This window comes from Solanum stenotomum, chromosome 2, assembly GCF_019186545.1.
Source record: "Solanum stenotomum isolate F172 chromosome 2, ASM1918654v1, whole genome shotgun sequence".
Taxonomy (NCBI): domain Eukaryota; kingdom Viridiplantae; phylum Streptophyta; class Magnoliopsida; order Solanales; family Solanaceae; genus Solanum; species Solanum stenotomum.
Genome location: NC_064283.1, coordinates 31,897,039 through 31,969,127, shown reverse-complemented (window position 1 = coordinate 31,969,127; position 72,089 = coordinate 31,897,039). Strand labels below are relative to the sequence as shown.

Below are 72,089 nucleotides of genomic sequence, written 5' to 3'. Positions count from 1 at the left end.
TTTTCTCCTAATACCAGAACAAAAGCCAGCTGATTCTCAATCTAGACACCACTTCATCTTTATTATAGTTGTGATCTCTCTATGTGTGTTGCAAGCGAAATCTCAGACCTTATATTACGCTTCCTGAGATATTTTATCAATAAAATTGATGCTTTGATAATTTTCTAATGATCCAGATTTTCCTTATATTTTATTTGTCATTTGCATTTCAGGGCAGACAAAGTTGCCAAATTTATCAAACTCCAGGACAAGGAAATGGAGGAGTTTGTGGAAGAGAGGGAGAATCTGATGCAAACTCATGACGATAGGATAGCTGCATTGAGACGCAAATACTGGGAAGAGGAGGTTGAACTTGAGAGGGAATTCGACCTTGAACTGTCTAAGCTGATGGAGAAGTACTCTCCAAAGCAATCAGATGAGGTCAATAGCAGTGGCACCATGTGACCCACATTCTTATAGTAGTATTCAAATATCATAGGCGTGCTTTAAATTGCTGATGAACTTAGGAGGTATGGCTTAAAACATGTGAGGGAAGGTCCTTATCTTAGTAGTAAAGCGGGCTAGTTGCAAGAAAATGAGGTTTCGTGCTGCACAAAATGTTTTTTATATCCTGGTCTGACCATGAGTTCTGATGATGCTAAAACAAGCGAATGCCCTTGAACTATTAGTCTATGACTATTGTTGCAACAGATGCTATTCAGATACTTTATTTGTTGTAAAACCTGTCTAGCACCCTATATTTGATCACTTAAATTGTGGCTGATCTTGAGAGACTGGTATCTGCTAATTCTGATCTGATCTGATTATTACTTGTGTTAGGATACCAGAGTGCTTGTACAACCTACTTTTGTGAGAGGAATGGGCATTTGCTCTAACCCTCTACCAAAAATGCTTGCTTCATCTCCTGTCTTTCTTTTTCTCATTGGTTTTTATTTTTCTTCCTTATGCTCTAATATCTGAATTTATGATTGAATTTCATTTTGGTAGATAGGTCTTGCTCCAACACGTCTCATCTCTCTCTCTCTCACACACACACACAAAAAGATATTTCAAATGTAATTTTTGTTATTAATATTTCACTTTGAAGAATGCTCAAAATTTAAAGGCGGAATGACTTGGGAGACCCTTGTACTTGACTCTATTTGTCAGTTGGATCTTCTACTCACCACTTTACCAATTAAACCCTTGAATCTATTAAAACACAACATTTTAAATACCTTTTTAACCTATCTATGTGACATTTTTATTCAAATTGCGTGTAATACAAACGCTTTAGGCGTGTGAGGCCTTTCAAAAAGTTACTTTTGTCCTTCAACCGACTAAGCGGACTAGGAAGGGGTGCCCTTGGTTGGACCGATAGCAAGGGCTAGCTTTAGACGATCTTTCGATGCAAGCTGATCAAATCACTCAGTTTTGAAAGCTATTGAGATAGAGGCAGGTATCTTCTTTCCCCAATGAGTACAACACCATTATTGATTAAAATATTAGCGCTCTCTCGCCTTTCACTCAATGGTAATTTCGAAATTCTTTCCGATTTTTAATTATTGTTTTTGCCATTCTTATTCTTGTCTTTTTACTCATGTGGATCAGCTGATTTTTTTTAGGGAAACTAAATACTCCATAAAAACAAAATAATTACAAACATATACCCCTTTACATTCATACCACACTAAATGATTAAACTATATACCCCAACTAATTTTGCATAATTGATACAAAATCAGTATTATATACTGTATAGGTATCATTAAGGTTGACAATTTTGCTAAGTCTGAAAAAATAGAAAAGTTTATATTTGAAGTATAAAATTTGACAAGAGTCACCTTTTGTTGGTTGTGGGCATACCGCTTTTGTGGTAGTGTCTCTGAACATAACCTCAAATACCTAGGAATGAGAATGTCAAGTTTTGACACTTGTCCCACATTTTCCGTAGGTTCACTTGTATACTATTTAACTAAAAACACAATATTGAAACATGGGATCAAAATCTCTTAATTTATGATAATTTAGACACAAACAAATCTCAAATACAAGGTAATAACAACATTAAAGATGTTGTAGTGATTCATTTACATAATTTTAGAATACAAATAATCAAGTGAGTCCACTAGGGTTTGCAGCCAAACTGTACTTGTGCTTAAGGTAGGCTTTGATAAAAGGATCTAACTCACCATCCATCACAGAAGTGATATCAGAAGTTTCATAAGCAGTCCTTACATCTTTTACTAGCTTGTAAGGATGGAAGACATAGTTTCTTATTTGCTGGCCCCATTCCGCCTTCACCGTGTCTCCTCTTATTTGCTTTATTTCAGATTCCCTTTGTTCCTCTGCAATCACCAATAATTTTGCCTTCAATCTGCTTAGAGCTTTAATCTTATTTGCTAGCTGTGACCTCTCCTCTGCAATTGTGAAGCTATATTATTAGTATCACACATCAATTCCAAATAAGCCACACCTTAGCCCTGTAGTATAAGCTATACATCTAGGGAAAAAAAGAAGATGATTTTTGGTCTATTCCGTACATTTGATCGTGTTTGTTTGTATTGTTCTTCCACTAAGATTCCATGTCTACTTCAGCAGCAGCTAGAATATTATAATAGGTTTTGTGATTAATAGTAGTACATCAGGAAATACTTGATGGCAAGAATTTCAGACAAGAAAATTAATGCTTTAACCATAGTTCAAAATCTAACAAGAGAAAGAAGAGCAAAGGATGGGAAGTGAACAAAAACATAACGAGCTAAGAGCAAATATGATAGTTTATTGGGCTTATAACAACTTTACAACTCTAATCTCTGTGAGTCCATATGTCAATCTATGTCAGAATTCAGAAAGATCAAACACTTATCCACTAGACCCAAAAAGGCCACTCCATCTCAAAGCCGGAACAAACTTCTTCGCTACAGATGTGCACATAATATAATAAAGAAAAAAAGGTTTCAAAGAAGAACCTGTACAGCGAACGGCTACACCAGTGGGAATATGAGTGATGCGAACTGCAGTCTCAACCTTGTTAACATTTTGACCTCCCTTTCCACCTGCTCTTGTAAAGCTGATATCCAAGTCTTCTTCGGGAATTTCAACATTTGTTGAGTCTTCAGGAAGAAGAGGCATAACTTCAATGCCAGTGAAGCTTGTCTGCACAGTGGCCACTTCAAAAATTTATGTATTGTCTATGTATGAAAATGACAAGATTCTTTTGCTATGAAGATAGAAAAACAGATATATCATACTAAGATGCACGGTATCAGAATAAAGTGGTTAATGAAACAATGATACATTGCTCATTTTTCACTAGTGTTCTTAAAGGCTCATTTAAAGCACGCTTAAACCTTGGAACTTGATGAAAACCAGCTTGTGCGCTTCATCTGGCTTAATTGGCACTTTAGTGTAGGCGTCAAAGTGCTAAGGTGTCTGCACTCTAAAAGCAGGTTTAGTTTTTTAGGTTAGAATGAACTTTTTAAAGTTAACTTGTTTCTAAAAATAGAGAGGCAAAATTCTTTTCGGGACAAACTGAAAAGAGAGTTTTCAAAAGCGGAATGCACAAAAGTGCCAAAATCTGTTTAAGTTTTAAGCACAAGCGCAATTAAAGCATGAGCTTTAGCGAAGAAAAGCGTTAGAAAGAAAAAAAAACTGTAAACATATTTGGCACCACTCACCAATAAAACCATTTGATGCAACTTTCACACTTTCAAGAAATCTAATTTACAAAATGGGAGGACGGGGTATTTTTTAAAATCAAAATGAGCATATTTTGAATAAAATCAAAGCTCATTTATTGAACTACATCAGGAAAAAATGTGCATCATTATGTGACCATTTAAGCTAAAGACAAGACATTCTACACAACTTGCCACATTCAGCAATGAACCCTCACCAGACAAGCGAGGGGAAGGGGGAAAATCTCCAAAGTCCCCATGGAATGACAATTAGGCTACAGCAATTACAGGGAGATTATGCCCAAAGAAAATAAAAGAATAGAAACTGGAAATACTCGTGAAACAAATCGATCAACCACCAATACTTTCTATTTTGCACTTTAGATCAATCAACGCAATAAACCCATACAAGCTCTTGCTCTTTGGACCATAAAGAAGCAAACAAAATCTTTGCTCCCCCTCTAGATGTGAGATCGCCTTTTTCCCTCCTAATATCCCCATCAATGTTCTTTGCTTGTTGGACCATAAAGAAGCAAGCAAACCCATTTTCTCCCTAGATTACTTTTTCTTTTGTCATACTCTGAATTTTTTCAAGTGTTCCTTCTTATTATACAATCAGGTAACTTGTACCATAAAGAAGCAAGCATAACCATTTTCTCCCATCAGAGATAGCTTCCCAAGTTTCATTTGCAGCAATGTCTCTCAAGATTATGCAGAGAGTTTACTCTAAATATACTCCTTCCAATTCTATTTACATGACCATTTTCTTCTTTTTTTAATTTGGGTACTTCCCAATTGTTTGGCATCATTCTATTATCGTATAACTTTTAATAATTCAAATTTATTAAATTACTCAACTTATAAACTTTGATGTAATGTTTTCCATATCAATACCTTTCAACCATTACTTTGATATTTTTATTTCACCGTCATTAATATAATATATATGTCACATTAACATCTTAAATTCCATACTTTGATCATATACCATCATATAAAATGATAAAGAGGGAGTACTATCTAATCAGAAAACAGTCACCGACTGGTACTTCTGAAATATGTTTAAATGCTTATTCAAATATTGTCGGTGTCTTTCATAGAAATGCTATTAGGATCTAGAATTTTTTCTTTGGTTACACTTTTGACTGAATTAATAATCCAATATTAAATAGAAAAAAAAGATCACTATCTTCCCTTTTCTCTGCAATAACTATCAAATGATATTCAAGACAAGTAGTCAGAGTTCTGGGAAGATATCAGATATGGAGAACTACCTTTTCCCTTGTTTCACAACAAACTCATGGAAGGAAAATAAATCAACCCTTTGAAGTTACCTCAGAACGTATCCACTTGGCAAATTGTTACTTAAATTTTAGGAAAGAGAAACTACTCAAACATGTTGCAAACAACAAAGGGAGCACAAGAGAAATAAGCTTGGACTGTTGGGCCACGTTGCTTCTAAATAGTAAATAGCTCACCTGGTGCTACAATTAAGGATAAAACAACCAACAACTATTACGCCTTAATCCCAAATAAGTTGAGGTCGGCTATATAAATCCTAACTGACCACAATTCTCCATTTAAATGCATCCCACACCAACATTATGTAGGATAAAAATAATGAGAACTAGAAATTGTCCATACTTTCTTCTTACCATACTTAATAGGTTGAATACTTTGAAAACCCCTAATGAAAATCAGGAAAGAGTATACTAAGAGTAAATTATGTACATAAACTTGCCGATAAATTTCACTTAGACACTCGAACAATTGTTTGTTCCAATTGAGCACATGAATATGAGTACTTGCACACCTGATAAAGTGTTTCTATTAGACACTTTTGGATCATATTTTGAAAAAGTTTTTGCACAAGTACACAAGTGCCCAGTACAAAGATTACTTAATTACATAAAATATGTCTCCTCCTTCAATTATACACATCAACATCAATTAAAACAAGCTTAAGGTTTAACGGCTGCTGGAGACTAATGCGTATCACAACAGGAGGTGACATATTTTAAGTGGTAAAGTTAATTTCATAATGGGAGTGTAAGAACATGCGCATAAGCTTTTCCAAAATTTTGAGTTAGAAATGTCTAATAAGAACATTTTATCATGTGTTCGGCTAACAAGTCATAGTTCAAGTGTCACAATGAAATTAACTAGCAAATTAAAGGGGTCGTTGATTTATTCCACCTATTTTTTTAATAGCATAAAATCTGCGAAAGAGATAAAAGACCCCTAGAAAGCGGAGGACCTAAAGTAGATGTGCAACATGACTAAAATATACTCCATATTAATTGGTATCAACTATATAAATCTTTTTCTTCAATTGTGTCTTATTTTTTGCTGAGTCTGCATGGATTACAAGAGATTGTAGGTCTTTCGAGGCAAGTCTCGTGTAATTTTAGATCCACCTCATCTGCTTCACACTTCTAGATCAGTGTATCAATAGATCAATGCCAGATATGACCAGACTATCTAAGACTAGACCTTATCTCATCGTATCCGTAATATGTGCTACTTGCACCTTCTGGTGAACATGATCTTTAATCTTGTCTAATGTTATATGACCACATATTCATCTTACCATCTTCATCTTTGTGGCACTCATCTTGTGGATATGTTGGACTAAAGTGGCCCAACATTTACTTCCATATATTGTTGGTATTATAATAGGTTTATAGAACTTACCTTTCATTTTCATAGGCATCATTTTATCACATAATAATACCCTATTAACACTTAGGCGATGTTAATGATAGGCTGAAGGTTTGGAGACAAGAGGACTAAGATAGAGTACTTGGAGTGCAAATTCAATGATGTAACTCACAAGGAAGATGTGGAGGTGAGGACTGTTACAGAAATCATCCCCAAGAGAGGAAGTTTCAAGTACCTTAGGTCAATAATCCAAGGGAATGGAGAGATTGACGATGATGTTACACATCGTATTGGAGTGGGGTGGATGCATGAAATACAGGCTCACATCTTGTGTGTTGTGCGATAAGAATGAGCCATTAAGACTTGAAGGTATTTAGACCAGCTATATTGTTTGGGGCGAAGAGTTGACAGATCAAGAACTAGCACTTCCAGAAGATGAGAGTAACAAAAATGAGGATATTGAGATGGATGTGTGGGCACAGTAGGAAAGTTAGGATTAGGAACGAAGATTTATGGGACAAGATGGGAGTGTCCTATGTTGTAGACAAGGTGAGAGAGTTGAGGCTGAAATGGTTTAGGCATGTGAAGAGTAGATGCACAAATGCTCCATTGAGGATGTGTGACACATTAGCTATGGTGGGCCGGAGGAGAGGTAGATGTCAACCAAAGAAATATTGGAAAAAGGTGATTAGTCAGGACATGACACGTCTGCAGCTTACCGAGGACATTATCCTAGATAGAAGTATATGGAGGTTGAGAATTAGGGCAGAATGTTAGTAAGTATCAAGTGTTGCTAGTTTTTCTTATCATCATTATTATTATCACTCTCCTACTATCTTATTCTTTGAATTTATTATTTCCTGTTATTTGTTGTTGTTGTTCTTTTCTCCATTATAATTTGTACATGGCTTTTTCACTATTGTATTTCCTCTTCTCACTGATTTTGATTTGTTTTACTGGAACCTAGGGTCTATTGAAAACAACCTCTCTCACAAGGTAGAGGTAAAGTTACATACACACCACCCTCTCAAGACCCCACTTGTGGGATTACACAAGGTATGTTGTTGCTTCTCCATTTCAACCATCAAATTTTATTCTCTGTGGCACATCTTTGTCCATCATTCCATTTTCTTGGAACGAGTTTACACTTAGGTATCACCCCCCCCCCCCCCAATAATCTCACCTCAACTTCACTCTTCTTATGCTGACTAAACTCGCAACACATATATTTAGTCTCTTATCCTAAAACCCTTGTTTTTTTCAAGTGTTTCTCCATAATTCAAGCCTTTGGTTAGTATCCTAGTTGGTTTCATCAATTAGCCAAATATCATCAACAAATACGATACACATGAACTTCATCTAGTATTGTGTTGATTAGGTTATCCATAACTAGGGTAAACAAGTACATTCTCAATGTCAATCCCTGGCATGAACCCATGGACCATAACTATGGAAAACTCCTTTGTATCTCCCACTATTGTTCTCACACTAGTGAAGACTCCTTCATACATGTATTTTAATAGTATTTATATGTTTAGCATGAATCTCTTCTTCTTCACTGGTTGTATCAGTTAGCAAAAAAAAAACATGAATCCTTCCTTCTCCAACACCCAACACTCACCAGAAGACCTTTTGTGGTGCCCAATCATATCCCTTCTTCATGTCAATAAACACAAAGAGTGGATCTTTTTGCCTTTCTAAATAAATTTCCATCAATCTAAGCAAGAATTTGTTGTTTGATATGCTTTACTTGAGCTGATGGTGTATCGGAAACAACCTCTCTACCTTCAAAAGGTAAGTAGGGGTAAGGCTTCGTATACACAACCCTCCCTAGACCTAACATGTGGTGTCAATATGCCGCTCTGTCAATCCTTTACAAAGTTCATATGACTCATAAATTTAATGTCACAATAGTTCGTACAATTTCAAATATCTCCTCTATTCTTATAAAATATAAATCAAGTTACTCTATCACTTCCTAGTACAACATTAAAAATGCTTGGTTAGTAATCCTACACCAACTTTTCCGAGCAACTCACAAATTTCTATAGAGACACCATTGGACCAGACTTTTCCAGTTCATATTTTTCAATGCATTTTTTACCTCTATGGCCTAATTCTATGAGTGGCTAAAGCTTATATTGTGTACAAATATATAGAGATCCAAAATGTTATAATCGTTGTTCGAGTTGAACAATTGATCAAAACAGCATCTCTCCATTGATCTCATTATGTACACTTGTTTAAGTCTCTACGCTTCTTCTCTCTTAACCATGATAGTTTAAACATGTCATTCTCTCATTCTTGTGACCTTAACATTTGGTACAATCCATCTAGTTTTTCCCTAGATTTTTACTAATAATATTCTTAAGCTTAAGTTTCCTCTTAGCGCTCTTATACTATTCAACAACTTCCTCTTTTTCGTCTGATAACTTCCTATAACACTTTCTTTAGCTCTAATAACTCTTAGTATCTCCTTATACTAACACTAGGATTCTTGTGGTTGAAGTCCTATCTTTAGACTTGCCTAACACATCATTTTCTACTTTCTTACTACAATTGGATTTCCACTGGATGTCAGTGTCCCCCTATAAGTCAATGTTCCCTCCTCCTATAGTTTTTTTTTGAAACGCTAATTGGTTAGCAGTCTTCAATTCCAACCCTCGGACATGTGGTTCTATCACGTCTTTTAGAATGGATAAAGTTTATTTGACTATGATTACCCTGCTATTTAATGTTATCAGGCGAGAATATCCCTTTTTAAAATGTGTTTGCTACAACTAAACCATAAGCTAGGATGAACTCACGAGTATCCTTTCTTTCATCACCCCTAGTACCATAACCATATCCCCCATGGACAATTCTACATGTTCAGAACCGTCACAGTCTTTACCTTATATGTTGCTTGGATTCACTTGAACCAAGGTATCCATATCTTGACAAAAAATTAGGTTTAGCTTCTGCATCTAATCCTATTGGCAGAGCATAGGCACTAATGACATTAAGTGTTCTCATTCACGCATGCAAGACTTGATGAAATAATAGTATCCAAACAACCTTAATCCTTAAGTTCTTGTTCTACAATAGCTCCCACCGCATTACTATTTTTCTCTAACCCACAATACCATAATTTATCGCTTATGTTGCTATTAAAACAAGAATAGGTTTATACAATCCTATTAGAATAGGAATAGGAATAGAAATAGATATAGGAATACTAAATAGTATCCTACTTGGTAAAGGATTGTATTCTAGGGTCTATAAATAGGGTCTCAATGTAATAATGTAGACACAACAACAATTCAAAAATATTCTTTTTCCATATTTCTCACATGGTATCAGAGCCTCTACAATCTTGGTAGAAAATCAAAGAGCTTCCGCTGCCGGCGGGCGGCTATTATCCATATATGCAGCCCGTCCGGTCAACGATTATGTTAGCAAAAGTTGGGTCACCGTGCATCATCCCGGTGACTACTTTTCATATTTAATTTGTGTAGCACCGTGCCATCATTCCGGTGACTACTTTTTCATATTTAATTTGTGTAGCACCGTGCCATCCTTCCGGTGACTACCTTTTTTTGCATATCTTATTGTGTAGCACTGTGCATCTCTACCGACTACTTCTCATATTTAATTTGCGTAGTACCGTGGATTTTTTCTGAACTATTTTCTCATTTCTGAGTTGCATAGTACCATGTGTCTTTTCAGTGACTCCTCATATTTGATTTGCATAGTTCCATTCGTCTTTCCGGTGACTCCTCAAATCTGATTTGCATAGGGTTGTGCCATCATTCCAACCCTACCCGTATAATTTTTTCTTTTTTAGTAGGGTCGTGCCATCATTCCGACCTTACCCATATTATTTCTCTTTTTCAATGGGGTCGTTCCATCAATTTGAACTATCCTATATAATTTTTATTTTCTAGTTGGGTCGTGACATCATTCCGACCCTACCCATATAATTTTATTTCTTAGATTGTGACCACTTTTAGCCATCAAATCTAATACTCCGGCATATGAGCATGTTTCGGCCAATTTTTCGGTGACTTGTTTAATATCGACTCATCTATTGATTCCAACATGATCCATATACTTTATACTAGATTTTGAGCACTTTGTTGCTCAGGGGAGTTTAGTAGCCTTGTATGTTGATTATGTGAGTCACTCTATGGTCTGAAACAGTCTTTGCAAGTTAGGTTTGGGAAGTTCAACGTTGTAATTTTATCACTCTGTTTTATCGGCATTATGCATCAAATTCAGTATTTCATGAGAAGATTAAACACATTGAGATTGACTGACATTATGCATCAAATCCAGTATTTAATGAGAAGACAAACACATTGAGATTGACTGTCAATTTTGTGAAGTCGAGTGATCAACTTGCAGATATCTCACCAAGCCCCTCATCGGTCCTCGTGTTAATTACATTTGTAACAAGCTAGGTACATGAATTGTATGCACTTAGCTTGAGGGGGAGTGTTAGAATAGGAATAGGTTTATACAATCCTATTAGAATAGGAATAGGAATAGAAATAGATATAGGAATACTAAATAGTATCCTACTTGGTAAAGGATTGTATTCTAGGGTCTATAAATAGGGTCTCAATGTAATAATGTAGACACAACAACAATTCAATAATATTCTTTTCCTATATTTCTCAAAGTTGCCATCTCTCTAACCTTTTGCCCTGACCATTTAGTTTCATGTAGTTATGCAATATAGCTTTCCTCCTTTTTAAGGTATCTACTAATTCCATCGACTTTCCAATCAAAAAGCCTATGTTCCAGCTATCTACTCAAGCTCAACTCTCTTGGACTAGCTTTCCTACCCTCATCAGTTGATCATGCAGAAACCCTTCCCTATTTTTACCATATCCAGGATGTGGCCATACTAGCTTCTTTACCTAGATTTGTCCATGACATGGGACCCTTTCCTATGTTGTACTACATCAAGGTGTTGATGCGGCAGTACTAACCTCTTTACTCGTACCCACCAGGCCACCACTGATGCAGAAACCGCAGTTCATACTCCGTCACATCCAATTGGTAATTTGACAGAATCACTAGCTTATTTTTCATCACATCCAGGTGGCGATGTAATGTGTTCCTTGATGAGTATGTCCCAATGATACTATTGTGAGAATTCATCATGAACTGGCTTTTTACGCTAGTTCTCACCCTTTATTCCGACTTGGGACTGACAATGTAAGCAAGCTCACACGGTATGATATCATGCTTAGGGACTTTTGGTGTGAAGTAGCCCACTCAAACTCATACGAAGTCTTTCATATATGTGTGAGTATCTAGAAAATACAGAATATAAGGAGGCCCAAAAGAGTGTTATCACATAAAGATATATAACCTGACGAAGGCCTTTAGAGTTGAAGGGAGACTGTCGAACAATCCTGTGGGTTCCTTTCTCCCCAGACAGGTAGCCATATGCATACCGTCCATCAATTTCAACAGTGGCTGACTTAATCCCAGCTTCTTCTCCCACAGACTTCTCAACAACTTTCGTTTTATAGCGCTGCTTTTCTGCCCATCTCACATACATCCTGAGAAGCATGTCAGCCCAATCCTGCACTGGAATTAATCAAAATATTCTATGTAAAAGAGGTAATGAAAATTGTGACACTGATTTTGCAAGTTTTTGAAGACTTGAAAACTTTCTGATGAAACAGGACTAGTAGAGAATAGATGGACCAAACCTGTAATGAGAAAAAAGTAAGATAAGGTTTCAAAGAAAAATATACAAATTGTTAGAGAGCTTCAATCATGTCTACTCCACATCATATCTTTTTTTTTGTTTGATTCTTTTTGAAGAGATGAATAATAAAAAATAATATGTCATATCATGTTTTATTTGAGATCTCCGTCATGAGCAAACTGTAAGCTCAAAAACATTTAAATCATCTGTTCGATCATATAAAAAGGCTTTTAAATAGAAATAGACATACTGAGTTGAAATCTGTATGGACAATGATAGTTAATGATCACAGCAAAGAATGAAATTCTACACTGTAGCAAGGCACCTAAAACTTTTCTGGCTCTATAAAATTCATTACAGCATTATCATGATCAGCTTATATGAAATAACACTGACACTTGGCAGAATGTATCGAAAACTATCTCACCGCCTCAGGTGAACACCCATGATGAAGTTCATGAAAAATGTGAACGAGTATGAAATTTTTAATCATCCGGGTTCATATGCACAAACATTCACACTTCCATGTCCTAAAATCAATAGACCTAGTATCCAAGGGTATGGCCTAGTGGTCAATGAAGTGAATTGAGAACCATGAGGTCTCAGATACAAATCCCAACAAAGATAGAAACATTAGCTGATTTCTTCCCATCTGTCCTATCTGTTAGTTGCTATGTTTTAGGACTACAACTTTAATAATTTACTACAGTAAATTAGTTTTCTTGAGATAATTTTTTCTCCTAGTCTTTAGGAGTTCGTTTATTTTTAGCAGATTTTGTGCTAATATTTAGGTATTTGAAGTTAATGTTTTATTTTTTGAAATAAATGTTTTATTATAATGTAAGTCTTAATTGCAGTGAAATAAATCGTACTTTTCCACAACTATTCATAAGCTCTGTTCTTTCTAGTTCTTCATTCCTTTTTACTATCTTTATTCCTTCATATTCATAAGTCTTCAATTGTTCTTATTCTAGTTTTCACTCAATTAAACAATAGTTGGTATTAGAGCATTTTATTCTTGAGGGACCTATGTGTATTCATTAATCTGTTTCACTGCATTCCATGGACGGAGAAACAAGTTATTTTTCAATGGAGAAAGTTATCAAATCTGGGCCGTTAGAATGCAGACATAGCTAGAAGCTTTGGATCCCTGGGAGGCTGTAGAAGATGATTAAGAGATTGTTCCCTTACCAAACAATCCCACGATGGCGCAGATCAAACATCACAAGGAGAGAGAAAATCATGAAATCAAAGGCAAAGGCATGTTGCAAACTGCAGTTTCATCCACCGTTTTTTTCGTATCATGTCCCTGAAGTCAGCAAAAGAGGTATGGGGTTATCTCAAGACTGAGTATGAAGGAGATGAAAGGATTCGTGGAATGCAAGTGCTAAATTTGGTACATGAGTTTGAGTTGCAAAGGATGAAAGGAAGTGAAACCATAAAGGAGTATTCTGATCAACTTCTTAACATAGCAAATCGTGTCAGATTGTTGGGTTCCATTTTTAACGATTCAAGGATCGTTGAGAAAGTCCTTCTAACGGTACCTAAAAGATTTGAGGCTACTGTTACAACCTTAGAAAATACTAAGGACTTGTCCAAAATTATATTAGCAGAGCTCTTAAGTGCTTTTCAAGCACAAGAGCAACGCCGTGTAATGAGACCGGAAGGAGTTGTTGAAGGAGCCCTACTAGTCAAACATTAAGAAGATGGAAGAAACAAGAAGAAGCAGAACAAGAAGATACAAGGACAAAATAGTGAGAATTTTACTAAAAGCAAGAGGCTAACTACCCTCCTTTATGTTGGAGGAGACCTGATGCAAAATGCAACAACTGCAATTCACAGGGTCATGAAGTTGTAATATGCAAAGCCAAAATTCAGCAGCCTGAAGTTGAAGCTCAAGTTGTTGATTAAAAAGAAGAAGATCAACTCTTTTTTTGCAACCAGTTTCACATGCCTTGATTCAAGTCAAAGTTGGTTGGTTAACTGATAATGATTGTTCTAACCACATGACATCTGATAAAAAGTTGTTCAAAGAGTTAAGGAACACGGAGACAAAGAAAGTTAAAATTTACAATGCTGAGTGTTGCCACCATAGCCATTACAAGTTGCTCTAGATCTAAGTTTATCATAGATATTTTGTATGTCCAAGACCTTGATCGGAACCTGATCAGTGTTGGTCAATCAATGCCTAATGGAGAAAGCATTCAACATGTTCTTTAAAAAAAAAAAAGGCTTGTGTGATAGAAGATCCATCAGGTCATGAAGTATTCAAGGTCAAAATGGAGGGCAAGAACCTTTGGAAGAAGATCAGATAGCTTTTATTATGTCAGACAACTCTACAGAAGTTTGGCATATAAGAATGGGTCATTTTCATCATCAAGGTATGATGTTCATGCAAAGAAAGAAACTTGTGAATGATCTACCAAGAATACAAAATCAGTGATAAGCTTGTTTACTTGGCAAGATGAACAGGTACCCCTTTCCAAAAACAACTTGGAGACCATCAAGAAAGCTTCAGCTCATTCATACATACAGATATGCGTGGACCTCACAGAACACCATCATTGAATGGTAGTCTTTACTACTGTAAAGATATGACACATACGCCTAACTCAACCCCAAAAACTAGCTCATGAGGGAAGGTTTGTCCAAGTTCATATAAGGAGATCAATTTCCCATTCCTCTATTGATGTGAGACTTCTTAACAACTACATTGTATTTTTTATCATCTAATAGGATTGACTTGGATTTTTTTTCTTAAATTCAAGTCAGAAGTAGCTGATGTGTTTTGGAAGTTTAAAGCAAAGGTGGAAAATCAAAGTGGCTACACAATTTAGACTTTAAGGTCTGAATTATGATAATGGGAAAGAGTACACTTCAGAGTAGTTAAAAATATTTTGTGACAAAGCTGGTATAGAACATCAACTAACTGTCTTATAGTCCACAACAAAATGGAGTCAGTGAGAGGAAAAACCAAAGTATAATAGAGATGACTAGGTGCATGATATATGAGAAATATCTACCAAAAATGTTCTAGGCAGAGGCCACTAGCACTGCTATTTTATTTTTTTTGCAAAACAAACTTCCTTCTAGAGCAGTAGAGGATAAAACACCATATAAAGTATGGTATGGTCATGACCTCATTGCAATTTTTTAGGATTTTTGGCTGCTTGTGTTTCTGTTATGTGCCCAGGTTAAAAGATATAAACTTGATAAGAACGCAGTTCCTGGCAACTTTATAGGCTATAGTACTATTTCCAAAGCATATAAGGTCTATCAACCTCAAACAGAGAAAATTGGCATAAAGTAGAGATGTCCATTTCATGTAAGTTGCTTTGAGAGTAAAGCATATATGTTGTTGTTGTTGATTGTTGTGAAAGGATTTCTTACATAAAGGATTCTAATGTTGAAAGGTCTTCTCACCTAAAATGAATCAAAGTTAAGGAGTTATTCTAATGATGAGGCAAGTGGCGATTACCCATGCCCTCTAACAAAAGACAAGAGGCGATTACCCATGTCACATGAGATAAGGACAAGAGGCGATTACCCAAGTCCCTTAAAGAAAAGATGAATAAGACTAATGAATATTCCGTGGGAGGTATACTTAGTACCGAGTGGACAAGTGGCGATTACCCGTGTCCCAAAAACTATGCGCCATCATAGGTTGTCTAGATAGACATTAGTTAGTGGATCCACGTAAGCTAGAAAGTTCATGGTTCTTACCTTGGCAAGTGAGAACACCTCTTATCGGTGTGGGGTAGACACCGGATTCCATGTTAATAACTCACATGGTTTTACATGTCGGCTATAGGTAATCCTCCCACATTAATGAATCAAGGTTACTTCAAGAAGTATCTCACATGTGTTTTAAGATGATGTCTACTTGCATTGACCATGTTTTATGACGTATGTTTTCTAACTCTTTATTATCGTGTTTTAGCTTGGTCATTGCATATCACAAAATGTCCCTTTATCATGATTTATCTCTATGCATTGCTATCATACTTGGTACATATTTGTACTAACGCATACTCTTGCCTACATTATCCCCAAATGTAGGGTCCGACGCTCCAAATTCGCACCTCCGTTGCTAAGGATCTCTTAGTAGAAGTTAAAGATTGGTGAGTCCTCATGTTCCGAGGACCAAGCCTTTATTTCATACTGTCTTTACATTTTAGTTTTGATCTTGATGTACGGGTTATGTCCCAATTACTCTTTTGTACTAGATGGCTTTGAAACATTGTTAGACTTCCGCTCGTTTTACAAAACTGTATGTTTTGATAGTGTCTTTTAAATCTTTGATTTCTATTATCTTGTACGATGTATGCTTAGTGGCTTGTATGGGGCCTCTCGAGGTCTTATATGCCATGTTACACCTAGGGTCTACCTTGGGTCGTAACAGGAATAGGATTTAGGTCTCCTACTTTCATAAGAATTAGACTTCCTATTGATGTAATAAGACTCCTATTTAAAGAGGCTTTTGAGGAATAAATCAGAAATCATATTTCAACAAAACACAAGAGATTAGAGTTCTCTCTTCCATTGAACTCTAAGATTTCAGTCTCCTTTTGAAGAGTTGAAGAGATCGGAGTTCTCTTTTAATGAACTCTAAGGTTTCAGCCTCCCTTTAACGAGTTGAATTTATATATCGCCTGTGAATCGATCATTCCCTAAACATACATAACACATTTCAATGTTAAGTTATTTTTCATGGAGAAGTGAAGCTTCTTTACTGCAAAAGTGATAAGCAGGTTGCTGACATTTTCACCAAGCTCCTTCCCCTCGGCAAGTTTGAGTTTTTCAGAAAGAAACTAGGAATGTGCAGATCCTAAAGCAAGGAGTGTTAGATGGTATGTTTTAGGACTGCAGCTTTATTTATTTACTGCAGTAAATTAGTTTTCTTGAGATAACTTCTTTTCCTAGTTGTTAGGAGTTTGTTTATTTTCAGCAGATTTTGTGCTGATATTTAGGTATTTGAAGTTAATGTTATATTATAAATGTAAGTTTTAATTGCAGTGAAATAGGACATACATTTCCGCTCCTATTCATAAGCTCTCTTCTTTCTAGTTCTTCGTTCCCTTTTACTAGTTTATTCCTTCATATTCATAAGTTTTCTTTTGTTCTTTTCCTAGTTTTCACTCAATTAAGCAACACTAGCCTTAGCATTGGTGGACAGATTACCTAGTATTTGGCGGCACATATCCCGTTGAATTAGTCGAGATGCGCGAAAACTGACCCAAGCACCGAGGTTATCAAGAAAAAAAATCAATAGACCTTGCCCCTTGCTACAGATCCAGCATTACCTGTGCATCAGTGCCGCCCGCACCAGCTGTGATAGTAATCACTGCACCTTCTTTATCATAGGGGCCTGAAAGAAGTTGAGTCAACTCAAAACGATCCAGTGCCTTGTTCAATTCCTTTATGATACCAGAGGCCTCTTGAAGAAGCACTGAATCAATTGAGTCCATCTCCTCAGTGAGCTTAACTATTGTTTCTGCATCATCAGCCTGTGGAAGTGTGAATTACTGAATTGTCACTGTCGTACTGACACTGATTTATGAATAAATATCTAAATACGTGGTGAGATACCTGAGATGTTTTCAAGGACTAGAAGAAAATTCTAGAAGTGCCCCAAACAGAAAAGCTTTGCAAATTTTTTGATTGCACATCAAAGGGGAAAAAATGTTTTTTTTTAAATCTTTCAAATGGACATCTGTCCACTCTATTATCTTCCTCTTTATTTTTAATCAATATTCCAAACTATGGACAGAAGGAGGTATTTAGGGGAAATGAAGGAGATTCTCCAGAAGAATAAGATTGGTAACCACTGGATTCTTAAATGTCCTTGAACCATTAACCATTTACTGCAAAGACAAATCAAAGTTAAAGGTGACATACGCCTCGCAAGATAAAATAGGACCTCCAGTGCAAGACTATTATAGTACAAAGATGTTTCAGCAAAAATGGAAAAATGAGTTTTGATGTTAACAAGGAAACAACATAGTACAAGTGTTTTCTGCTCTCCATCTCTCTTTGAAGGAAAGTATAGGTACCTGTGTCTTGAAGTCACGGAGAAGCTTTAATTTGTCTTTGCAATCAGTCAAAGCCTGAAGTGTTTCCTGAGCTTTAGCACGATCATCCCAGAGAGAGCTATCAGCAGCTGCTGCTTCTAAAGCAGCAAGATCTTCCTGTAATTGCTTTAGACCAGCAGCAGCTCTGATCTCCTGAACACGCTCTAAGACAGTTTCTACATCCTTCCTTAAAGTATAGAAATCTGTGGCCATATAAAACAGTACAAACACTCCAACACTTAAGGAGCCAAATACTCCAAAAAACATGAAAAGTTCAGCAGAAGATTGCACAAAGATTAAGTGCTACCCAGAAAATTGTGACTGTAGAAGCTACTTGCCATCCACAACTTTGAATTTCGATTTCTAGAAAAGTGAATTTCATTCAAAGATGACTAAAAAGAGTCCCTTCCCTACACGTGATTTCAGAAGCAGTCTTTTAAAATTGAAAAGCGCAATTAAGTGATAAGGTCCATGCAGTTTGAAGCGAAAAGCAAGAAGTGAAGTGCATGCTTCTTTGAAGACAAGCGCACAACAACAACAAACAAAGCGTAATCTCACAAGGAAGACAAGCGCACAAATATTAAAAGTTCAAAAAATACAAAAACATAGATAAATTTAGTGATACAATAATCAAATTATAATCAAAATAAATTATTTCAACATCCAATATACAATAATGTCTATATAATCCAACTCCTCGGAGTTGAGATTCAAAGAACCAATTGCTTTTCGTTGGGATTACTTTGCACGTCATTGTTTGAAGTGTACACTTTGTTGAAGCACATGGTTTCACCTATGAAAAAATCCCTTGGAAATATTTTGTTTTCTGAGAAAGGTAACAAAAAGTTCAATTTTATTAATTAAAAAAAAATTAAATGAATAAACTATTCGTATAACTCCTTACTAGCAAAAAATAAATAGATGGCTCACTTGGAATTAACAAAATGAACTACAATATAAAAAGTAAGGTACACACATATGCCAAACTACAAACATTCAACTAGAGGTGGCAAATGGGCTGGTAGAGTCGGATATGGGTTGGTCAAAATTAGTTAGGTGAAAATTGATAGAATATCCGACTCGACTTTGCTTCTTATTATGTAAAGAAATAAATACTTTCAAATTACAAGATTTTTCTCTTATTCTTTTTCTCCTTTTAGTGTGTATTTGGTATGAAGGAAAATATTTTTTCATTTTTTTCTAGAATATATTTTTTTGGAAAATTAGTGGTCCTGAATCGAGGTTGGGAGGTCAATCTTTGGGTCTCGAGTCGGGGTCGGAAGTCGGATCCCGGACCAGTTTTAAGTGGTGAGGATTAAGGAAAGTTCTGAAAAATTATTTCGTGATTTAAAAAAAAGTTTTAAATTTTTCCCCCTACTTTATGTACGGAAATCATTTTTCTTAAATTAGAGAAACATAAACCACTTAAATATTTCCAAAACATTTAAGTCAATCAAAATAAGAAAATTTGAAATTACTTTTCAAAAATATTTTTTCTTCATACCAAACACACCCTTAATAAGTGTACTTTTTATAGGTTTCTACATCGTTACAAACTATAAGGAGAGTGTAATTGGTGGATACCCATGAGTTACCCATATTTTATGATTGATGATATGGTTGAATTAAACGGATAACCATATATTTTACCCATTTTACCACCCCTACATCGACCCATCAAAAACAAGGAAATCACAGATTTGCTTCAACATTATGTATCTCCATTTCCTCAAATACCATTCTTTCAGCATCACACCTCCACCCAGACACATTTGTTTTGCCATCCTCATCAATCATGACCCCTTCTCCTCAAGAACAAAAACAACCTTTATAACATTAATGTTTGACATCTTCTCTGTTATAAGGAGCCCTAGCATCTTAGCTTTAACACCCCCTGAGCCACCACCTTCATGTTATTTTCTTAAGGTCCCATTCATTCCATTTCTTTCAAATAGTTGGCAATTCCCTTTTTTCCTATGAAGGCTGCCTGGGTTTATGGCAATGGTTGCACGGTAATATTGCACTTGCAAAAATTTTAGGTATCACTCCACCAAAATATTGGTACTTATAATCTAAAAGAAACGCAAAATTTATTACAAAGTTGACAATAGAACTTTTCATTTCCTTAAAGTTGATCTGTCGGTACAGGTTTCATGGGATTACAGTTCCCTTCATACTCCATAGAATATTCAACTAGTTGCTGAAACAAAGACTTCTGAATGTGCAACCTTCTTAAAGGTGTTGATGTGGAATGGTAGGATGGAGAAACACATTTACAGTCTTATAGCCCCTTGTCAAGTTCAGTAACAAGAGTATAACAGCACAGTATGGGTAAATACATAATGCCTTGCTATTAAGGTGTCAGGTGTGCAGTTCTTCTAGGACATATTCTCACAAAGTTACAAAAGCATGGCCACACAACCACTACAAATGAAGAACATACATGTAAATACTACTGAAGTAAAAATCTAGATACAGCTAAGCATAGATACTTCACCATAACACATTGTTTTGTTTCCATGGTCCAAACATTATGTCTGTACTTAAAAGTTCATTCAAAATCCAGACAAGACACATAAGACAAAATGCAGGTGTCACGTGTGGAATTAGTCGAGGTGTACACAAGTTGCCCAGAGACCACCATTATCCAAAATAAAACATAATACAAAATGCAAGAAAGCCACAAGGAAGTTCAGAATGCTCCTCGGACGTTAATGAGTACAACGATCCAATATAACCAAAATTTCTTATCAAAATTATTAAAAGAAAATTTCAAGCGTTCATCATACTATTTCTTTAAGGCTGAAATAACATCATTTTGGATTTGTATAAATTTACCTTGCATCGCCCATTCACGTGTTTCAGTATTGCTAACTCCCACCTCAGGTGTTGCAAAAGAAACTGTATCACCTTCAATGGAATTAATGGAACACCACATAGTAAGCACAGTTATTATTTTTTTCTGATAAATACAAATAGTAGCAAATTAAAGGCACAAACTACTATATTTCTGAGAAGCTAGGTGACAATTAATAATTCAAAACTCAGAATTACTCCTTCCATCCCAATTTACACCAATTTTAAGAAGTACATAAACTCATCGTTAGTGGAATTTTGAAAATTAAAGTTACATATAGTTTACAATCGATAAAGGTAAAGTAACAAAATCTCTAAGACGAGGGAGTTGCAGGAACAAAAAAGTAGATACCCGTTGGAGAAGAAGTGATGCTCCTATGCATTGCTCTTATTCTCCTAATAGCAGGAAAAAAAGAATGAGAAGTGAGTTGTGAAATTCCCTCTCTTCTCCTATCCATTGCTTTAACTCTTGTAATTGGAACTGATGCTGCCATTATTCGGTTTCTAGCTAAGCTGTAGAAGGGTTTCGAATATTGACCAACTGAACTTTGAACCACAATCTCCATGGCTGGAGAAAGAAGCTGTCTCCACCTGTCTCTGCCTTGAAAAGAGATAAAGTGTATGGAACAATTTGTCGACTAATCCATAACTCCCAAACCACCAGCTCTCTCCTCTCTCGTCTCAATTTATATCTGTTACTTTAAATTAATACAAAATTTATAAAATAAAAATAAACTTTTGAAATTTTATGGTCTAAAATAAGTTATCATTTCGTAATAATAAAATAGACATTTTAAAATTAAATTATTACTAAATATAAAAATCTGTGATTTTGTTTTAAATTGACTAACACTTTGTTTGAATCATTGTTACTCATTGTTTCATAATGTATTGTATTGTATTGTACTCTATTGTTCTGTATTGTATGGTTGTACTCTATTTAATAACATTTTTATTGTTTGGTTTGATTGTATCGTATTGTATTGTAATTTATAAATTTACTAAAATATCCTTAATTATTCTATGGTAGGAGATTTGACTAGAATTAAATAATATAAGGTAAAGGGTAAAATAATATTATGAAATATTATGTAAAGATATAATTGGAAAAAGAAATTAAGTAACAATGGAAACACACCAAATTGGTTGTTCCATAAAATGGAGGTTTTCATTGTTACATAACAACGAAATTTAACAATACAATACAACACATTTTAAATAACAATCAAAACAAACATTATAAATATAGTAACGATACAATACAATACAATGGGTAACAATGATCCAAACAAAGTGTAAAAAGAAAAGTAAATCATATAATGGGAGAGATGTAACTTTTATACCATACAAATGGAATTGTCAATTAATTTTTTTTATAATTATTAAATTATTAATTATTGTGATTTATAATTTTTTAAATAATATATGTTATTTTCATTGTCTTAATCTATGTGCACTAATAGAATTTTAAGACTCAATCAAAATTTATAATATTTTCAGTATTTTAAAATTATTAATTATTATAATTTTTAGTACTTTTTATGTTATTTTTTAAAATACGGAAAAGGGCCTAAAATACCCTCAAAGTATTGAAAATGGTAAAAAATTACCATCCATTCACCTATTGGCTCCAAAATACCCTTGTCATCCCCCTTTGGTACAAAATTGACCACGTATGTATTTTAAATTTACACTACTTAAATATTTTTTTTAAATACGTGGCGCTCAACTATTGGTTATAATTTAATTTATTAATATAATTTATAAACCTACTCATTATTAATTAAACCCGACCCAATTAATAAACACGTCCCAAATCCACCTAATAAACAAAACTCGGAACCCTTCCTTTCTAAGATTGTTTTTTCTCAATCAATTTCTCCTACGTTTATAAGATTGCCAATCGCTTCAATTCCATTTTTATACAGGAACAGAGTAGTATCACACTTGTTGGATTCTTCTTCACCATTTTACTCAACTTTATACAGCTATAATATCAAGGCACTGATCCTTTTACCACCCATCCCAAAATAATGAGACTTTCTGTCACTTCTTTGCTCCTATACTCTTTAATATACGGTATTAAGCACAGATTCTCTTTTCATCCTATTTACAGAAAATTCTCCGACTTCGTACACAATGTTATGATTTTCTTTACTTCTCTCTCTTTGGCTTCCATGGCTTCTGGTTGTTAATCTTATAAACCTAGGAGAAATCGACGGAGAAAAAAACAATGGAAAAATTATATAAAATAGAAATTATTAACTTAAATTAAATGTTATAATCACTGTTTGATTTAATTGTAACCCGTAGCAAACTGTTGTTATTTCGCCTTTCTCTGAAATTCTCGCTCGCCACTCTCGTTTCTCGTTGGGCAGCCTCTCCTCACCTCTCTCACTTTATACAAACACAAATATATAAAATGTGTTTGTGTTTGTATAAAGCGAGAGAAAAATGTATATATACATATCTTTTCGTTCCCCTCTCCCAGATCTCGCTCGTCATTCTCCCAGATCTCGCTTGCCTTTTTCACTTTATACAAACACAAATATATAAATTGCCTTTGTGTTTGTATAAATCGAAAGAAAATTGTATATACAAATACATATATTTTCATAGTATACACTTATGATTATATAAATATAGATCTTCCCCTGCCCCACTTTTATTTTTGTCTTTCTCTCTTTCTCGCTTTATACAAACACAAATTATACAATTGATTCTTTAGTATATGTATACCGAAACAGATTATACAATTGTTTATTTTGTATATGTATATTGAAATATACATATTAATAGTCATAGCAAACATAAAGTTTGTTATGAAGCGCAATTATGCAAACTATAGTTATAACATACAAATATGATTTTCATGTTTGTTATATGTGAAAGTTGCTAAAAAACAATCTTGGAAAGGAAGGGTTCAGGGTTTTGTTTATAAGGTGGATTTGGGATGGGCTTATTAATTGGGTCAGGTTTAATTAGTAATGGGTGGGTTTATAAATTATATTAATAAATTAAATTATAATCAATAGTTGAGTGTCACGTATTTTAAAAAAATATGGAAAAATGCATAAGTACTCCCCCAACCTATGCCCGAAATCCCAGAGACACACTTATACTATACTAAGGTCATATTACCCCCCACCCTCCCCTGAACTTATTTTATAAATAATTTTCTACCCCTTTTCGGCCTACGTGGCACTATCAACCAGATAGCTTGAAAAAATTGTCAACACGTGCTGGGCCCACAAAATAGTGCCACGTAGGCCGAAAAGGGATAGAAAATTATTTATAAAATAAGTTTGAGGGGGTAATAGGACTTTAGTATAGTATAAGTGTGTCTCTGAGATTTCGGGCATAGGTTGGGGGTAGTTATGCATTTTTCCAAAAAATATTTAAATAATTTAAATTTAAAACCGTTAAATAAGTGGTTAATTTTGGACCCAAAGGTGAATGACAATGGTATTTTGGAGACAATAGGTGGATGAATGGTAATTTTGTACCATTTTCAATACTTTGAGGATATTTTAGGCCCTTTTCCGTTTAAAATATAGTCAAACATTTTAAATTGTTTATTATTATGATTTATAATTATTTAACATAACTTTTATATATATATATATATATATATATATATATATATCAAAATTAAAAGGAAAAATAAGGTAAATACATTTAGTACTAAAGTGGGCCACACACATTTCTAGAAAAACACCTTGATTACAACACTTGTAAATATTCCCCGTATCTATTTTTATTTGTCAAATTTTGACTTGGTAAATTTATTAAGAAAATAATGATTCGAATAATGAGTTTATTATTTTATTTCTATTAATTAATAACATATTTACTCACTACATTTTTCAAAGATATTAACTCAATGTTAATAAATTGAGGGTATAATTGGAAAAATAAATTTGTCCTTCCTTGATTTGTCAAAAATGCAAAATAAAAGGAGAAATCAAATTAGGAAATATTTGACAAGTAAATAGGAACGGAGGGAGTAATAAAGTAATATATAAAATTTATCATCAGTTCAATATATTATAAAATATTTAAAATTACAAAATTTGAGAAGTATTATTTTGTTATAATGCTTTTTTACAATCTAATCCTACTTTGGATGTGTATGTTCATTGATGATTACGTTTTTACTCTTTTTTTGTGTGTGTGGGGGGTTGGTAGGTGAGTATGATTATTGTTAAGTTGTACTCTCTGTTCAACAATACTTGTTCATTATTGACTGTGTACACTTCTTAAGAAATTATAAATAGAAGAATAATTTTACTATATCACCCTTTGAATATAATAAATACAATGTTTTGAAAAATATAATAGTGAAATGATTATAATTAAAAATAAGGGTAAATTAGGGACTAAGAGTAAAATTATCTATTGATTTCATAAAGTGGACAAGTATTAGTGGATATCCTAAAATAGTATAGTGGACAATTATTGTTGGATGGAGAAAGTATGTTATGTCTTGATTTTACTATCTTTAGAAAAATCGCTTTTGAAATGTTCTAAGTATAAAATAATTTTTAAAAATTACTTAGAAAAAGAACAGTCACTTAATTTATTTTTTTAAATTAAGAAAACTTAATTTAAAAAGGTCTTAGATAAACCTTTAAGCATTTAGAGAAAATAGGTAAGAAGTTCTTATCTCTACTTTAAGAAGGTATTAGCACTTAAAATAGCCGCTAACACGCAGTTATCCGATGATTTAATTGACATATTTGACTAAATTTTGAGAAAATAATTAAGTAAAGAACATTTTTTGGGGAGCTTTAGAAAAAGGAAACCTAACTTAAACTTTTGAAACAAAAAGAAAGTGATTAAAACTTGAGAAAAAATAGATTAAGATTAACACTTTAAAAATAGATTAAGATTAAAACTTTAAAAATAGATTATGTAGGAATTTATTTGAATCACTTTAAAGATCATGCCTTAAACCAATTTTGCAATAAAGGCATGAAACTACCTTGAATTAATTGAAGAGAAGTGAAATTTTTGACTAAAAATATTTGATTTATGTAAATAAGGAAAGCAAGAGTTGATAAAATAAAATTTATTAAAGTAAACCAACACAAAGGAAACCGTTCATCTTTTGAGGAATCTTATTAAGATAATTAACAAAATTAATAATTAAATAAAATTAGTCAAAACATAATCAAACCAATTAAAAAAACAAAGAGATAATGAATTCGGGCCCCTACTTAGGCCAAATTCGCTACAATTTTTGGGCTTTAACCCAATTCTCGTTTTGAATACACGTGATGTATATCAGTGTATATGATGTATATTTTTCACAAATCATGTTGCATATAGTCTAGCATTTGAACTTCTGAGGCATGTACTTCATCAAAATTGACTCTATAATGGTGTCAGGTTTCATCCCACTCTTTTTTTGGCAGCAAACCGAGTCCTCTTCCAGCACTGACTGAAGCTCCAATGAGAACTCCAATGAACGAAATGAATTTGATATTCGAGGGTTAAAACTTCGTGTGTTTATCTTTGCAAGAACAATGTTCTTTGCCCTCAAAATCCAACTTCAGATTGCTCTCCAAATCACTAAGTATAGAGGGCTATTTATAGGAGAAGATTGGACGTTTTGGGGGGAATTTGTTGAGGCAATTGAAAAAAAATTCAAACTTCTTCCAAGGTAGACAAGAAATCCCTGGAAAAGGGGAAAAATGAGACGTGAGGTGATGGCTATGTAACATCGGCGATAGCTTAGGGCTAGGGTTATGGGCTTCTGAGTAGAGGAAGATGATGTGGTAAAGGGGAAGAGGGAGAGCGAAGGGCGTGAGAGATAGAGGGAGCGTGAGGACTGGAAAAGGAAAAGAGAGAGGAGAGCGTGGGAGAGTGTCTGCAAATATATGTATATGCGTACATGTGTGCAAGAGTTAAGAATATGACCTATTTTATTTAAAATTTGACCACTTGAGTTGCTATTCTAACCGAATTAGACTTAGGTATAATCAAATTGAGTCAAATAACTAAATTCAGACAAAATTAAAATGAGATGGATAATTATCGATTAATTATTTGAGCTTCTTAATTTAAACAAGACAAAATAATTATCAAGACATAAGTTCATTACTTAAAATGGAAAACTAATTATACATAATTATAAAATTCGCTAATTTAAAGGAAATAAATATGTATTTACACTAAACACTATTTTTAGGCTATTTATTAAATATTTATATAAAAGAAAAAAATTATATATACATCAATATATAAAATTATATAGTTATTTCTGGAAAACAAAAATAGCAAAACTAACTAGAGAAAGATTTAAAATATTTTAGGATTTTTCAAAGACGATTATTTCAAATTGTTTGAAATTGAAAAAGCTCAATAATTAACTCAAATTGCATAGGGTCAAAATTGGGTGTCAACAACTACTCCATACTTTGGATAGGGTTGATGAAACAGAACTTGACAAAGAAGATTGACGAATCTAATTTTGACCGAACTTATTTCCATCTCTTTGAAAAAAAGACTCGATACAAATTAAAAAAAAAATTATGATCGGACCCTGCATTGAGTTTCCTACATATCTCAAGTTACATGAGAAGTCAAATCATTTATAGTTCAAAACAACGCTTGATTTGGCGCATGATTTTTTAGAAAAAAACTCAAAAGATATCTAGAATCAAATTATGGAGAGATCGGAATGTTCGAAAATAAGACTCAAGAGAGATTGTTGGAATACATCTGAGTTTTCAACATGGAGCCCACCTTACATATCCCTTGACCCCAGGAATCAGGTTGTTTGTAGTTCAACTCCATTGGTTGGTAAGTCAATCTATTATGCTAAGATAACCTTTGGTTCATGAAGAATGACAAATAAGTCAAGTTATGAAATAGAGGTTTGCAACCTTTTAGTCATGAATTTGGAGCTCTTCACATCTATAAGTAAGAACTTACACGAACATAATTTTCAAAACTTCTGGTGTATTGCCACTCGGATTTGACGATTTGCTTCCAATTGGAGTTGAAAATTACACTGGATGCGAAACTAAAACTAAAAGACCCCAAGAAAATATCGACATGTCTTCTGATATGGCTGTGGTTTGATTGTGGTGTAAGTCTCTCCTCTGCTTGCATCCAAAGAGTTTGATATTCATCCGTATACTATGTCCCAGTTCACTGTTAAGATAAAGTTACACATTGGGCTGCATCCTTTTTAATGACACCCGAACATGTGGTTTAATTGATACCGCATCTTCTTGAATGTTCTCGATAAAGACTAAGATAATACTTATTAGTAGAAACTGTAATTTAAATAGAAAAAGTACTGTCTTTACTAATCGGCACGTCAGCCTCCTCCGATTTTGACGTAGAGCAGATAGAGCACCCTTCCAAAGTTTGTGTGATTTATAATATACTTCTCGAATGTTAGCCTCCTCTAGTTTTGACTCCATATACGATGAATTTATATGATGTAATATGTTCATAGCCCTCTCGGCAAGATATCACCTCTTCTGGCAAATGGTATGGATGACCCTCTCGGCAAATGATATTACCACCCTTGATAATATAACATGGATGACCCTCTCGGCAATGATATTATCACCTCCAATAATATAATATGGATGACCCTCTCGGCAATGAACCACCTCTGATAATATAATGTTGATGGCCTTCTCAGCAATGATATTATCACCTCAATAATATAATATGGATGGCCCTCTCGGTGATGATATTATCAACTTTGATAATATAATATTGATGACCCTCTCGACAATGATATTATCACCTTCAATAATATAATATAAATAAACCTCTCGGTAATAATATTATCATCTCTTATAATTTAATGTTGATGGCCCTCTCGACAATAACATCACCACCTCTGATGACATGGTATGAAATGGCCTTTTGGCAATGCACATGACCACGTTCGGTATCGATGTGACTTACAAATATCCTCTAACGTTAGCCTCTTTCGAATTTAACGTGACAATGGATATTTTTTGGCAAGTTGCACTTCAAATTCTCTCCAATATTTGATGTGTCTGATGTATGCCCTTCAGACATCTTTAATGCTAGGAAATGCGATATGAATGTCATTTGTACATCTTAAAGTAACATCCTCTCAGTGCTTTCACCTGTTTTTCCTTTGACCACTTGTATGTTCGTTGTGGATCCTGTTTTTCTGGGAAATATGAGCAAGACATTGTTACTCGAAATACCAAATTGCTTGCTTTTGTCTCGGTAATATCAATATCATTTTCTGTATCCAAAAAAAAAATGTCATCCTTGAATGTTTTTTCTCTTTTGATTTTTTCATATTTGTTGTACAGAGGGATATGGTGATACCATATATGATATCCTTGTAACCCTGTATCCATAAATTTTTTTATTAGTTTTAAATGAACTAATATGTGTTGACTTCTTTGATTGCTTACTCCTCCTCTCACTATCTTTGGTTGACTGCTTCTAGCTTCTCGCTTCTTGGTAGACATAAGATAGATCTATATTTTATACAAACTAATTTGATATATGTATACAGTTTTAAGGAAATTATATTTTTGAAAAGTAATTTGGGGAGTGTCACTGCCAAGTCTCATGTCACATTAAAGCTTAAATGAACACTCCAGTTTGAGATTTTGACATATACGATAGCTTGGTTGGAACGTTTGAAATTCCATAAAGTTGTAAAATCGGAAGATTATTGACTTTGAACTTTTGGCAATTTTGGGGTTCATTTGGATTTGATCGTGAGCTTTTGATCATGTCGAAGATTACTTGAAGTTAACTCTGAACTTCTGACAGTACTTGATGAAATTTTTGAGAAGCAGTGAAATGTCTTGGCTTTTCTTGAAATTCTGGTAGGAAGATTTGCAAAATTTTTGAGATCTTTTCAAAAATTCTTCCTAGTTGCATTTTTTTGATGCATCCTCAATCTTGTCTTGTTGGAGACAAATCTTTATATTATGAATTTTTAAGTTCCTCTAAAAAGCCTGCCCTAGTTTCCATTATAAAGGGAAATGGAAATTTTATGGGGTATATAACCGTGCGTTGTGATGCCTACGTATTCTTTTGAGGCAAAAATCTGGTCAAACGTAGTTCCTTCTTTTTGAACATAAAGAGAATAGGAAATTTTAATAAGGAAATGACTGAGGCCGACATAGGACACCTACATATCTCATTCTTGAGAATTCAGGTCAAACGTAGTTCAAACACAAGAAAATATATATAAAAAAAATGATAAAAGGGTGACTGAGGCCGACATAGGCCGCCTACATATCTCATTCTTGAGAATTCAAGTAAGACGTAGTTTATTATAAACATATAAAAAATAAGCAAAAGTAATTGTAAGCAAATGATACGATTATAAGGAAAGATATGAGAGAAAAACTAATCTTCAGATGCAGTATCTCTTGACAACATGTAAGTTGATTGGTTTTGGCCACTCTTTTCCGTCCATCTCTAACAGGATCCAAGCACCTCCGGATAGCATTTTACGAACCATGTATGGTCCATGCCAATTCGGTGCAAATTTTCTCTTGTACTCATCTTGATGAGGGAAAATACGTTTGAGGACTAATTTTCTTTCTTCAAATGGTCGAAATATCACTCTTTTGTTGAAAGCACAAATTATTCTCTGTTGATATAATTGACCATGAAAAACAACGATCATCATCTTTTCATCCATTTAGGCTAAGTGTTCAATCTGATTACGAACCCAATCAACATTGCTCAGTTTGTCTTCTTGAATGATCCTCAACGAAGGTATTTCAACTTCATCATGTATCATTGCTTCTACCCCATATACTAGCAAGTACGTAGTTGCTCCAATTGATGTTCAACTGGCGGTTTGGTATCCCAATAAAGCATATGGTAACATCTCATGCCAACCTCTATGATTATCAATCATCTTTCTCAAGATCTTTTTGATGTTCTTGTCAGCAGCTTCTACGACTCCATGCCTTTTTATATTTGTATGAATACTTAGTCAGAAAAAAAACTCGAGGTTGAAAAATCTGAGTTTTATTAATTTGCTTTGGTTTATAGATTTGAAAATTCGACACAAATAATTTGATTTGATATTTGATAAACTCAAATGAACCCATCCATATACACTCTCATTGTCAGTTAGGAGATTACACTAAATATGTTGTTGTAACAATAACTCACAAGTTATTACTTGCGTCCTTAAGAATTGTTTTATGTCGAGACACTAAATATGTTGTTGTAACAATAACTCACAAGTTACTACTCGCGTCCTTAAAGAATTGTTTTATGTCGAGATACACTAAAGATGTTGTTGTAACAATAACTCACAAGTTATTACTCGCGTCCTCAAAGAATTGTTTTATGTCGAGATACACTAAATATTACTTAACTCCACATAATGACCATTACTTCATAATTATTATTATTATGGTAACACTATGAGTATCTCTAAGGGCAGTGTACACACCAATTTAAATAGGCGTAATACATAAATGTATCCTTTAACTTGGCCTCATTTCATATTTATACCATTAACTTTGGGTGTACACAAGTAGACACTTAAACTTTTACAAAGTTGAACAAGTAGACACATGAGTCCTATGTGACATAATACATGTAGGACACCCCATAAGATGCAAATTTCCATGTAGGATGTCACGTAGGTCGTGTGTGTCTATTTGTATACAAATTTAAGTGTACTTGTGCACTCATAGTTGAAGGATATAATTAATATGAAATGATGCCAAGTTAAAGAGCATATTTATTATATTATGCCATTTAAATAAGTTATTTATAATACTCTCTTTCTAGCTGCCAAACATATACTTAAATCTATAAAATATAGAAACTAACAAGAGCAGTTATTGAAGAATTTGTATGTTCCAAGAATGGAAATTTTATTTGAAATTGAGAAAAATTTACAGATTAATAACCCCCCATCTTCAAATAAAAATCAATAAATATATACTTCTAAACTCAAATGAATTTGATGTAAAAGAATGCCTATATTTGCCTATATGGATTGAATAAATATCCAAGGCACTTGTTATGTATTTATGCTATATTAATTAATACATATATAGATTAAGCAAATGCCTAATCACCATCATTAAGGTGAATGGATATATTAACAAAATAAAAATATGAATCAATCAATATGAGCTTTCCATTACCTATCTTCATTCTTCTGCTAGATTAATAAACCCCTGCAGTAATGCAACTTTTTTTTCTGAAAAATATTATGTTTAGCTGATGCTTACAGAGTCTGTTTGAATAGATTTGGATACATCTAGATGGTTCAATCGACACGTTCCTAGAAGAAACTCTGGGAGTTCTTCTGGTGTATTACCCTATAAAAATATGAATTAAACAATATGCAACTATTTTGAAGATGAGAAAAGAAGTAGAGTATTTTATTAAGAAGACGATGGCTTATACCTGTATCAGAAACGCCATTTCGATAACAAGATTGTTCAAGTATCCGAGAATAAGGCTGACCACACCCCGTGCCACTGTTGATGATCCAACATCAATGCCAAGCTGAAATATCAACACAAATTTCTTGGTTAGTATTTGAAATGAGAGCGTAACAGAAAAGAGCTTTTTGGTCAGTAATGATGTCCTCTTTAGTCGTGCATTTTACCTCTAGGTAATTTCTTCCTCGAAAATAATGCACTTCTAGTGCTTGACCAACCAAGCAAGCTTTCTTACCAACACTCTGCTTCACTATCCAGGATCCCTATGGATTATTAGTCAGTAAAAGGTTTAATATGGGATGCTTGTATATTCATCCAAGTGAAGAGAAATGAACTTTAGCTTATATTATGTTGGCATAATACATAAATATGTTCTTTAACTTGGCTTCAACTGACATTTATACCCTCCAATTTTGAGTGTGCATAACTAGACACTTAAACTTGTATAAAACCCAATAAATAAACACACATGTCCTATGTGGCATAATACACGTAAGATGCCACATAGGACACAAAATTGTCATGTAGGACGCCATATAGGACGAACATGTCTATCTGTTCAATTTTATACAAGTTTAAGTGTCTACTTGTTGGGCACTCAAAGTTGGAGAGCAAAAATGTCAGCTGAAGCCAAGTTAAAGGGCATATTTATGTATTATGTGTATTATGTTTAGCTAAACTCTTGCTTCATGCCCCTAATATACCAACCTTGGAGATGTATGGTATAAGCTTAAATCTTGAATTCCTAAAAGAATCATCTTCATTGACAAACCGCTCAAGTAACGGTGTTTCTTCCAAAGGAGATGTCAACATGTAATATAGAGAAAGATTGTAAGTGGTTGCTCCTGGGACCTGATCCATTTAACGGAACAGGAATATTTAAGATTAGAAAGTCTAGGTGTTTGATGATTATACATTTGTAAGCTGAAGAAATGACCTGGATGTTGATAATGAAAAAGAACTCCGGTCTACCCTGAGAAGCATATCTCTGTACATTGCAAGAAAAATTTTAGATAGGCAATCTATAGAAAAACAAGGTGGAACTTGTCGCATGAATATATTGATTGCTTTTATTGTTTACAACCTTCTTTTATCACATTTATTCACCTTATTGGCATCAGTCCCAAAAAGAATGACAAGTTACCTGCGCTATGCCTCCGGGACGACTAGCAAGGTCATCTTCACGTCTGTCAGATCTTAACCAATCAGCTGCAACCATTTGCATCAAGGTTCTCTTGGCCTTAACCTAACAGAAATGATGAACTACTACAATCAATATAGCATTTACAAGCCATGGATTCAACTTTAAGGTTTGTATTTTTGAAATTATGGGTTCATATATACTATTTCTTGAAATTTTTATGCATAAATTTGTTTCCACATCAATATTAAAGGGAAGGCTTCATCCGCCTCTTCTTGAGGGGGATTTGTTACCTAAAGTACGAAGTCCTATTCTTATGTAATGTTCATGCCACAACTATATGTAGCATATATCTAGGAATCTTGGATTGACTTATTTTAAGCACCTTTTGGCTTTTAAGCTTTTTTAATTTTATTTTTAGAGGTGATTGAGAAACACAAAAAGTGCTTAACAATTTCTTTTAGGCTGGAAAAGTAAAGCTAAAAACCAAATGTTGGGTATGACGAACGTGTTTGGATTTACTTTTTTTAAGTGATATATAATATAAAAGCTAAAAACCGTAAGTTTTAAGAGTATTATACAGTGCGTGATCTTTTACAAGTCATTACTAATAAGAGAGAGAACCTTTTCCTGGTCTGCCAAGTAACTATCAGCACGAATCAAAAATGACGATGGATCGGCAGCAGCCCAACTGCAGGGCATACCAAAACTTTGATCTTTTTGAAGAGTTGCTCCATAGCAAAATGACACACACTCTTGATCCCGAGCCATTTCTTGCAAGTCCATATAACCCTTTTTCTGAATTGCAACATTTGAAAACGTAGATAACATATCATTAACTCAGAGTAACAACAATAATAAAGCATTCTTCATTTTCAAGTCGTCACTGCCTTTTAATAGAACAACACTAACCTGTAAGATCGTGTAACTTTTTCACAATATTTGCCGTGGTCAATTTTGTGTGGTAAGATTCCTGCAAATTAAGGGATGAAAGAACTTTGCCATGAAACAATTCAATATTTAACAATTTTGATAAAGGATATAATAATGACACTACAACAAAAAAAATGTAGCGGCAATTATTTAACGACAATAGCTTAATTGCCGCTAAATATGTATTTTTAGTGGCAATTAGCATTCTTTGTAAATGTTCCTACGGCCTATAGCGACACTGAATCTAATGACAGTTAACTACTGTCGGTAAAGACTTCAAACTCTTTGTTAATGTGTATATTTAATGCTGCTAAAAGTTGTTTTTGATATAGTGTGATAAATGACTTCATACTCAACCAGTTCTAAAAAGTAATAAAAGATATTGAAAAATTTAGATACAAGAGTGTACCATACAACCCACTTCTGGATTTGCATTTGAAGCCCAAGCGCGGTGTTCGTCGTCTGATGGTTCAGGAACATCGTAAAACTCATCAGCTGCATCATCCAATCTGGTGAGATTTGAGGATACTGGATTTTTTGCTTCATTTGTCACTCTTTCATCTGTGATCATTTTATAATCGACTTCTGTTTTGATCTCTTCCTTTTCACTAACAGGCAGGTCAATATCCCTTGTCAGCACAGCTGGTGACAACTCTGAGAAGTAGTTCCCTTCCTTTGCTTTGAACATCTCTCTTAATGCTGTAACATAAAAGAAGACAACACAAGACATATCAATGAAACATGCACTATAAAATGGTCCATTTCTTTTTTGTGCACTGAAAAATACCAGCAGTTCTCTCAAGGAACCGGATGGTCATGGATACCGTAGCCCCTTTCTTCATATAAGGTTTCCATAACTTCCAATCAATAGCAATCATATGCTTAATAATAGACGGCTTATCATGTTTGGTTGGAGTTATAACATGTCCACCACCTAAACAATTTCCAAAATAATGCATCAGAAAAAAAATGTAAGGGAACTCATGCATGTCTTAATTAAGACATAGTCCTAGGAAAAGGAAAAATCAAGCAGAACAAATATGAAGGAGTAAAAAAAAATTGAAAAGTAGTGTAATTTTAAGCTAATTTGAAGTTTTGATGATTTAATAAACTTTCGGATCTAACAAACAACCTGGTCGAGGAAAGACTGCGTACATGAAAAATACAAAAGACATATGTCTAAAAGCTATCAAATCTGACATGGTTGGTGCATGATTTTTTAGAGTAGCAGGCTCTCAGTCTATAGCTTTGCTCCAAGGGTTTGTGTCCATATCTTATTAGTCTCTTCTCCAAAGATACAACTCAAGATTTGGCAAACAATGTCTTGAATTCTGAAAATTCATAAGTTTACAAAGAAAAGCCATCAGCAAGGATAAACACTGCTCGTACTCAACACGGGACCTAATGGAGTGCTGAAGAGTCTTCGTTGTATTTTGCGCTTTGTGTCTTGTATTCTTATATTGTAAATCTACTCCTAAGTTATAAAGGATAGTAGATCAGTTGTTTGTCTAAGTCTTTAGGTTGAGTCAGATTAACTAGAGTTAGTTAGTCGGATCATCTATGTTTTAGTGAAGCCTCTTTACGTCATTGTTTTGATGTTCTCTTGGGTAGAGTGTCCTAGGAGTGTCAACTAGAGTTAGTTGATGTTTGGTGCATTAGAGTTGCTGTTTGTTTATGCTCTTATCTTCGATATTTGAGTTGATGGCTAGAGTTAGCCTTGTTGGGTTCTTGAAGTGTAGATTAACTAGCGTTAGTTGGTTTAGTAGGCAATAGATTTTTGCTTAGCTTCTTTTGTAGTAGAGTTGCTACAGTAAGGGGGAAGAGATTAAGAGTTTAATTCCTAGATTGCAAGAATTTGTAATATGAAACTTTGCTCATTTGAGTGAAATGGAGTTTGGGTTGAAATCATGTGAGTACAGGTCATTGTTTTTATCTCCCTCGAGCAAGGGGATTTCCACGTAAAATCCTTGTGCTTCATTTACTTTGAGTTATTTATTTTCCGCACTATTATTATGTTGAGAGATCTGGTCCAGTGATCACTAGTGAACGCATCCATTCTAACAATTGGTATCAAAGCTCGGGCTCTCTATCTAGGTAACATCAAGAGAGCGATTTTTGTGAAAAATGGCGACTCCACTAAACTTGCAAAAAGGTCAGTCTCCTACAAGGCCACCTCTTTTAGATGTATGACTTATGGCCAAGGATAGTGAGCTATGGGATGTTATTCGTGAAAATCCTTATGTGCCAACTATATAGAAGTAAAAGATAGGCATGTTATAAGGGTCCTTCCCAAAACCCGACAACAATATAATAACTCCGACAAAAGGAAAATTGAGAAAAATCACAAAGCTAGAGAGTTGTTAATGTGTGGCATTGGGGCTAATGAATATGATCTAATTTCTTTCTGTGAATCAGCCAAGGAAATTTGGGATCGTTTAAGAACACAATATGAAGGTACTAAGCAAATAAAGAAATCTAAGTTGGATTTCCTCACTACTTAGTTTGAAAGCTTCACGATAAAAGAAGGTGAATCTATTCATGATATGCGTACTAGATTCTTCACCATTATAAATGAGCCCATGTTCCTGGAAGAACGTATCATTGCATGCAAGCAAGTCACTAAGATATTAGACATTCTTCCCAGATCTTGGATGGATGAAGTTGATATTGTTGATGAGACAAGGGATCCTGAAGTATTGACGCTGGATGCTCCATTTGAACATCTTCAAGTTCATGAGATGCATAGAAGAAAGGACGGTCTCATTCTCAAGGGTAAAGACAAAAGGTTGGATCCGATTAATGAGGCTGATCGGAAGAAAGATGCAAAAAAGGATAAATCACTTGCTCTAAAGGTGTCACAAAGTGAAATCCCCGAAGTAGATGAGAACATGGCCCATCTCACTTAAAGATTGCAAAACATTGTGAGAAAACATGGAGATCTGATGAAGAAAGTAAATCTTGACAAGGCTACAAACTCAAATGACTTGTGTCACAAGTGTCGTAAACCAGGTCACTTCATCAGAGAGCCCTATGCACAAGGGTGAGCACAAGGAATATGTCAAGTCTGGAGGAGACAAGGACAAAAGAAGGGACCAAGCCGCTGACAAGTCAAGCAGAAGAGAAATTGCTGATTATATGGTTTAGAAAGCTCTGGTCGTCTGGGAAATACCTCAAGTGATTCAAGTGATTCTGAACACCCTGATGATTCTTCCATGTTCACTATAAAAGAAGACGAAGAAATATTTGATTATATGTTTGCCTTCATGGCAAAATCAGAAGAGGATGATGATAATGAAGAGGTAACCCTATCTGACTTCAAGCAAAATGTGAATATCTTTTTTTTTTTTTTTTTTTTTTTTTTTAGATTTGCACCGAAAATGTGAATATCTTCTCCATTGGAAAATTGAGAAAGCTAGTTCTTGTACTAATTGATTCGATCAGTGAGCTAACCACTGAGAAGGATCTGTTAAACAATAGCCTAGACATCTTTCATGATGGAAAAATTACTCTGGTTACCCAAACATCTGATATAGAAAAACAAATGGTTGTTTTAGACAATGAAAATCTAGAACCGAAGGAAAAGATAAAAAAGGTGACCGCAATGATTTCTAAAGGAAAGAACGAGGCCAACAACTTGCAGCTTAAACTTTAAAATAAGTTGTGCACTGCTGAAATTGAAGTTGCATTTGGCTTTAGAAAGAAATCATGTGTTGGAGAGGGACCTGGTTCGTATAAAAGAGGAACTAAACAAATCCCTCAAATGGACCACGTCCTCTAAAATGCTTACACATTTAATTATTCAGGGTAACAACAACAAAAGAGGGCTGGGTTGTGAGAAGATAGATCCATCATACAATCCTCACAACAAATATGTTTCTATTGCTGATAATTTGCTATGTGTGCATTGTGGTCGAAATGGACATTTTAAGAAAGATTGTCTTGTTTGGAAAAAACATGAAGAAAGTTTTTCAAACTATTCCAAATAGAGGAACATGTAGAAGAAGGGCCCTAGTTGTGTCCTAAGTTGAAGAAAACCAGTCTGCCTTACTGGAAATTATCACTCCTTTATCTGCTTATTGCGAACTCTGTCTGAAATAGGTTCCCAAGGCTAAGAAGTGATTTGCTATGCAAGTGAGAGGAGTTAGCATCGGTCAGTGTTCGTTCATGAATAGTGGATGCTCAAAGCACATGATTGGAAAAACTAAAAACTTCCTCTCTCTCAAGGCACTTCAAGGTGGATGTATCTTTTTTGTCAATGGCAAGAAAGATTACATTCTTGGTGTAGGCAGGACTTGATAGTCTGTGGAACACTCCATTGAAGTTGTGTACTGTGTCAATGGGTTGAGTACAATCTTCTAAGTGTTTCAAAGATTTGTGATAAAGTAAATAGAGTGAAGTTCTTATCAGATAAATGTGTGGTTACAAACTTGATCTCTCAGATGGTGATTTTGACAGAAAAGAGATGCAAGAACATGTATATTGCTGATCTAAACACTACTCGTAGTAACAACCTCACTTGCCTTAGAGCTCAAGGTGAGAATACTGACCTATGACACATGAGACTTGGACATGTGAGTGCTTCTCTACTAAACAAACTTGTGTCAAGGGACCTGGTTCATAGTCTACCAATGATGAAATTTGCAGATGAAAAAGTTTGTAATACTCATGTTAAGGGGAAGCAAACCAGCTCATCATTCAAATAGAAGAAGCAAGTGAGCATCATAAAAACTCTTGAGCTTCTCCATATGTATCTGTATGTTCTAGTGAAGACTTAGATCAAAGAAGGAAGGAAGTATATCTTGTGATCGTGCATGACTTCTCAAGGTTCACTTGGACTATGTTTCTATGTGACCAACATGTGTTTGATCAGGTTAATCCTCAACGGAACTCCTTATGAACTGCTCAACAATAGAAAGCCTCAACTGAGTTAACTAAAGGCTTTTGGTCGTAATATATTTTGTTCTAAACATTGGGAAGGACAATATTGGTAAGGTTGATCCTAATAATGATGAAAGAGTACTTGTGGGATATTCTTCCTCCAACAAGGCTTATCGGTGTATATAAAAAAAATGTGCATTGTAGAAAGTGTTCATGTGATTTTTGATGAGTCTAGAAGAATTGAGAAGTTGAACAAAGAGAATTCTGAGATTAAAAATCTCCTTCAGATTCAGAGAGACACTCTAAACGGTGAACTTGCTAAAGAACATCCTCCTTAGGAATCCAGAAATCCCAAAGAAGCTGATACAAATGATGAACCTAGTGAGGGACCTAGTCTGGTAGACAATTTTGAATAAAGATGATGCAGTTCAAACTAATAATGCTGATTTTGAAGGTGAGAATGAAGAAGCTGATCAAGCTCAATTTGAAAAAAGCAAAGCATGACACTTGGTTCCCCGACTAGCTGACAGGTTGTCCAAGTTCCTTTTCGACAATGGTTTCAAAAGATGTAAATTGAAAAAACCCTCCTTTTGAAATCAAAAGGAAAGAAATTTCTGATCATTCAAATATATATCGATGATATCATATTTGGAGCAACCGCCGTGTGAAGAGTTTGTTGCACTCATGAGTAGTGATTTTTGAAATGAGCATGATAGGAGAATTAAATTTCTTCTTGGAGCTTCAAATCAAGCAAACTTCTAAAAGTACCTACGTATGTCAAGAAATGTACAAGAAGTTGCTGAAGAAGTTTCACATTTTGGATGCTAAGAAAATTGATAATCCCATAGGGACCAACTCGAAGCTGGATGCTGATGGATCTGGTCCAGATGTAAATGATACAACGTATAGAGGAATCATTGGATCCTTGCTATTTTTCACTGATAGCATACCTGATATTGTTTTCACTGTTGGAATTAATGCAAGATTCCAAGCTTGTTCGAAGGAATCACATTTGAAGGCTGCTAAGAGAATCATGAGACATTTGAAGAAGACAGGGACCTGGTTCTGTTCTGTCCATGAGGAGATTTTTTTGATGTGGACGAATATGTTGATGCAGATTATGTAAGGTATCAAGTTGATAGAAAGAGTACATGAAGAATGGCTCATTTTCTAGGCTCATCTTTCATTTCATGGGGAACTAAAAGGCAAGATTCAGTTGCTCTTTCATAAACTGAGGTAGAGTATGTAGCAGATGCAACTTGGTGTGCTCAACTCCTCTGGATCAAACAACAACTTGAAGTTTTTAGATTGTCTAGTCAGACTATCCTTCTCTTGTGTGATAACACAAGTGCTCTCAATATGTCTAAGAACCCACTCCATCATAAAAGGACTAAGAATATTGATGTGAGGCATCACTTTCTGAGGGATAATGTTGACAAAGGAAATATCATCATGCAATTCTAAAAGACCAAAGATCAAATTGCTTATATCTTCACAAAAAAACTTGACTAGGGACCTGGTCGAGATAAACAAATTGAAGTTGGGGATGCTGAAACTTGACTGAATGGATCTTGCTTGAAGCAATTAACCCTCTCATGACTATGTAAAGGGAGTAGGTATCCTTGTTTTTCAGTTATATATGTTTTAGCAAATTCAGTCTTATACTTTTTTTGTAGGTATATGCACATGGTAGAATTGTTGAAGGAAAAGAAAGGTCAAGATAGATCTAAGCAATTACATTTAAATTATAGAGCGGGACCCGGTCCATTCTCGAAGGTTAGAACTCTTAACATTGCATCTTGAATTATGCATGAGAACCATTGCAATTACCACGTGTTTGCCATCCAAGTATCTGACGGTTGTCCCATCATTTGAATACCAAATGACACTTCATTTTAGGAGACATGATACACCTTTTCACTCCCTTTTGTACTTACTGCTTCTTTCAATCTCCCCAAAAAATTCAAATCCCCTTAAAAATAAGAAATTTTCAAAACCCTTTTTTGTCCTCTTTTCAAGAATTTTTTGATGAAGAAATTCTTGAGTCAGAAGAGGGACCAGGTTCAACAAGCAAAAAAAAAAAGGTGGAAAAGATGATGTCCAAAAAATAAAGGGTTGATATTCTGAGAACTCAAAATATTCTCAATAGGAGGGTGTCTGACCTTGAATGAAAAACAAAATCAAGCATGAGGAGTCTGATTGATGTTGTAGAGATTCAAAGTAGGACCCATTTGTTTGAAGGTCACTTACATGTGTTGCATGAGTCAGAAATGAGGGACTTCTATTACAGCATGGTTGTTGTAGATGATGGGAGTTTAAATACTCAGGTAGGCAACTATCTCTTCGATTTGAATGAGGAAATTTCAAGAGATATTCTGAATATGCCCCAGGGAAGAGATCAAGTTGGCTGTTGGAGGTTCTAGTTCAATAGTTTGTTATGGAAGTCAACTAACTCTCAAATCTCAGTGGTGCAGGTATTCCTAAGAAGTATCTTAAAGGGGAATATTCATTGTTCTTTGAGTTTGTCATTAAGGTGTTTTTGCTTAGGTTTCTTTTTAAAACAAAAAAAATGGTTCTTTGGCTGCTGATCTGTTAATCTTGAGCCCTTGAGTAAGTTTGAGTTTATCAATCTTTCTGCCATAATGTTAGAACACATGCACATGATCATATCTGTTAAGGATGGTACATATAACATGAGATATGGGTACCTTCTGACTTGGCATGTGAATGTGTGGAAGGGAAGACGAGAGAAAAAGAGTAATATGTCTAAGCCATTGGTGGAACCTGAGAAACTCAAGCTTGTGTTGGAAGCTATGACAGTTGCTCTTGCTAACAAGGATACTGAAAAAGTTTTCCTGAAGGCTCAACTTCTGAAAGCACAATTAGAGGGACCAGATTGAAAAGAACTGGCAACCCCATGAAGGTTCAACATGAAGCCCTGGAAACAAAAAATGTTGAACTTCAAGAGAGGCTTCTGCAAAACCATGCTCAAGAAAATTCTCTACTAACCTTACTCTTTCAATCCCTTGCTCCTAAGACCCCCCTCTCTTCCTAAATTCTTGTGTCAGTCCCTGTTCTTCCTCTTCTATTGTAACTTTGTGGGTATTGTCCTAGTTCTCATTCGTAATAATATTTGCAATGTTTTGACTGCTGATCTTTTATTTCTGAATGAAAAAAAGCCTTGTTTCTACTGACTTGTCTCATTACTTTATGCATTTTTAGTCATGCTCAGTGTTGCCCAAGTGGCTATGAATTCGCTTAAACTGCATTTCTGTCAACTTGGTTTACTGCTTTCACTCTTTTTTATGATGTCAAAAGGGGGGATATTGTTAAGGTATGAGATCAATGTTAGCAACTTGAAAGAGTGACCTGGTGATAATGATAGGGGGAACTATTTAAAGGGGGGAAATTGAATAAGTTTGTCAACATCAAAAAGGTCATTTTGGAGTTGATTTGAAGTTTTGCTGATTTAACAAACCTCGGGAATGATGAAACAAAAGGACCAATGCCAGTTACTTGAAGAGTCATACTGATAGGGGGGAGAAGTTGAATAAGTTTGTCATCATCCAAAAAGGGGAAAATGTTATTTTGGAGTTGATGTTATGTTTTGATGATTTAACAAACTTCGGGATATAACAGGGGACCAGATCCAGGAAAGACTTGGTCTTTTGGTATTGGGACCGATGATAGGGGGCATGAGCGAAACCAAGGGACGAAAGTTGAAGTGGTTGGATATTAGTTTGTCATCATCAAAAAGAGGAAAATTGTTATTTTAAGTTGATTTGAAGTGTAGATGATTTAACAAACTTTCAGATCTAATAAGGGTCCTGGTCGAGGAAAGACCGCGTACATGAAAAAGACAAAAGACAACTTTCTAAAAGCTGACAAATCTGACATGGTTGGTACACGACTTTTTAGAGTAGCAGGCTCTCAGCCAATGACTTTGCTCCAAGGGTTTGTGTCCATATCATATTAGTCTCTTCTCCAAAGACACAACTCAAGATTTGGCAAACAATGTCTTGAATTCTAAAAATTCATAAGCTTACAAAGAAGAAGCCATCTTCAAGGATAAACACTGCTTAAGGGACCTGATGGAGTGCTGAAGAGTCTTTGTTGTATTTTAAGCTTTGTGTCTTGTGTTCTTATATTATAAATCTACTCCTAAGTTATAAAGGATAGTAGATCGGTTGATAGTCTAAGTCTAAAGGTTGAGTTAGATTAACTAGAGTTAGTTAGTCGAATCATCTATGTTTTAGGCAAGCCTCTTTACATCATTGTTTTGATGTTCTCTTGGGTAGAGTTGCCTAGGAGTGTCAACTAGAGTTAGTTGATGTGTGAGTGCAGCAGAGTTGCTGCTTGTTTATGCTCTTATCTTCGAGGTCTGAGTTGGTGGCTAGAGTTAGCCTTGTTGGGTTGTTGAATTCTAGATCAACTAGAGTTAGTGGGTTTAGTGGGCAATAGAGTTATTGCTTAGTTTCTTTTGTAGTAGAGTTGCTACAGTGAGTGGGAAGGGATTAAGGGTTTAATTCCTAAGTTGCAAGAGTTTGTAATCTGAAACTTTGCTCCGTTTGAGTGAAATGGAGTTTGGGTTGAAATCCTATGAGTACAGGTCGTGGTTTTCACCTCCCTTGAGCAAGGGGGTTTCCATGTAAAATCCTTGTGCTTGATTTACTTTGAGTTATTTATTTTCCTCACTATTATTCTGTTGAGGGACCTGGTCCAGTCATCACTAGTGGACGCATCCAATCTAACAAGTAGGCATCGCTACATCTTTTTCTTGTACGAAAGAATACAATACCAATTTATACTTGAGAAAATTCAGAAAGTACTAGCTAAGCTTTTAAAACTCGTTAAATATTTATTAACATGCTTTGCCGCTTTTAATATATTAGAAAAAGGAAGAACATTAGATTCATGTTTTACTTCAAATGACACTATTTGAAGAAACCTATTTGAGTATGAATCTGAAAACAAGAGATCATCAGATCTTGCCGACACACGTACTTTGTCCAATGGACAGTGTTATGGTACAATAACCCTTTTTTCCTTTAGGATTCTTGGGAATAAGTTCTAGGTATATGAAGGATAATGTTGGAACCTCATTGGCAATGACAAAGAATGAAATGAGTGCAACAATAAAAGGAAGCTAAGCTTACACATTTGAAACTGAAAATTTATCGGTGAGAAAATAATGTTTGAAGGATAGGAGTGGTTCACCTGTTTGAGCTTACTTATGTTATCAGTCCCAAACCTGTTAAGAAGGTGGCTTGCAGTAGGTCGGCAACCGACATAAAACTAGTCAATTTATGATGAATAGCCAATCCCAACTATCCTATTATTGAGGTTTAGATGGTATAGGCATGGTGACCATAGAATGGAAATGGGAACTACTACATGACATACGAATTCCATTTCAGAATCTCAAAGTTAAAAAATACATTACTTTTAATGCAAGCACGAACATATCCATTTTGTGGCGGACACTTGCTGTGAATGACAGAATGATAGAGAATAACTGCATATAGATAGAGTAAGTAACTCAGCATATGGCAATTTTTTTTAATAAGTTCATAAAACATTTGGTTTGATTACCATATGTGCCATCTTCCTCTCTTCTCCAGTAACGCCGTAGTAACAAATCTCTTCTTTTTGTTCCCCTGCAAAATGAGTGTTAATCCAAACTTACACTATGAGGTCAAATTTGTAATAGTTATGCGCCTCACCAGGGAAGCCAATGGTTGTATAGTTGAATATGTACTATATCTGTATGACCATCGAGGTGCTCAACCACACAGCCTCTGTAGAAAGAGAAGTCCCATCTGTAGAAAGAGAAGTACAAAGAGGTACATTTCAGAATTTGGACTAATTAGAACTTGTCAAATTGCAAAGACATGAACGAATTTCCTTGCAGAACATTATTCAACTCCATTTAGGTTGACTATATTAGTCATCACACAGGAAACGGTACAAGCTCATAATTATTATTGAAACAAGTATATGCCAAATAATCGAAAGAACTGTAAGAGGAGTCAAAAATATTGCTCTATTCTTGATGGACCAAGACACATGAGTGTGCGGAAAATGGCCTCAGATGTTCCTTCAATCACACCTACTGCCATTATCGCTGGAGAACCATCCCTTTGCTGAGTTACAAAACAAATGTCACACCAAGGAAATATCTACCTAAATCAAGAAACTCATACATAACATATGTAAATAGCATATACCTTCCCATTTGAACCTTTGTCCTTCGCTTCTTTGAACAGCCGCAAGCCTGTGTGAAAACACAAAGGTTAACATCTATCATTTCTGTCTTACGTAATATGAGTCTTCTTTCATATAAAGTAAAAAAGATCTAACTGGTACCATTTTGACAGCCAAATATCTTCCATGGAGAAGGAGCAATAACATCAAATGTCATCGCATCGACATGCATAAAAGAAGCAGCTGCCATATCCATGGAGCTCTTATGAGCAATATGTTTAGAAACACTCAACCTGCAAAACCATAAGTACAATTCAGAGAGCACAGATACCCTGGTCCACCTGGATAAAGCCACCAAGACCAAAAAGTGAACTAGCAATCAATTTTGAATATTTTAAAGAAGGGGAAAGGCTCAAATATGTCATCGAACTATGAGAAAACGCTCATCCATGTCATCCGTTAAAACTTTGGCTCATCTATGTCATTTCAGTTAACAAATAATGGCATGGATGATACTTTTCTCAAATGGAAATGTGAGCCAAACTTTTAACAGATGACATAGATAAACTTTTTCTCAAAGTTCGATGGCATATTTGAATCTTTTCCTTGAGTATCCAATCCAAACTAATTCTCAATGGATAAATTGCTTATTTCTTCATTAATAACCTTCAGTTGTTATACTCAATCATGTAAGGGCACTATAACATCAACTATGTCACAGTTACATATAAACAAGTTGAGAACTATGTGGAAGTGTATTTCATTATTTTAATAGAATCTCTAGTTCTTCTGTTTAATCAATCAAACACTATATTCCATAATGCTTCCTTATGCTCAACTTGGTATTAAACAAAATGGAGTTCATTTTATGAGCAGTCTAAGCAGTGCTGCCTGCCTAAATAGATATACAAGAACCTAAGATCAAATCTCTGCAAACAGAAAGTAAAATAAGAAACCACGTGGCACTTTATTATAAGCTTATACCCCTGGTTGAACACAACATGTCAAAGTAAAGTATGTGGATGACATTAATAAAGGAAAGAAAAAAATATGAAGGATGGTAAGAAAATGAAAGACTTCAGATTTCATTTTATTCTTATATGTCATAGTTGTTATATTGTCCAACGTATTGAGAGAATGAGTTGTTGTCTCATTATATGGTTTCTGAATAATCTTCACCTCATGAGTTGGCTTTGAGGTTGGGTTAGGACCAAGATCCATTTTCTTAACAAGATATCAAAGCCAGTCCAATCCATGTAATTAATGTATTTCCTAATATTAATATGTTATCCATACTTAAGATGTACAATCCGTAGTGTGCATAGGATGTTAGCATGCCTACATTTATGAACGGAATGAGTAGTCTCCTTACATAGTATTGGACAACCCTCACTTTGTAAGCTGACTTTTGAGGTTGAGTTGAACAAAGTTTATTTTCTTAACGCTCGTTGTTTAATTAGGTACAACATATATCTTTTATTTCTAGTGTATATGTTGTACAAATAGTTATTTGAATATAAAATTAAAGGTTAACCTGAAAGGTTGCCATTTTCTTCTTGAAGGGGCATTTAAGCTTCTTTCTGTGTTGAGTGCAGCATCCTTTAAACAATGTATCCAATTAGCGGCCTCTTCAGGACTGGTCGCTCCCAACTACAAAAAAGATGAATATAATGACTTGTATATCTGAATTTGAATTCACTTAGTAATGGTAACGGAGCGTACCTTGAGTTGATCATTGTGATCAGAGGTATTATACAAGGTGAAAATGAATAACACCTACAAGGAGCAGCTGAGATCATTTAATAAGAAAAAACCAGAGAAAGGCAACCCTTGATTTAGCCTTAAAAGTATGAAACAGGTAAAAACATAGTACTTTTCTATGAAAGGTCTCTCTTCCATTGTCGGTGACACGGATGCAAGAGTCTATTATTGCACTTCTTACTGGCTCCTAACATACAACGGAAATCCAATATTAATATAATTCTCATACAAATGAATAAATTAAAGATGAAACAATTCTAAAAGCCCATCTAGTACCTTGCTTCAACTGACTTACGAAGAAGTAACAAAAGGATAAAGAGAGGAGTTTACTTGTGCAAAGGCATAAATAGACCTACCTAGTGGCGGATTCAGAATTTTACTCACGGGTTCGGAAAATAAAAATATGAATGTGTGAAACTAGAGTGCAAAGTACAAAGTCCAAAGAATTACATTTAAAAAAATTAGGAAGTAGCCCAAGTTGCACAGTCCAATACTACTGGGCTATCTCTCTTCTTTGATTTAGGTGGTTCAAAATTAGTATATATATAGAAATATTGAAAATCTACCCTTTATATACAACAGTGTAATTTTTTATCGAGGGAGTTTGGGTAAACCCCTGTCATTCACATAGGTCTGCCCCTGCACCTACCAACATAGACTTTTTTTATCGATGAATATGATTGCAGTACCTCTGTTGGTGAAGTGGGAATGAATTTGAAGCTTTTGAGGCAGTTGTCTTCGAGAATGAAATACCTTTTACGCGAATATTGCAGACCAAACCTGTTCAATCTCATAAGGCAAAGCCACCCCTCCATTTTTCCTTGCAATCCCATTTCTCGTTTTTCCTCTAAAGATTAGATTAGATTTTCTACATATGAAATTCAAATATCATATACATAATTTTGAGAGGAACCATACATAGGATACGAAAGCAAGCAAAATGTGAAGGGTGACAAATGAAATGATCTGATCCTCTGATCCCACAAAATGGAATCAGAGAATCAATCCGCCGGAGTTGTTTTATGACACTTTCTTGGCAAACTGTCAATGCTTGAATTCCCTTTTTCTGTTTCTTTTCCAGTTTCTCCTCTTCTCCGCGCTTAAACAAATACTCAATTTTTTTTCTCCTCTCTCCTTTCTCTTCACATTATTTTCTCTGTTTCACTTTCAACTTCCTATATTTACTCTCTTCCCTTCTCTTCAAAATTGGATATTACAACACCCCACCAATCATTTCTCAACCAATTTTACTAATCACACAAATTACACACCTCTTAACAATTTGTTATATCTTTTTTCTCTTTTTTGGTTTAAGTTTTGTCCATCTATATTATCATGTAATCACAAACTCTTTTTTTTTTCAAAAAAAAATAATCTTTTTAGTACTAATAGTACCTGTGTGATGCCATACAAAATCAGGCTTGGCAAAAACGAGACTAGGGACCATGATCCCTGCTTTCTACCTGTGGTTACTATTAGAACACAAGCCAACGAACTCAAAATCACGACACAATGCGCGATCAATTGATAAATATAATCATAATATAAATTTATTGAACAATTTTAAAATGAAGCTTATAATAAAATAATATTAATGTAAAATTTATACGAGAGAAAATTAGTATATTTAGCAACTCCGTAGGTTATACCAGTTAATAGTAAATCAATATATACGCTTAGCTTATTACTCCATCTGTCCAACAATAGTTGTCTACTATTGACTTGGAACACACTTTAAGAAATAATAACACAATAAATAATAGGAGTAATATTACTATATTATCCTTTGACTTTATTAAATTTAATGTTTTGAAAAATGTGTTAGATGATAAAAATAGTATTTAATAGCAAGGGTAAAATAGACACAAAATGTAAATTATCTCTTAATTTTCTAAATTGGACAAATATTGTTGGACAACTATTTTTAATATACTAGACAATCATTATTGGACGGAGGAAGTAACTAAATTTGTTAATGATAACTTTTGTCAATATTTATATATTTACTTTTATCTTCTTTTTTTTTTAACAAATTAACCAAAATCCCTATTATCCTCTTGTATGCATTTATTACTATAATATTTTAAATTATTGTTCTTTATTTGGTGTTTCAAATAGTGATTTTGAAGTATTTATGTTTCGTTTTCAATATGATATATTTTATTGTAGTTTTAATTATTATTGATATTACCTACCTATAGAATTAAATATATATTATTTATTTAATATTTATTAAAATTTCAGTTAGTTGACCTTATTTGTAGTGTGATTTTTCTGATCATAATTTAAAGGCTTTCTCATCTGATCAAGATTAAGAACCTATTTGAATTGATTTATTTAAGTATTTTTAATTTCTTTTAAGTGTTTTAGATAAATTTAAAAAGTTTTATAAGCACTAAAGTTTTAGTTAAAGATAAAAATAAGTTCAAATTCACAAATTAGGATTTTTTAATTTATACCTTTTGACTTAAAAGTCAAAAATCAAAAGTAAATTTAAGGAGATTCTAAATACATTCCTAGTGATCCACTATATAAATTTGAAATACCTTATGACAAAGAGGAAAACTGTCATATTGAAACATGTTTGCTTACTTTGAAAGTTAATGAATGATCATTAAGAGAGGGCACTTAACACCTTTCAAGTATTGGTCAAAGGGTCAAAGAAGTGATTTATTTCTATTTGAAGAAGATAAAAAAACTTAGAGCCTGTTCAGCCTGTTAAAAACTGCCTATTTTTAGAAACATTTTAAAAAAAATAGTTTTTCAAAAAAGTACATTTGAAAAAAAAAAACAATTTATGTTTGGTTTATTCATTTGAAAAATGTTTTTGATAAGAAACTATGTTTGTATAATCATTTTAAAGTACTTTTAAGAGTCAAATTACGAAAAAGACAAGTATCAATGCACTTTAAATGTTAAAATTATTTATAGAAAGAAATTATTTTAAATATCTATCATAATTTTTTTAATTAAATTAAAATTGTTATGAACCTATAAAATAAGATAAAGAAAGTTGGGAGAAGAGAGAAGACTTATTTTTTCTCTTGAGGGGTGATTTTACAATAAAGAGACCCCTCTATTTATAGGGGAAAATTGACTTGATCCCAAAGATAGGGTTCCTAAATATTTTCTATCAGATAGACATTCACTATATTTATAACACTCCCCCTTGAATGTGTAATTCATAAATTATGTGCATCGTTAAAAACCTTACAAAAAAAAAACTTTTTGTAAAAAAAAGAAGACAAGTCTAGTGAAGGAAAAGAGTACACATCTATTAATACATATCTAGGCTGCCTCATTAAAAACCTTAGAATGAAAATTCAGTGGGACAAAACCTCGTAAGAAAAAAGAGTACATCGCGTATTAACTCCCCCTAATGAGAACATCAATCCAAGGACTTGAATCTTCGCATTCTAAACTTATTCACCATCTTCTTGAATGTTGTAGTTGGTAGAGACTTGGTGGATAGGTCAGCCACATTGTCACTTGAACGAACCTGTTGTACATTTATAGCACCATTCTTTAGGAGCTCACGTGTATTGAAAAGCTTTGGTGAAATGTGCTTTGTTATATCTCTTTTTATGAATCCTCCCTTTAGTTGTGCTATGCATGCTTCATTATCTTCATATAAAGTGGTGGGTATTTTATCACACCCAAACCACATTTTTCTCGAATGAGATGTATCATGGACCTCAACCACACACATTCTCTACTTGCTTCATGAATGACTATTATCTCAACATGACTTGATGAAGTGGCTACAATAGACTACTTTGTAGATCTCCAAGATATGGTAGTACCCCCACATATAAACACATAGCCTATTTGAGATTGAGCTTTGTGTGGGTCAGATATAAATATCCTAAATCAGCATAACCAACAAGACTGGAACTACAAATGTTAGAATAAAATAAGCCCATATTAATTGTCCCTTAAAGATATCACAAATGTGTTTAATCCCACTCCAATGTCTCCTAGCAGGAGCATGACTATATCTTGCTAACAAATTAACAGAAAATGCTATATCAGGCCTTGTAGTATTGGCAAGATACATTAGTGCACCATTTGTACTAAGATATGGTACTTCAAAACCAAGGATTTCCTTGTTCTTTTCTTTAGGTCGGAATGAGTCCTTATTCACATCAAGTGAACGAACAACCATCGGAGTACTTAATGGATGCGCTTCATCCATACAAATTCTTTTCAACACTTTTTCTATGTAGGTAGATTGATGAATAAAAATACCATTTGTCAACTGCTCAATTTGTAAACCAAGACATAATTTTGTCCTACCAAGATCTTTCATCTCAAATTCATTCTTTAAATAATCAATTACCTTTTGAAGCCCTATGGGAGTTCCAAGAAGGTTCATGTCATCAACATAAACATCAAGTACATCAAATTTCGATGTTGTTCTCTTTATAAAAATACATGGGCAAATTGCATCATTTGTATAACATTACTTAAATAAATACTCACTAAGACAGCTATACCACATGTGTCCAGATTGTTTCAAATCATACAATGATCTTTGCAATTTAATTGAATACATTTTTCAAGATTTTAACTACCTATTTTAGGCATCGTAAATCCTTTAGGATTTTCATGTATATATCATTATCAAGTGATCCATAAAGATAGGTTGTAACCACATCCATCAAATGTATTTCAAGTCTCTCATGGACCGTGAAACTAATGAAGTATCGTTGTGTTAGTGCATCCATAACAGGTGAGTATGCCTTTTCATAATCGACACTAGGCCTTTGTGAAAATCCTTGTGCCACAAGACGTTATTTATACCTTTGTATTTAATTTTTATTATTTCTTTTTCGCACAAAAATTCATTTACATCCAACATGTTTGATATCATTAAGTGTTTGAATTATAGGTCCAAAAACATCACGCTTGACAAGTGAATTCAACTCTGATTGATTTGCTTCTTTCCATTTCAGCCAATCATTTCTTTGTTGACATTCTACTAATTGAGATTCAAGATCTTCACTATCTTGCATGATTTTTGTTGCAACATTATATGTAAAGACATAATCAACCACTATTTGTGATCGATTCAGATTAGTTTCAACATCTCTTAAATTTATGGATGGTTCATTATAATAAAGCAGTACTACAAAGTGCAGGCAAAACTGATACTCAAATGAGAGGAGTTATTTCTTTAAGAACCTTTGTGTGGCTACTGAAATAAGTGGGGGATACTTGACCCTCATGTCAGCCTTTGCTTCTCATGTGGTTTCTTCTATATTCTAACTTCTCCAAAGTACCTTGACTGATGCTATGTCTTTTGTCCTCAACTTCCTGACCTGTCGGTCCAATATTACCACTGGGACTTCCTCATAAGATAAGTGTTCTGAGAGTTCCATACCTTTTATGGGAATAACCTGTGTAGGATCTCCTAAGCATTTGCATAACATTGACACATGGAAAACCGAGTGTACTGTAGCTAACTCTCGAGGCAAATCCACCTCATAGGCTACCTGGCCAACTCTACGTATAACTTTATATGGCCCAATATACCTGAGGCTCAACTTACCTTTCCTCCCAAATCTCATAACGCCCTTCATAGGGAATACCTTCAAGAATACCCAGTCATCAACCTGGAACTCTATGTCTCTATGACATACGCCTGTATATGATTTTTTTCAGTTTTGAACCATTGTCAGTTGCTCTTTTATCAACTTTACTTTTTCAACGGCTTGGTGAATAAGGCCTGGTCCTAATATTTGAGTTTCACCTACTTCAAACCAACCAATAGGCGATCAGCACCAACGCCTATTGAGGGCTTCAAATGGAGCCATGCCAATGCTTGAATGATAACTATTGTTGTAGGCAAATTCTATCAAGGGCATATGATCATCCCAATTACCTTTAAAGTTTAAAACACATGCTCTCAACATATCTTCGAGTGTTTGAATAGTGCGTTCAGCTTGGCTATCTGTTTGTGGGTGAAATGCAATGTCAAGGTTCACCTATGTGCCCAAACTCTTCTGGAATGATCTCCAAAATGTTTCGTAAACTGGGCACCCCTATCTGAAATAATAGATAGTGGAGTCCCATGCAAGCGAACAACTTCTCTTACGTATAGCTTGGCATATTCTTCGGTTGTACTGTTGGATTTAAATGGCAAGAAGTGGGCTGATTCAGTCAACCGATCAATGATCACCCAAATAGAATCATGTGTCTTTAAAGAGAAAGGCAAACCTGTAATGAAATCCATATTAATAGCCTCCCATTTCCATATTGGAATGTCCATAGTCTGAGCTAGGCCACCGGGCCTATGATGTTCTGCTTTAACTTGTTGGCAATTGGAGCATTGTGCCACGTATTCCGCAATATTCCTTTTCATGTCATTCCACCTCTTTAAGGTCATGATACATCTTTGTGAAGCCTGGATGAATTGAGTATCGGGAACAATGTGCTTCATCCATGATTTTCTGCCTTAACCTATCTATATTAGGAACACACAGTCTGCCTTGGCATCTCAAGGTGCCATCTTTTGCTAAATCGAATGCAGTAATTCTGTGCTCACGAATCCCTTCTTGATACTATAGAACTATTGGGTCGTCATACTATTTTTCTTTCACCAATGCCACTAATGATGATTCAGCAGTATTCTGCACGACTACGCCTCTATCTTCGACTTCTAGAAGTCGGACTCCCAGACTAGCTAATTTGTGAACATCTCGTACTACTTCCTGTTGTACACATGGTAAATGTACTAGACTGCCCATAGATAGTTGTCTAAGAGCATCTGCTACCACTTTAGCTTTACCTGGGTGGTAAAGGATGTTCACATCATAGTCCTTCAACAACTCTAGCCACCTTCTTTGCCTGATATTCAAATCTTTTTGCTTGAAAAGATATTGGAGACTCTTATGATCTTTAAATATATCAACATGTACCCATACAAGTAGTGTCGCCAAATCTTAAGTGCAAATACCACTGTAGCAAGCTCCAAATCATGAGTGGGGTAGTTTAGTTCGTGTTTCTTAAATTGTCAAGAAGCGTATGCTATCACCTTCCGTTACTGCATTAAGACGCACCCTTGGCCAATGCCTAAAGCATCACAATAAACTACATACCCTTCTGTACCCTCTGGTAAGGCCAATACTGGCGCCTTAGTCAATCTATTTTTCAGCCCTTGGAAGCTTTTCTCACACGCATCAGACCACTGGAACTTCTCTGCCTTCTGTGTCAACTTGGTCAATGGTGCAGAAATAGAGGAGAAGCCCTCTACAAACCTGAGGTAATATCCAGCAAGTCCCAAGAAACTACGTACTTTTTTCGGAGCAGTATGTCGAGGCCAACTCTTTACATCCTCAATCTTTTGGGAGTCTACTCTAATACCTTCACCAGAGACCACTTGGCCAAGAAAATCCACAGAGGTAATCCAGAATTCACATTTAGAGAACTTGGTATATAGTTGGTGCTCTCTGAGTGTTTGTAGGACTACTCTCAGGTGATTTGCATGTTCTCTGCATCAGGTGAATATATCAAGATGTCATTTATAAATACAATCACATACATATTAAGAAAGGGTTTGAGAACCATATTTATCATATCCATAAAGGCTGCTGGAGCATTTGTTAGTCCAAATGAGATGACAAGGAACTCAAAGTGTCCATATTTCGTTCGGAAGGCTGTTTTGGGAATATCTACTTCTCAAATCTTCAGTTGATGATATCAGAATCTCAAGTCAATCTTTTAAAAGCATTTAGATCCTTGCAATTGATCAAATAGATCATTTATCCTTGGAAGGGGAAATTTGTTCTTTATCGTCCCTTTATTAAGCTGTCTGTAATCTATACACATCCTCATCGTTCCATCCTTCTTGCGTACAAATAGTACTGGAGCACTACAAGGTGATATGCTAGGGCGAATGAAACCTTTGTCAAGTAAATCTTTTAGCTGCTCCTTTAGCTCTTTCAATTCTGCTGGCGCCATTTTATAAGGCAGAATGGATATAGGCTGGGTACCGGGATCTACGTTAATACCAAAATCAATCTTTCTAATTGGAGGTAGTCCAGGAAGTTTGTCAGGAAACACATCTGGATATTCATTCAAAACGGGCACAGAGTGAAGAGTCGCCATCTGTTTCGCCGCTTGAAGGTCTCTTACACGGACAAGGTGTTATAAACACCCTTTGTCTATAAACTTTTGTGCCTTGAGATAGGAAATAAACCTTCCTCTAGGCATCATAGAATTACCTTTCCACTCTAGGACTGGCTCACCTGGGAAATGGAATCGAGCAAGTTTGGCTCGATAATCAACTGTTGCATAATAAGACAACAACTAATCCATGCCCATAATGACATCAAAATCAACCATTTCCAGATCTATTAAATTTTTCAATGTGTCACGACCACATATTGTTACTAGGCACCCGCAATAGACCGTTCTAGCTATAACAGATTCTCCTATCGGAGTCGATATTGCAAATGGCTCATGTAATAACTCTGGCTCTACTCCAAATTTCTTAGCAACAAATGGAGTAACATATGATAGGGTAGCCCCTGGGTCTATCAATGCATATGTATCATAAGAGAAAATAGATAACGTACCTGTAACCACATTTGGGAATGCCTCTGAATCCTGACGACCTGCTAGTGCATACATTCGATTTGGGCCAGCTCCAGAACTAGATCCTCTACCCCTGCTTATACCTCTCCCTAGTGGTGGTTGAGGGCCATGTGATGAAGAAGGCCCTGATAGTGAGGATGCTTTTGTAGAGCCAATATATTGTGGCATATCACCTATACCCTCCACTCGAAACTTGGGACAATCATGTATCTTATGACCCTCAACTACACACCCATAACAAGCGGTAGATCCATATCGACACTCTCCTAAGTGAGATCGGCCACAGTGCCTGTAAGTAGGTCGAGGCGGTAGTCCTAGACTAGCAACTCTATGGTAGTGGGGATTAGGTACCCTCGAGGTCTTAGTCTGCTCCTGCCTGGGTCTCGATGACTGTGCTGGGGCACTAGCAGTAGAGCGGTCTAGTGGTTGAGCCTGTTTGGGAGGACCTCTGTTGGAGTAAGCTCTAGCATCTCCATGAAATATTCCAACACTCCTAGCCCTCTTATTTTTGTTCCCTATATCTCTCAGCTTTATGATTTTGTATAAGGTCTTCTATTTGCTGAGCACGCTCCATATGTCTTGCAATATCCATATCCTGGTTTAATGCAGCAACGGTGTAAGAACCAATCAAATGATCCCCAAGTCCACCAATGAAGTGATGAATCCTTGCATTTTGGGTGCTAACCATCTCAGGAGAAAATCTAGCCAACTGAGTGAATCACATGCAATACTCCCTAACGCTAAGGTTATTTTGTCGAAAGTTTAAAAATTCATCAACCTTCGCTTCCCTAAGCTCTAGTGGAAGAAAGTGCCCCATAAAGGCCTTAGAGAACTCTTTCCAAACTGCTGGAGGAGCATTTTGTCCTGATAGGAGGCTAATTCAACTGCCTCAGTCTCAAAGATATGCATGACCCTAAGAATTCTGTTGATCTCATCTATAAACCATTGTGGGTCCTTTGTCACCCTAGAACTTGTGAATACTGAGGGATTCATATGGAGGAAATCACGTACTCTGGATCCAACTACCTCTTCCTGAACCGTACTAGTTACAACTGCATTTTGTCTTTGGACCTGAGAAGCTATCAACTAAGTGAGCAACTGTATTGCCCATCTAAGATCTTGCTCTGAGGCACCTGGTGGCGGTACAGGCGGTAAATGAACTATCGTTGGTACTATTGGAGGCGTAGGAACTCCTGTAGCTCTTTCTGTCATGGGAATCTGAGGACCTGGAAGAATTGGACATGGCAAGCTTTGTTGACCGCTGGTGTGATCACCTACTAGTTGGAACTGCTCTAAAATTGGTGCCTCATGAGTAGTACTAGAAATGGACCTCAGGCCTTCTTTATCCTTGTCTGTACTAGACATGATCTGAATCACAAATGAAAAAAAAGTTCGAGTCAAAATTAACTTTCTATGACTTAGCTGTATCGCACAATCTAGATTATGAAAGAAGGACAAATTCCTAAATGCCCATGTAGTCACTAAATTATAAATATGGCGCGCAACACATTTATAAGAAAGGTCCTACGAAACACGACTTCATAGACAACAAGGGACAATTGAACCTTGGGCTCTGATACCAAGTTTGTCACACCTCTAACTAGAAAGGGGCGGACATCAAGGATATACACAGGCACTTGCTAATTATCTTACTAATCTCATGCTAAAGCTGAAGATTCATAAGTAGCGGAACCTATATGAAGACACATACTAAAACATAGATAACAAAAGGGCCCGTTGGGCTACGTTACAATAGAAACAAAACTAACTCTATGAAGACTCTAAAGAGTATGCCTCTGAGAATCTGATAACTAGTCGGGATAGGTCCCCGACATACCCATTATGATATATGTACATACGTAGCAAAATATAGGCTCAAATATCTGATAACACCAGGTAGAGGTATAGCATACCAAGTGCTAAACTGGGAGTCTCTAGTCTACTGAAAATGCTTGTTGTCATGAGTACCTGAGCCTGTAGTGATACAAATGAAACGCCAAAATGATAGGGACGTCAGTACATATAAAACATGTACTGGTATGTAAAGCAGACTGAATAACAAGTAGACATGTAAAAATACTAAAATGCATCAAATATCAAGATAGGAAAATCTGAGCATGTGTATGTATGAGACATAATCCGTAACTGGAATTGTGACCAACCTCAAGGGTCCTCATCTAACGTTTCATGGCTTAGTCATTTATATATATAACCCCTATAAGTTGCCAAAGAGATATCTTTACTTCATTATATCGCTTCTTTGCTCTTTGTAAAAGTAACTATCAGGGAATCACATGATGGCCTAGTAACGGTGATTAGTGAACCATGTGTGGCATATGTAGCCCACTGTCACGACCACGCGTGAAATTCCATAGTCTGGTAACGAAGTCTATCAAGGTACGCCCCCAGGGCTCCTGTATGGTTTGCCCGCAGGCCTTTATCAGTTAGGTGAATTCATGATGGGAAATTCTATCTGACTATATCTGAATTCTGTGTACAGAGTAGCATCGTACGTAGTAGCCCTAAAAATACCCACCCCACGCTACAGAGTAGTCTATAATCTCAACTGCTTGCAATTATTTATAATAATTAATTCATGAATCATATAGATCATGATACAATTCATAATTACTTTCTTTATCTTGAGAATCATATATCTAGTGAACTATACCCTTACGAATAGTCTGTGGCAGGTTGCTTTCTTTAAATTTATCCAACATGTACATCGCTAACTTCTAAGAGTTTCAACTGTAGACAAATGTAGTTGTGTGAGATGTATTGCTTCCTTGAAGAGTATTGTAACTCTATAGGTTTAGACTAAACATGAGAGGGTTTATAAGATAGGATAACTTTGTTTCAAGTATCATAGAATCTCCAGTGACATTTATCGGAAGAACATGCGAGTTTAGGTCGTGCCTTAAGGGCAAAAGAGGTTTTAGCTTTACATACCTTACTTTGGGACTTACTATCTTACGTCATCAAACTCCTTTGCTCACAACTTTATCTATAACATAAAGTCATAATATGATAGTATAAGAAACTAATCAAGAGTCACAACAATGCGAAAAACACAATAATAGTTCGTGAGCGACAATCTCAACAATTGCCATAGATGAATGGTGTATCACCACACCCTTCTCTTTCTCTACTTTCCAAGTAGGCTTATCACTTATTTACATGTTTAGTATTACTCCTCAATCCTTTAACCATAAAGAGCCAGCCCCCTTAATCATCCACACTTAACATAAAAGTAAAACTCATGGCCTCCGATCACCATCCCACGGGTTCCTTGTTAACGATGTCAAATTCCTTTATAAGCTCATAGTTTAAGTTGGTAGAGAACTAATGCCACAAATTAAAATAATAGGAGCTCATATAACCAGCTACAACATATTCTTAGCAAGTTGGGCATTTCATCAAAAACTAGGTGAGCGTCAAACTTTCAAGAACTATAAGAGTCGTGTTCTCTATACCTCGCCTTCCATTTTAATGTAACCAGCTTACTTCCCCAATACAATACCAATGACCCCTCATTTGGTCAAAACAACAACCACACAACCTTCTACAAACTCCCTCTTCACCAAAACATCAAATATAATGGGTAAAATATGGACTCACGGCTTCCTATCACTGTCCCGTGAGTCCTACCCTCAAATTATACTTAAAGCATCCTTGGAAAACTATTTATGAAGATAGAAGGGGAGTCATACCTATATATCCAAGAAAAGCTGCTCCTTCCCTTTTCTTTTTTCTTCAAGAAAAATTTTAGCCAAGTGTATATATAGGTCTATGGAGAGGAAGACACTTGATTCTTGAAGAAATCAACTTACCTTAAGCTTTAGAGGATTGAAGATGAGAAAAACTTGAAGAAATGACTTGAAACCAGTCCTTACACGTTCTTGAGTGTATGAGAAAGTATACCCCAAACTTCTAATCTAAAAACAACAAGTTTGGCCGACTTTCTCTAAAGTGCCACATGTCCCGCAGTGATTGGGTAGTGCGCGCGTCTATCGTAGAACGAACAGAACTTCCTACTCCGATTTCGTTTTAACAAGCCATTTATTTTTCAAGAAACTAGAATCAAATACCTTTAATTGGAAAGGGTTTAGTCCCTCTAACTCGTTATATATTAGGAGATATGCTCGTTCAAAGTCATATGAGAAATGAGATCATTTGTAGTATTCCTCTACAATGAACCTTTAAACTTGAATCTTTTCTTTATTGATCTCTTTGGCCTAAAACTTTTGTTTAACCCTTAAAATGACTAAATATAAGGGTTATATGGTATGCTTAACTATTTTCAATTATATACCTCCCCCGATATCACATCTATGCATTGGTGTTTTTGAGTCGCAAATGTATTTTAAGTTACAAGACATTATGATAGGCCACCTAATTCATTTTGTACTAAAAGATATGAACTGTTGAAGTTGACCCAAAAGACATTTTGCTCTAAATTGCTATTGAACCTCACGCACGACCAAATTTACAGTCCGTCATCGGTCTACCACAGACCATATTGGTATTCCATGGGTGGGATCAGAGACCCTAATTCTGGAACCCAACGATGAGACCCCACCTATGATCCGTGGTGTAACACATGGTCCATCGGTGGCTTCCGTTGGTCTCTACACCAAATACTGGAAAACATCATTTTTTTCATCTTCTCAAATCCGAGGTGTTACAATATCTCCCCCTTGAGAAAATTCATTCTCGAATGAAGAATAAACAAGCTAAGTATGGAGGGAAGGAGGTGCAATCCCTACCACTAAGTACTATAAATTGATATCTGACTAAACTGAGTTCCATGAACATGCAAAGAGGATGAAATGCAAGGATAACTGAGGGAACAAGATACTGAGGCTGAATTACACTAAATTAAATTGAGAGATTGAAGATGAACTAGTACCTCAAGCTGTAATGGAATCGGAAGGAAAGAGGTGAGGATACTTGGCCATCATGGCTGCTTCCACTTCCCAAGTAGCTCTCTCTACGAACTGAGTCCTTCACAAAACTTTCATTGAAGTGACTTCCTTATTTCTCAACCTACGAACTTGGCGGTCAAGAATCTCAACTGGCACCTCTTCATAATTGAGACTATCCTTCACAGCCACACTCTCTAATGGTACTATCAATGTCGAATCATCCACACACTTCTTCAACAAGGAAATGGGAAAGACTGGATGAACCGCTGCTAGTTCTGTTGGCAACTCTAACTCATAAGCCACATTACCAACCCTTTTCAGGGTTCTGTAAGGACCTATATATCTTGGACTGAGCTTCCCTTTCTTGCCAAATCTCATCACCCCCTTCCTATGTGACACCTTCAGGAAAACTCAATCATCGATTTCAAACTCTAAGTCCTTTCTCCTCACATCTGCATATGGCTTTTGATGACTCTGAGATGTGTTTAGTCTATCTCTAATTAGCTGAACTTTCTCCATAGCCTCATAAAATGAATCTGAATCAATGAAATATATTATTATAGGTGAATTCAATGAGAGGTAGGTGATCATTTTTTTACTACCCTTGAAATTGATCATGCAAGTTCTCAACATGTCCTCTAGGGTATGAGTAGTATGCTCTGCCTGACCATTCGTTTGTGGATGAAATGTTGTACTGAGATTTACCTGAGTACCAACACCTTTCTGAAACGATTTCCAAAAATGAGATGTAAACTGAGGACCTCTATCTGAGATGATAGACAAAGGAACCCCATGTGACCTGACTATCTCATTGATGTAGATTTATCATAGTCCTTCGCTGAATCTATAGTCTTGGCAGCCAAGAAGTGAGTAGACTTCGTGACTCTGTCCACTATCACCCAAATGGAGTCATACTATCTGTGAATGGGAGGTAAACCCGTAATGAAGTCCATTTTTATCACTTCCCACTTCCATGTAAGATGTTAATCTCTTGAGTCATATCTCCTGGTTTTTGATGTTCTACCTTAACCTGTTGACATTTAGGACACTTAGCCACAAAGTCTTCTATGTCCCTCTTCATGTCGTTCCACCAAAAGGCTTATCTTAGATCACAGTACATCCTAGTGGCACCTGGGTGAATGGAATACCTGGAGTTATGAGCTTCTGTAAGGATATGCTTCCTTAACTCACCCACAATAGGAACACACAAGCGACCCTGGTAACAAAGCACACCACATCTCCCCCTTAGGAGAAAACCTCAACGTTCTCATGATGAACTGTACATTTCAACTTATGTAATATATGATCATTGTCTTATTTTTCCTTAACCTCTGTTACAAATGAAAATTCTGATCCACTCTGAACTATTACACCACCATCTAATATGTATGTAAGCCAAACTCCTAAGCGAGAAAGTCGGTGAACATCTTTGGCTGACTCTTTCATTTCTTCCTCAAAATGTGCTACACTACCCATAGAGAGTCTGCTGAGAGCATCAACCACTACACTTGCCTTACCCAGATGGTAAATAACATTCATGTCATAGTCTTTGAGGAATTAAAGCCATCTCTTCTAATGAAGATTTAACTCTTTCTAGGTGAATACATACTGGAGGCTCTTATGATTTGTGAACACATCAATATGAATACCATACAAGTATTGTCTCCAAATCTTAAGGGAAAATACTTCGGCTGCGAGTTCGAGGTCATGAGTCAGGTAATTCTTCTTGTGGACCTTAAGCTGTCTAAAAGTATAAGCTATAACCTTACATCGCTGCATCAACACACAACCTAGGCCAACCTTGGATGCATCACAATAAATCATATAACCATCTGAACCATCTAGTAGAGTCAAGATAAGAGCTTTAGTCAACCTAACCTTTAGTTGTGAGAAACTTTTCTCGCACTCATCTGACACTTGGTCAATGGGGAAGCTATGGATGAAAATTCTTCAACAAATCTCATGTATAACCAACCAAACCTAAGAAACTTCTGATATCTATTGGAGAGGTGGGTTTGGGCCAGTGCTCTACTGCCTTAATTTTCTGAGAATCCACTCGGATCCCTTTGTTGGATACCACATGACCAAGGAAAGCAACATAATGAATCCAAAATTCACATTTGCTGAACTTATCGAATATCTGGCAATCTTTAAGAGTTTGTAGAATAACACTCAAATGAGTCACATATTCTTCCTCACTCCGAGAATAAATGAGGATCTCATCAATGGAGACAATGACGAACAAGTCCAAATACTGTTCGAACACCCTGTTCATTGAATCCATGAAAGTTGCCAGAGCATTTGATAGTCCAAAAGACAGAACTACAAATTCATAGTGACCATACCGAGTCTTGAGGGCTTTCTTTGGGATGTCACTTTTTTTGACTCTGAGCTTATGATAGCTGGATTTGAGGTCTATCTTAGAAAAGAAACTAGCATCCTAAAGTTGGTCAAGTCATCAATCCTGGGGATGTGATACTTATTCTTGATTGTGACTTTGTTCAATTGATGATAGTTAATGCACATCCTAAGAGAACCGTCTTTATTTCACACGAACAACACTGGAGCACCCTATGGAGACATCTGATGAAACCCTTATCTAGAAGGTCTGTCAACTGTTCTTTCAATTCCTTAAGTTCGTCTGGAGCCATTTTCTAAGGAGGAATTAAAATGGGATGCATATCTGGAAGGAGATCTATTCCAAAGTCAATTTCCATTTCGGCAGGAACTACATAAAGATCTTTTGGGAACACTTCCAGAAACTCGTTTACTACTGGGACAACTCAAGAGTTGGGATTTTGGAGTTTGAATCCTTAACCTGAACAACATGATAAATATACCCTTTTGAGATCATCTTCCTAGCCTTAAGGTAGGAGGTAAATCGACCTATAGGCACTGAGCTACTACCCTTACACTCTAAGACTGGCTCATTTAGAAACTAAAATCGAACGATCTGAGTTTTACAATCGACTGAGGCATAACAAGAATATAGCCAATCCATGCCTAGAATGATGTCGAAATCTACCATTTCTAACTCTACATGATCTACTCAGGTGTCTTTATGAGAAACTGTGACAGGGCAATTTATGTATACCCATCTAGCTATAACTGGGTCACCAACTTGAGTAGAGACTGAGAAGAGTTCTCAGCGAGTTTCTGGACTGACTCCAAAGTTTACTGCTATACAGGGAGTTACAAAAGAAAGTGTAGCCTTTGGATCTAACAAATGCATAAACAACTAAATGAAATACTCTCAACGTACCAGTGACCATATCGGGAGAATCTTCTTGGTCCTGGAGAGCCTAAAGAACATACAACCTGTTTTGGTGCTGACCACCACCTGAACCAGATGAGGCATCCTACTGGGTGAAGCGACCCGCTAGAGCTGTTGAAGTAGTAGATTGAGTCTTGTTACCTCCTTTTCCTTGCCTGGCATAAGGGAAATCCTTCAACCTATGACCAGACTTACCACACCTAAATCACCCCTCTCTGTCTGCAAGACACTCTCCCGGATAGTTCTTACCACACTTTGGACAAGTTGGAAAAGTCTGGTTACCTGAAGCATTCCCCTGTGACTTACAGGGTGATACACTACCTTTCTGATCCTGTAACACCTCGTATGCTAGAAAACCAAAAGTGCAAAATTTTAGAAGTTGCAGGTGCCATCAACGGTGTCACCTACGGACCGTAGGGTGACCAACGGACCGTATGTGTGGTCCGTGGTTGGCCACCTGCATCCCCTTCCCATAAACACAAAAAAAATCGTCTAAAGGTCGACCCACGGCTGGACCTATGAACCGTAGGTTAGACCAAGGGCCGTGGATCAAGACCCCCAGAACCCCTCTATGAAGCCAGTCGATGACTGAAACGACAGACCGTAGGTCAGTTGACGGTCTGTCGGTTGGCCCCAATAGCTTTTAAGTGAAGGTGGTTTGGTCTTTTTCCCTATGCATTGGGCACCTAAACTACGTCATTTAACCCCTAAACTACGTTGTTTTGGTCAGTTTTAGCCTAGTAACTTAATCAAACTATACCCAAATCAATTCATTTTCCAAAATTTAGAAATTTTAGAGTGAAAGGGGAGAAAGAATCGGCCAAACCGTCTCTAAAAATGTAGCAAGGTTTCCTCCACTTCCAGCCCTAAAATCGAAAGATTTCTCTGTGAAATTCTTCACAATGTATGTGGTATTTAACTAGTGGGTTCCTTTCACCCATTCGGTCCCTAGAATTCAGTCAAATTCTTGATTCTCTATATCATGTTTAGACCTAGGGTTTCTTCAACATTAGAAAAGTGTTTTGATTCAGCTGTTAGACTAATCCTAACTATATTATCATGTTTTTGAGGAATTGTTGCTTAGCTTCTTGCATGAAACTCAGAACACTAGTTGTGTAGATTCGTTTAGTTCATGAATTACACTTGCTAGGTCAGTTTATTTAGATACACATGCCCCAGTGAAGAATGTTTTATTATCAGTAAATTAATGTTTCATATTCAGTTAGCATGTCAGTATTTTGAGCTATTTAGTATTACATAGATTCAGTTATAATGTGTTACTTACATATTCAGTTGGGAGTAGGCATAATACTGAGTGGACTAGGGTCAGTCACCCTTATAGTCCCAGAACTACCTGCCCCCGTAGGTTAAGTCCCGTCTGTGGGCATAATATTTAGTGATCACGCCAGTCATACCTTTATACCCCTGGCAAGGTATATTGGGTCCTCTCGATGGGGTGTAAATATCGAAATCCATGGGTAGCTCTCGTGGTTTTATATCGGTTAATAGTAGCTCCCACAGTCAGTCTCTAGGTCATTAACCAGGTTACCAATTACAGTTCAGTATTCATTCTCATCATGTTATGTACTTGGTCATTGCATTCAGTTAGCTCAGTATTCAGTATGATTCAATATTTACATTTAGTTTAGATTATATCATTTCTCTTATTGCTTTGTTTAGTTATGTTTATGTTGTTCAACTTTATCCTATCCTGCATGCTCGGTACCTTTCAAGTATTGACGCTTACTCTGCGCTACATCTTCTCGTGATGTAGGTTCGGGTCCTCAGCATTCAGATTATGCATAGATCAGTTCCCGATCTCCAGTTCAACAGTAGCAGTGGTGAGTACTTATTTTTCGAGGATGATATATATGTTTTCTTTTACTTTCAGTCTTTCAATTTTGCTAGAGTTAGGTGGGGGCATGTCCCAACATCTCTAGTCAGTTAGAGGCTTATTTTAGACATAGTTAGATTCAATTTTAGATTTGAGTTTGATCTTTCAGTTGTTATTGAACTATCAGTCTTTATAATTCAGACTTAGAATGTGTATTCCCCCATAATTTCACTTTATATTATGTTTAAGCTTCCGCACAATATTTCTATTTTCAGTAAATCTTTAAGTATGCTTATGATATGCCAATTCAGGGTTATCTTGGGGTCACTCATGATCCTAGGTCCTGTGTTACGTCAAGAGGGTAGCCTTGGGGCGTGACAGATCCTGTCGAAACCTGGGGTTGGAGCGCTAGCTGATGAAGGTGCTGGGGCATTAGACTTCTACTGAAACTATAAGCAATTTCCACCACTCGATCTCTTCTATAACTATTCATAATTCCATGTTCTAGCCTTCTTTTTGTCGTTATCCATTTCCCTAAGCTTATCTCGCTCAACCTACTGAGCATGAGTCATGAGTCTGGAGATATCCATATCCCCTAACAACATAGTATTCGTACACTTGGTCTTTACTAAATTGGATACTCCAAACAAGAACTTGCTCATTTGTTCCCTCGAATCAGTAACCATATGTGGAGCATACCTGGAGAGGTGAGTGAACTTCAGTCCGTATTCTTGGACTAACATTGAGCCCTATTTCAAGTTCATAAACTCCTGAGCCTTAGCCTCCCTTAACTCCCTCGAGGAGAACGTGTCCAGAAAAGCTCTAGTAAAATAGTCCCATGTCACATGAGTTGTATTCTCACCCCTGTTTTCCTTTACTACGTGAACCAAATATGAGCTACATCTTTGAGTTGATAAGATGCTAACTCAACACTCGCAGTACTAGTCACTTGCATTACTCCAAGAATCTTATTAACCTCATCAATGAAGTTTGTGGGTCCTCACCAACCTTCGACCCTAGAAATTCTGGTGGATTCTTACGAACAAAGTCTCAAACCCTAGATGCAGTTGATCCACCATTAGTGTTTGCGAGAACTGTGGCCTGCTAATTGTTCTGATTGGCTACACTCTGAGCCAAGAGCTGGATCCCATTCTGAAATTCTGCATTCGTAACCCATGGTTTGGGGCTAGAGAAACTGCGTTAGGATTGTGGGTATTAGCATTCTGTGCATTAGCTCTACGAGGACGCATGATCTGAAACGCATAACGATAGATTAAAAAGGAGAATTTCAATCATACCTCACGCACGATAAATATAACAAAGAAAGTAATTTTCTTCTTAAAACACTTTGTAGCCTCTCCCTCATAGGTGTGGCACACTTCATTCTTATGAAAGGGACTGTACTTAGAGTGACTTTCAGACACCCTAGGACTCTTGAACCTGACTCTGATACCAAGTTTTTCATGCCTCGAGGCTACTCCTTTAGACGTAGAATGAGACCTAGGATCAAGATTGACCCCAAGCTAACCCTGAGTCTGGCATATATCAAGTATACTAAAAATGACTACGTAAAACATGTACTATGTAGAAAATTAAACCAGTGGATATCTGAAATGGGGAAAAACTCAACTAGTCTGAATATATATAAAAAATAATAGGAGTTTAGTGATAATTGAAACAACCACTTAACAACTCAAGTTGAATGTACTACTATGTCTGAAAAGCCTCTAGTAGATTGAGTTGCTGGGACATCCCCCCAACTAACTCTAACAAAACTCAGACATAGAAACAAAGACTAAAATAGAAAGAGTGTCTATTGTCCTCGAAGTATGAGGACTCACTACTGAAGCTGCTGAAGTCGAATCGAGAATCGATCTAAGCGTGATCCGGATTCTGAGTGCCTGAACCTACATCATGAAATGATGTAGCGCAAAATATGTATCATGACTCTGAATGTACTGAGCATGCAAGATATATATATGCTAAGCTGAACAAAATATAAGTTGAACAATGCATAACTGAGCAATGATATAACCTGAACAAGGATATAGATATGTACTAAAGTATAACTGAAAATTAAACTGAATGCAATTACCAAGTACTAATCATGAAGGTAGCATGCTGAATTGTATACTCATGTAAATGCTGAAAACCTGGTCAATGCACTAAGAGTTTGACTGTGGAAGCTACTATTAACCAACATAAACCATGAGATAAACGTGGAGTCTGATGTATATGCCCCATCGAGAGGACCCAATATACCTTACTAGGGATATAGAGGTATGGATGTGGTGTGATCATTAAAACTGATGCCCAATAAAAGGGACATATAAATCTATGCGGGCATGTAGTTCTAGGACTTTGAGGGTACGCTAAATCCTAGTCCAACTCGCTGCTAAGTCTACTCCCAACTGAATATTGACGAAGCTAAAATGCACTAAATATTGACATTCTAACTGAGAATGCAACATTTATATACTGAGAATGTGATATTCAAAATCTGAAGCATGACTTTCTGTCTAACTGACCTAGCAAGTATAGTTCATGATCTAAGAGAATTTACACAAACTAGGGTTCTGAGTTTTATACAAGGAATTATGAAAAGTTTCCAAGAAAACATACTATTTTGACTAAGGATACTACAACAAAAAAAATCACTATGAATCTCCAAGGATTTATAAACCCTAGATCTAAACAAGCTATGAATAATCAATGAACTGACTTAATTCTAGAGATCTAGTGGATGAAAGAAACTCACTAGTGAAATCCCACATACCTGGTGACGAAATCTACGGAGAAATCCTTTGGATTTCGGGGTTGAGCTTTGAAGAACACTGCTGCTTGTTCTTGAAAGAAACTGGCGCCTCTTTCTCATCTTTTCATTCTAACTTGGAAAATATTTTTGAGAATGAGGGTTCTGGGTATGTCTGACTAGATTATTAGACTTAGATCGAGGAAAATGACGTATTATAGACATCAAACGACATAGTTTAAGTGCCCAAAGCATAGGGGAAAATAAAAAAACAACCTTGACTTAAAGTTGATGAAGTACCACTCACGAGGGGATTGACGGGCCATCGTTTGAACCACTTCCCGTCAATTGAGTCGTGGTTCGAGGTTTGCCCGATAAGGCTTCACTAAAACGAGCATAACTTTTTACTCTGACCTTTGATTTTTGCAAACTCAGTGGCGTTGGAAAGATAATTCAATTATCTTTGATTTGATATGTTATGAGCCACCTAATTCATTTTGTGTTAAAATATATGATTATTTTAAGTTGACCTAAAAACTATTTTGCTCTAAATAGCTGCTGACCCTCACCTATGGCCAGACCTACGGTCCGTAGGTCTAACCATGGATCGTACTGGTCGTCTGTGGGTGGAATCAGAGACCCCCAAGTCTGGAACCCAATGACGGGACCCCACATACGGTCCGTGGTCTGACATATGGTTTGTCGGTGGCTTCTGTTAGTCTTGACACCAGATCCTGGATAGCTGCATTTTTTTCATCTTCTCGAATATGAGGTATTACAATCTATGCTAGTACTGTTTGAAATAATCATAGAATTTTATGGGAGAATTTAAAAAACATTAAAAATACCTATTCTGGAAAGTGGCTTATCGGGGGTGATTTGAATGAACTTTTTACCAACTCAAAAAAAAAGGGGGGAACCTCATTAATTACTCACGTGCTAAGGACTTTCTATACAATAAACTACTGTTAGCTCATAGATATGGGTTTCAAGGGTAGCAAATATATGCGGCTAAAAAGAGATTTAAAAATAAAGAATCCCTAATTTATGAAAGACTTGATAGATTCTTAGCCAATAATGAGTAGTTACAAAAGTACTACGACGCACAGGTACACCACCTACCCAGGACCCACTCTGACCATTGTCCCCTACTAATATCTCTCTTTAAAAAATCCAAGAAACACGAAACATAGATTCTTAAATTTTGAAACTATGTGGATGTCCCATCCTGACTACAAAAAAGTAGTTGAAAGAGTTTGGGTAAAAAAAGGAAAACTCCTGCAACCCTAAAGGTCTTTGAAAATGAAGCTACAAATTGGAGTAAGTCTAATTTTGGTGACATCTTCTACAAAAAGGGAAAATAATTAACAGGCTTGGGAGAATACAATCTTCACCTAGATACACCAGTAGTATGTACCTATTTTTTTTTTAATCAAAGCGGGTCCCAGGGACCATTTATTAGAAACTAAAAAGGAACAACCAGATCATAACATGATCTGGTCCAAAAACAAACTACTCTGCCCAAAAACGAAATACATAAATGAACAACCAAAGAAAGGAAAAAAGAGTTGGTCGTCTTCAAGCTTGAGCTTCCATGGAGGATGAAGACGAGGTGCTGCCTTGGAGTGAAATCGAGTCATCACCTGTTGCAACTAGCTGCGTTTGATTCGTTTCCATCCCATTGATTCCACACAGCTCGAACAACTCAGGTAAGAATCGATCTACTCCCTAACTCGCTTTTGATGTTGTAACCGATCCTTGAGTTCCATTTCTAAGTTTTACCCTTTCCTGCAGATTGAGTTAGAAACCCTAACTAATACCACTACATTGGCCAGGTAATTCTTATTAATTTTGCTAAAGATCGTTACTTTAAGTACACTACTTCAATGATGTGTAGATTTATATATCTTGATAAACCCAATATGCTTTCCTTTTCTTTGTGCTTTCACCTGAAATACTATTGTTGCTTGCCGTATTGTGCATTAGTATCATTATCACTATCGCCATGTTTTCTATTTTGCATTTTTCTGATTCTCAATTTTACAATTCCTTGGATGACTCCTATCTGCTCCATGGTCGGAGAAATCGACGTCTCCGATGAAGGTAGCAGCGAGAAGAGGATAGAAGATAGTTCAAATGCCTCCAATATATAGACATAGATTGAAATGGATCCGAATTTGGACAAATTTCACTGAAGACACTCAAAAACTCTCACAAGTGCCATGAAAGTAGGTCCTTTGAAGACTTCTTTAACTCGGATTGATCTGATCTAAACCACAAAATGAAGTTGGATGAACAATGATTTCTCCTTTTTCATCTTTGTGCACTGTTATACTTCAATTTAATTGATCCATGACCTTCTTTGTAGGTTGTGCCCCAAAGAGGCTGATACCACTGCATAAGCAGGCCACATATGAGTTCCATCTCCACATAAACAGTATATTGCAACTACATCCACTTATGCAAGTATACAGGTACTACCATCGCCTTTTGATATTTCTTTGTCATCCATGTCTGGTTGTTCTTATTTGTCTCAATTATGTCTGTGTATTGAAACCCCTGTTTTGGATGTTTCTAATTCTAAGATTGGGAGTTTGTGTTTTATCTAGGTGTAATTGAAATGACCCAAAAGGTTCTTAAAAATGTGCTTCGAAAGTTACCGGAAACTTGTTTAGCTATATAAAAAAAAATCCATTTCGTTTTTTGAAAATCCGACTTCATATTCTTGTTTAGGGGGTCAAATTGAGTGGGAAATGGGTCTAACCCAAATTTTAGAGCAACCGTATCAAAATCCAAAATTTCCAAGTGAAGCCTTTTTCGAGGGTCTACTTTGGAGGGTCATATCTCCTAGCACACAAATAATTGGGTGGCCCATAACATATCCATGGAAAACCCTTTGAATTAGCTACCTAACGAACTTCGTTTCACCTCATTCGAAGTTCGGACGAAGAAGTTATGCCCATTTTCGTAAAATCTGTCCGGCAGGAAATGCAATTTCCAGTGAGCGTTTTTACTGTTCACCCGCCTCATTTTTTTTTCTAAGTGTTGGACCATTTTTCCAAAGGGCATATGTTATTTCCTATATACCATTAGTTCAATTCCCATCTCTAAAACATTTCCCAAAACACCTCTCCCATACTTAGACACATTTTCTCTCAAGTTCTCTCAAGAACCCTAATCCAAAACCTTCCTCAAGATTGAAGAGACTCTTGCTCCAAGTTCCAAGCTTCCATTGAAGACACTCTCAAGACCTTCATAAGAACTCAAGGTATGTGGTGTTGAACTCATGGGTCCTTCCACCCATAGTGCCTAGACTCTATTCTACTCACTAATTCATGGTTTAAGTTAAGATTCATAAATTAGTCTTGTTCTTTGTAATAATTTC

At 35.7% G+C, this 72,089-nt stretch overlaps 3 protein-coding genes across 4 annotated transcripts in view; 1 reads left to right on the top strand and 2 right to left on the bottom strand.

The window, feature by feature from the left end:
• Positions 1-905, top strand: part of LOC125854647 (protein SUPPRESSOR OF GENE SILENCING 3) — a 10,762-nt gene extending 9,857 nt beyond the window's left edge. Inside the window, exon 6 of the mRNA XM_049534234.1 lies at positions 213-905. Coding sequence (XP_049390191.1) covers positions 213-444 — 232 coding nt within the window. The 3' untranslated portion in view covers positions 445-905. The remainder of the gene's footprint in view (positions 1-212) is intronic.
• A 1,063-nt stretch (positions 906-1,968) lies between these two features.
• On the bottom strand, positions 1,969-21,628 carry LOC125855295 (peptide chain release factor PrfB1, chloroplastic). 2 transcript variants are annotated; one of them, XM_049535006.1, is made up of 7 exons: positions 21,307-21,628; positions 20,937-21,008; positions 18,081-18,301; positions 17,331-17,534; positions 11,683-11,898; positions 2,952-3,138; positions 1,969-2,399 (listed from the first exon to the last, which is right to left on the bottom strand). In XM_049535006.1, exons 1-7 carry the CDS (start codon positions 21,518-21,520, stop codon positions 2,095-2,097), a joined length of 1,419 nt encoding a protein of 472 aa, XP_049390963.1. In that variant the 5' UTR covers positions 21,521-21,628; the 3' UTR covers positions 1,969-2,094. The 2 variants fall into 2 exon arrangements, with proteins under 2 accessions (XP_049390963.1, XP_049390964.1); XM_049535007.1 differs by having other exon boundaries at positions 20,937-20,999; positions 21,307-21,606.
• A 10,530-nt stretch (positions 21,629-32,158) lies between these two features.
• Positions 32,159-48,235, bottom strand: LOC125857059 (protein ENHANCED DISEASE RESISTANCE 2-like). Its single transcript, XM_049536728.1, has 20 exons — positions 48,011-48,235; positions 47,434-47,508; positions 47,283-47,336; positions 47,095-47,210; positions 45,723-45,853; positions 45,584-45,630; positions 45,399-45,499; positions 45,080-45,175; positions 44,949-45,013; positions 44,800-44,871; positions 35,266-35,412; positions 34,900-35,177; positions 34,464-34,518; positions 34,170-34,354; positions 33,549-33,650; positions 33,342-33,392; positions 33,113-33,256; positions 32,572-32,667; positions 32,367-32,468; positions 32,159-32,278 (listed from the first exon to the last, which is right to left on the bottom strand). The coding sequence occupies exons 1-20, from the start codon at positions 48,152-48,154 to the stop codon at positions 32,174-32,176; spliced, it is 2,166 nt and encodes a 721-aa protein (XP_049392685.1). The 5' UTR covers positions 48,155-48,235; the 3' UTR covers positions 32,159-32,173.
• Between the last annotated feature and the right edge of the window lie 23,854 nt (positions 48,236-72,089).

Excerpts from the sequence above, each read along its gene's own strand:
- LOC125855295 (XM_049535006.1), bottom strand. The coding sequence starts at position 21,520 with ATGGAGATTGTGGTTCAAAGTTCAGTTGGTCAATATTCGAAACCCTTC. Across the intron at positions 21,009-21,306 it reads CATCACTTCTTCTCCAACGG|GTGATACAGTTTCTTTTGCA; the intron begins GTATCTACTTTT and ends ATTCCATTGAAG. Across the intron at positions 2,400-2,951 it reads TGTAGCCGTTCGCTGTACAG|AGGAGAGGTCACAGCTAGCA; the intron begins GTTCTTCTTTGA and ends TCACAATTGCAG.
- LOC125857059 (XM_049536728.1), bottom strand. The coding sequence starts at position 48,154 with ATGGGATTGCAAGGAAAAATGGAGGGGTGGCTTTGCCTTATGAGATTG. Across the intron at positions 45,854-47,094 it reads AGAAAATGGCAACCTTTCAG|GTTGAGTGTTTCTAAACATA; the intron begins GTTAACCTTTAA and ends ATGGTTTTGCAG. Across the intron at positions 32,668-33,112 it reads TTATACCATACATCTCCAAG|GGATCCTGGATAGTGAAGCA; the intron begins GTTGGTATATTA and ends AATAATCCATAG.